The sequence below is a fragment of the Zalophus californianus genome, chromosome 9, assembly GCF_009762305.2.
Source record: "Zalophus californianus isolate mZalCal1 chromosome 9, mZalCal1.pri.v2, whole genome shotgun sequence".
Classification (NCBI taxonomy): domain Eukaryota; kingdom Metazoa; phylum Chordata; class Mammalia; order Carnivora; family Otariidae; genus Zalophus; species Zalophus californianus.
The window spans coordinates 63726643-63787127 of record NC_045603.1 but is presented as its reverse complement, the minus strand read 5'-3'; the positions used below and the strand labels follow the sequence as shown (position 1 = coordinate 63787127).

The 60485-nt window shown below is 49.5% G+C and overlaps 2 protein-coding genes and 1 long non-coding RNA gene across 11 annotated transcripts; 1 reads left to right on the top strand and 2 right to left on the bottom strand.

Annotated features, from left to right (window-relative positions):
- Positions 1-5224: 5224 nt before the first annotated feature.
- Positions 5225-36166, bottom strand: NCKAP5L (NCK associated protein 5 like). Of its 8 annotated transcripts, none has more exons than XM_027595666.2 (13): positions 36059-36166; positions 19257-19318; positions 18020-18148; positions 17193-17261; positions 17029-17067; positions 16177-16296; positions 13225-13338; positions 9532-12158; positions 8492-8654; positions 8192-8273; positions 7513-7821; positions 7292-7434; positions 5225-6938 (listed from the first exon to the last, which is right to left on the bottom strand). In XM_027595666.2, exons 3-13 carry the CDS (start codon positions 18140-18142, stop codon positions 6726-6728), a joined length of 4002 nt encoding a protein of 1333 aa, XP_027451467.1. In that variant the 5' UTR covers positions 18143-18148; positions 19257-19318; positions 36059-36166; the 3' UTR covers positions 5225-6725. The 8 variants fall into 8 exon arrangements, with proteins under 8 accessions (XP_027451467.1, XP_027451461.1, XP_027451462.1 ...); XM_027595660.2 differs by having other exon boundaries at positions 18020-18177; positions 36059-36130; XM_027595661.2 differs by lacking the exon at positions 36059-36166 and adding an exon at positions 24827-24959 and having other exon boundaries at positions 18020-18177.
- A 477-nt stretch (positions 36167-36643) lies between these two features.
- Positions 36644-54709, top strand: LOC113922117. Its single transcript, XR_003519893.1, has 3 exons — positions 36644-36774; positions 51409-51627; positions 52352-54709. It is a non-coding gene; the product is annotated as an uncharacterized LOC113922117 (long non-coding RNA).
- BCDIN3D (BCDIN3 domain containing RNA methyltransferase) lies at positions 42888-55720 on the bottom strand. 2 transcript variants are annotated; one of them, XR_003519892.2, is made up of 3 exons: positions 55470-55720; positions 45168-52002; positions 42888-44453 (listed from the first exon to the last, which is right to left on the bottom strand). XR_003519892.2 is itself a non-coding variant. In XM_027593919.2 (2 exons), the coding sequence occupies exons 1-2, from the start codon at positions 55701-55703 to the stop codon at positions 51358-51360; spliced, it is 879 nt and encodes a 292-aa protein (XP_027449720.1). In that variant the 5' UTR covers positions 55704-55720; the 3' UTR covers positions 44491-51357. The 2 variants fall into 2 exon arrangements, 1 of the variants encoding a protein (XP_027449720.1); XM_027593919.2 differs by lacking the exon at positions 42888-44453 and having other exon boundaries at positions 44491-52002.
- Positions 55721-60485: the final 4765 nt, after the last annotated feature.

The following is a 60485-nucleotide window of genomic DNA, read 5'->3' as shown; positions in this document are numbered from 1 at the left end:
CCTTAGTAATGAGATAAATGCAAATTATGGCCCCTAAAGTTAAAAAATGTCAAAGTCTCAGGGCGCCTGGGTGGCTCAGTCAGTTAAGCATCTGCCTTCGGCTCAGGTCATGATCCTGGGGTCCTGGAATCAAGTCCCGAATAGGGCTCCTTGCTCAGCAGGGAGCCTGCTTCTCCTTCTCCCTTTGCCCTTCTCCCTGCTCATACTCTCTCTTCCAAATAAATAAACAAAATCTTTTAAAAAAATGTCAAGGTCTCAAAAGTCAAGGACAGTTTGGGGGTACCTGAGTGGCTCAGTCAGTTAAGTGTCTGACTCTTGATTTCTGCTCAGGTCATGATCTCAGGGTTGTGAGATGGAGCCCCATGTCGGGATCCCTGCTGGGTGTGGAGTCTGCTTGGGATTCTCTCTTTCCCTCTGCCCTCTGCCCCTCCCTCACCTCCTTTCTTGAGAGAAAAAAAAAAAAGAAAAAAGTCAAGGACAGATTGAAGAATTGCTCCAGTTTGAAGGACACTAAAGAAATGTCTAAAAGCAATGTGTGACTTTTGAACTGGCTATAAATGACATTATTTGGACAACTTGTGAAACTTGGATGTGGTCTGAGGATTAGATTGTCATTATATATTAATTCCTGATTTTGATAATGGTATGAGGGTATATAAGAGAATGCCCTTGTTTGTAGATAATCTACAGTCAAGTATTGGGTGATGGATCATCAAGTTGGCAAGCTTTTTTTTTTTTTTAAAGATTTTCTTTATTTATTTGACAGAGAGACACAGTGAGAAAGGGAACACAGCAGGGGGAGTGGGAGAGGGAGAAGCAGGCTCCCCGCTGAGCAGGGAGCCCGATGCGGGGCTTGATCCCAGGACCCTGGGATCATGACCTGAGCTGAAGGCAGATGCTTAACAACTGAGCCACCCAGGCGCCCCAAGTTGGCAGCTTTCAAGGGGGTTAGAAGAAAGTTTTTGTACTGTACTTAAAACATTTATGTAAGTTTGAAAGTTTGAAAAATAAGACTTAAAAAAAAATAGTAAATATTGCATTTCTTGACCCCACTCTCCTCTCCCGCTCTCTTCTCCACTTTCTTGGAAGAGTCATACATACTCCAAGGCTTCCTTTCCCGTTTTTTTCTTGAACCACTCCAAACAGCTTTCATTTCCACCAGTACTCTTGCTAAGGTCACCAGTGACTTCTGTATTGCTAAATTGAAGAAACAATTTTCAATCCTCATTTGACACACGCATCAGCAAAACTTGACACTGATTAATCTTTCTTGAAACATTTTCGTTTTTTATATTCCAGGACCCCACATTCTCTTGGTACTATTTTTTCAGTCTCCTCTGTGATCTCTCCTCATTTCCTCCGACCTCTGAAGAAATTAAGGATCCCAGGATTTAGGACTCAGAACTTTCCTCTTCTCACTGCTTTGTTGAGCTCATCCAGCCCCTGGCTTTAAATAACATCCATATGTTGATGACTTACTAATTTATATCTCTAGCCCAGGCTTCTTTTCTAAACTCTGGACTTGTATAACCAATTGCTTACTCCACATTTTCCATTGGCTGGTGTCCAATAGACATCTCAAATTTAACATGGCCAACACTTAACTCCTCATCTTCCCTCCCCCAAGTCTGCTCTATTTACTCTCCCCCTTATCGGTTAATGGCAACTTCTTCCTACCAGTTGCTCCAAAACCCTTGGAGTTACCCTTGGCTCTTCTCCTTTCTTCACATCAATTACATTAGCAAATTTTATTGTCTACGGTGCCTCCACCCTGGAACAGGTCACCACCATCTGTCATTGGAGTTACCCAAGAGGTCCCCTTACTGGTCTGCGGCCATACTTGCCCTCTCTAGTTTATTCTTTATCAGTCTCTAACAGCTCCCCATTTCTCTCTGAGTAAAAAGTCAAAGTCCCTAACTTTGGGCCACAAGACTCTACATGGTCACTTACTCTGACCGCACTGGCTGAGAATAAATAATTTAATAATACTGAATGATGTAGAAGATCATTGTTAGTGAAATGCAATTTGTTAGTATCTGTAAAAAATTTAAATTAAGCATATACTATGACCTAGCAATTCCTTTTTTTTAAAAAAAGTATTTATTTGAGAGAGAGTGAGCACGAGCAGGGTGAGGGGCAGAGGGAGAAGCAGACTCCCCTCTGAGCAGGGAGCCCGATGCGGGGCCCGATCCCGGGACTCCAGGATCATGACCTGAGCTGAAAGTGGACGCTAAACTGACTGAGCCACCCAGGCGGCCCTGACCTAGCAACTCCATTGGTAAAAATTTATCTTGTGAAAATACACAAGTGGCCAAAGACACATATGCAATGTTCACTGCAGCACTATTTGTCATGGCAACACAAATTAGCATGGCCCATCCATACAACGGAAGACCGTGTATGATAATGGAGATTCACGGACTTTGGAAAAATCTCCAAGATATATTATTAAATGCTAAAAGAAGCAGATCAGTAACTGTAGAATAATCTCATCGTTTAATAAAAGGTCAACGTAAACATGCTGTGTGTGTGTGTGTGTGTGTGTGTGTGTGTGCGTGCATTTAAAACATGATTTGAAAAGGTTACTGATCAACATGTGTTATATCTGGGGAGTGAGGCTGGGAGTTGGAGTATGAAAGAGATGCTTCTTCCTTCTATAATGTTCTATTCAATTTCAGTCACCTTTTTTTTTTAAAGAAAAAAAATGCACCTGTTAAAAAAGTTTTTTTAAAAAAACATGCATTTTTATAATTTGTATGTCTTTATTAATTATAAAAAAGATTTTTAAAAGTTTATCCCCATCCCAAGATCATAGAAATGCTCACCTGTATTTACTTCACATTCACGTGTCTTTAAAAAAAAGTACATGTTTGAATTAACTCACACAGGATTAAAGGATGGGTGTGTATATCTAGAGTTTGCTGCAGAGCATGAGTGTTTCTTTTTTAAAACCTTTTTTGATAAAGAAAACAAAACATACTATTTGTAGAAAATCTAGCAATAAAAACTCTTGGCAAGCCAGAGAAAACCTGTTAACATTTTAGGACATTTCCTGTAAAAGGCAGGGTGTCCAGTGGTGTGAAACCTGAAACCTTCTCAGTCTTTTGCTGATGCCTTAATGCCATTTGAGGGGGGATAAGGAGGGCCTGGCAGTTTTGGCTTCCTCTGTTTGGAGAATTCAGCAGAAGGGGTCACACACAATGGTAAGGCAAACATCACCCATTCTTCATGGAGAAAATAGTGAGGTCACCTTAATCCTGCAAGCCGATGTTGCCAACCGAGATATGCAGTGTTCTGCCATAGTGAAGATCAAGTAGTCTTTTAGCCAAAGCCTTCCTTGAAGTACAAGGAAAAACGGGTTCCCCAGGAGTGTCTTTGACTTACTTGTGTGTCCCCCCTCCACAGGATTACTTCAGATGGAGGGTGCACACAGTTCTGTGGGCTGGACATGGGGAGATTTAGGAATGAGAGCTGCCCCACCTTGGAACTGTCAGTAGGGCAGGGCTGGCTCCAAGGTACCAGGTGTGGCTGATGTTGCGTGGCTCACACTGCCCCAGGGGCCAAGGGGACACCTTGCATTTGCAACACTGCAGAACAGAACCTGACAGCACACGGGCCAGACCCTGGTGACACAAACATGGATGTGCCACTTGGTCTCAGCTTGCGAAGTGGAGTCCAGAGTCAAACCCACCATCCCAAATTCTTTCCCGGAAAGGACAGAGGGTAAATATCCGGCAGGCAAACAATTCTGGACTAACAAGGAAATGAGGTAATACATCAGGTTCAAACAGAGAAAGGCGCCTGAAGAACCCAGAAATAAAAAATTAGAAGGATGTAGCCTTTGTATAAGCCCCCATGGCAAAAGGCAGATTAGCAGCTTGGCAATATCATTTGCTAGCCCATAAAAGCGGAAGGGACAATGGGAAAGGAGCTGCAGGTAGAAGATGGAAGTGAGAAAATGGGATTTGGACGTTTAGGGAAAACCCAAGATAGCTGACTTGACCCTTCTCTAAGTCTTGCTAATTTCTTCCAAGACATCAACGAAGGGAAACGGGAGGAGGGAGAGAGGCCAGATTAAAGGAGACATAGGAAGAACTAGAGAGCTAAGGAGAAAGGTGCTCTGGCCCAATCTCCTGATCTTCCTTCCATAGATAAGGAAAACCAAGGCCCAGAGAAAGGATGCCACTTTCCCACAAAACCAGACTCAGTGGCTAAGACTCTTGAGTTTCCTGTCTGGTGCTCTCAAGCCCTGCCCATCAGGAGTGATCCATAGGCCAAAAAGGGAGGAGGAGATTAAGGTCCCGCCAGAAGAAAGGCAAGCTACACACTCGGAAAGAAACCACTCTCTTGAGGCTCCATCACTTCTCAGCCAGGCTGGTGGCATGGTAGGTGTTTATTTTAATGGGAGGAGTTCTTCTACTGCTCTCTGGAGCATTCTGGGGCTGGAGACACCAGGGTTAGGAGCTAGTATAAAGGGAGGCCCAGACACTCCCTACCCTGACCTTCCTTGGGCTGGCCAGGGCACAGAGCGACAGCCAGCGTATCACCGAGGTGTGAATGGGCCCAGCTCCTACTCCCTGCCAGGCACCCCTGACCTCAGCTCTGCAAGCCTGTGGTGCCAACACAGACCATGTGTTCACCATAGGGCCCCCACCCCCATGATGAACGGTCCAGAATCCCAGCCACAAGGCCAGGGGTACTGAGTGTATGCTGCCCAGCTGGCCTTCAGACTATACATCACGGGGAGAGGCTAGGTGCCAGCTAGGTCTGATGGGCACTCAACAAGTCACCCCACACCCTGGCAACCTGGGCAGGAAGGAGGCCCTCCTTGGCCCAACTTGGCTGGCCAATGTGTGATGGTCTAGGTGCCCCTGGCTTACCTCCAGGTAATGCCCAGCTTCATGCCCAACGGGAAATCCAAGGGCTAGAGGGCCACCGCCACCCCATGGCCTTTTCATGCCATGTGGAGAGTACGAAATAACTCCTAGAAGCCTAGACCCTTCCACACAGCCTCATTCTTGGCCTCCCCTTCCTGAAGTGAGAATTTCAGAGCAAGGGGAACTTCTGGTTGAAATCTGAGGTAGAGGGGCACCTGGGTGGCTCAGTCAGTTAAGCATCTGCCTTCGGCTCAGGTCATGATCCCAGGGTTCTGAGATCAAGCCCCATGTCGGGCTCCCTGCTCCGCGGGGAGCCTGCTTCTCCCTCTCCCTCTGCTGCTCCCCTTGTGTTCCTGCTCTCTCCCTGTCAAATAAATACATAAAATCTTTAAAAAGAAAGAAAGAAAGAAAGAAAGAAAGAAAGAAAGAAACAAACAAACAAACAAACAAAGAAATCTGAGGTAGAAATAGGGGCAAGAAGATCTGGGGGGGAAAGCCCAATGTCTGAGGAGAGATAAGAAGGTGGCAACAGGGGGCGCCTGGGTGGCTCAGTCAGTTAAGTGTCTGCCTTCGGCTCAGGTCATGATCCTGGGGTCCTGGCATGGAGCCCCACTTCACTTCGGGCTCCGTGCTCAGTGGGGAGTCTGCTTCTCCCTCTGACTCTGTCTCTCCCCCACTCATGCTCTCCCTCTCTCTCAAATAAATAAAATATTAAAAAAAAAAAAAAGAAGAAGGTGGCAACAGTTTGAGACCCAGCTGTGCTTTGCTTTCTGGCAACAGGAGGCTACAGACACTTAACTGTCTACACAGCAGCCCCTGAAGCTCACTCTGTACACCCCATCCCACCCAGTATGTACCGGAGTTTGAGCGCATGCCCACAGCCACCCTCCCCAGAGGCAGCCCAGCCTTCTGCCCTACCGCAGGGGAATGAATCCCCTAACCCCAGGCACCATTCCAGGCCTAAGCAGACCCCACTCCCCAACACTTAGTGACCTTCTAAGGTGACCCCACCAGCAGCTGTGCCGGTGGCAGGGGGCTGCCTCACAAGGGCACCTGAGGCCAAGTCTAGGTCCCTGGGGTCCCTCACCCTGGCACCCATGCAGCCTCCACCCATCTGTCCACTCCGGAGACCTCCCACAGAAAAAGCGGAGTCCAGGGCAGGGAGGGGCCTCCACGTTTTATTAGGAATAGGGCAGAAGCAGAGGCTGGAAGCAGAGCAGCCGAGTTCTTAACGACAGATAAATTAACCGCAGTGCGGGGATGGGGGTGGGGGCTGGGCCAGGCGCTTCAATATAAAAAAATCACAAAAAGACAGACAAACGGACCCCAAAGACATGGGGCAGGGGAGGGCAGCACCATCCAGACAGCAGGGAGGACCAGGGCAGACAGAGAGAGAAGGCAACTTGACCCTTCGCCCCCCAAACTCCACTGGCACGGGGACTCTGGGCTGGCCCCACGGGGCTCCAGGGCAGGGAGCAGCCAGGTTGGGCAGAGATGGCACAGCTGGTGGGCGGGAAGCCCAGCACCACAAGATGGCTCAGCCTGAAGGGGGCGCTGGGGGCTGGGACACTGCGACCTTGAACCCCCAGTCCCTCAGAGGATGAGCCTTACTCCAGGTGAGAGAAGGGACCAAGGGTGGGGTCTCTCCCTGAGCTGAGAGTGGGCATCCCCTCCACAGCAGCGGTGGGCAATGGGGTGTGTCAGGGACCCCCTTCACCTTCTGATCCATCTGCCTCCTTGGTCCCTGCAGGGAGGGGCCCCATGGGCCCCAAGGGATGGGGCACGAGGAGAGCTGGTCCAGTCAGTGGTCTCCAACGCCAGAGAGGGGCCCTAATGCGGCACAGCCCCTCAGCCCTGACTCCCACAGGAGGAGAGCGAATCGTAGAGGGAGTCACTGAGAGACTCTGAGGTCTCCAGACCTGGTGGGCCGCCACTGGCCACTCTCCCTTCCTCGCCCACATCCGATGTGCTGGGTGTGCGGCTACCTCCAAATGCCGGGCCCTGGGGTGTAGGGGCTGGGCGGCTGGGCTCCAGGCTCCGCTTCCGGTCCACGGGCAGGGCCTGGGAATGGAAGGGAAGCTCAAGAAGTAGCTCCTTTCACCCCCGCCCCGCCCTGCAGCTGGACCAGAGAGGTGCTGGGCTCTGCCCACCTGACGGGGTGCTGCAGAGGGGGCCCACCAAGGTGGCCTGAGGCACAACTGAGCATGGTCCTACCGAGGTTCTAGGGAGGGAGAGAAACCCTTTCTCCAAGAGGGGTGTGAGAAGGGGCAGGTGGGTGGGCTGCCCGGAGGGGCATCCAAGGGGGCTGACCCTTCAGCCTCTTCTAAGACAGGGCTGTACCTCGTTGCAGGAACTGCTCTCCCCATGTCATCCCTCCTGCCCTCCAGGCCTGTCTCCTTTCTGGCCATGCTCACCATGGGGGTCCTGGGCAGCCCCTCCAATTGTCGGGATGGGCATAGAAAAGGGTCAGTGGAGCTGTTGGCTGCCCTCGCGTTGGGGAAGGTCCAGTTCTTAGCCAGCTGGACAGGAGGGGGAGGGCCTGGGTCTTCACAGGGATCTGCATGGGGACAAGGGGAAGGTGGGTGGTGGCGGGTAGAGCTCCAGGGATGACCCGCCCTTCTGCCCGTCTACTCACCGTCAGGACAGGTCTGATGGCCTCGGTGGCCTGGAGCGGCGGTGAGCAGTGCGGGGAAGGCTGACATGCTAGGGTGCCGCCCGCTCACCAGAAGCTCCTCTATGCCTGGCACCTCACGCTCCAGCGTGTGGGCACGGCGGGGGACTTTGGTAAGGGGTGGGGGCCGAGCCGGGGGCACTCCGGGTGGGGGGTCCAGCCGTGGTGGCTTTGTCTTGGGAAGATTCTTGCTGGGGGTCCCACTGCTGCCATGGTCTGGGGGTGGAAAGGTCCCAATGCCACTGTCCAGGGTTCGAGTCAAGGAGCCACAGGCTGGGAAGGGGAGGGTAAGTCAGGGACGGGAGGCTGTAGGCTCCGCCCCTCTGCCTTTTTCTTCCGGCTTCCTGCCCCAGCCGGGGCTCCCCACCTGGGCAGGGCCCCTCCTGGCCCAACAGGCTGTCATCCCTACCAGTCCTCCCCCTCAACTCCCCTAGATATGGAGGGATGTGGGCGGGGGGGAGGGAAGCAGGCCGGGTACCCAAGGGCAGGGAGGGATTTAGTTCTGTGCAGAGCTCCAGTGCCTACCTGGTGCTTGGCCCCAAGATGGCACTCAGGGCCTGGCACCTGCTGCAGTGACAGGAAAGGAGTAAAGTGGGCAGGGGCTGAGGGGCAGGTCCCATCCTTGGCCCCTGACCCTGCTGACCTGTGAAGTGTGAGGTGGGCACTGGCTCAGCCAGGCTGTCCTCTGAGGGCATCTCTTCCCGCCTTCCCGGCTCGCTGTTTGGCTGCATGGGGGTACAGGAGACCTCAGAACCCCTTCCTTCCACCCCTGCCCAGGCCCCTCCCCAAGCTCTGTCATTAGGACCCCTGGAGCCCACCAGCCTCCAGAGACCACGAGTACACCCAGCTGCTTCCACGACCCAGGGAAGGGGGACCCTCCAGGGGGTGGGAGATCTGGCCGGGCCACAGAGCTAGGCCCAATACCGAGCCGCCAAGAACCTACCTTTCCAGGAGGTTTTCCACAGCTCTGAAGAGGCCCCACCAGGCCATTTCGAGGCCCACAGGCTGGCCAGGGGTTCTTGGAGTCAGAGGACACTGGTTGGAAATCGCCATACTCGGGTTTGGGCTCCCGCCAGTTCTTGGGCGGCAGCTCCTTGCCATCCACTCTACAGGCAGCAGTGCAGACAAAGGTGAAGGGAGGCCTGGGTGCACCCAGACACTCAGACCTCACTCCCTCCGGTGGGGTTGGGTCTAGCGAAATCCCCACTGCCCCCGGCCCCTGGGAGAGGGGACACAGCCCCGGTGGCTGCCGCCATCAACTCCTCCTGATGCTGGGAACAGGCAGAGGCTCTAGGAAAAACCTCAGAGAAACGGCAGGGGAGATGGAACAAGTTCTCCAAAAGCCACACAGGGTCAAGCCTAGAGACCTCTCGATGCCATCTGCTAGTAGATGGCAGCCTGGTCACCTCCTGGTCCACACAGGCCACACCCCCACCCGGTGCCCAACCCCTATGGACACTCTGCCTCATCTGGCCCGGACAGAGCAACCCCAAGACGGGATGGCCCCTTCTCTGAGCTACCGCTCCCGCTGCTGAGTCTGTGGCAGGTGGCAATGGGCAAGATGGGGAGGGGAGCCCCGGTGTGCTATCGGACAGAAAATCCCAGAGTAAGACCCCTATCAGCCCACGGTAACATCAGCGCATAGGCAGCACTTCTGGTGCCTCGGCTAATGCTGGAAGCGATTCAGGGAAATGCGGACTGTTAACCCTTCTTCAATGAGAAGCTGGGTCTCAGCACGTGCAACATCAGGCGGTCAGAGAGGAGGGGAGCTGGGGCACAGAGCCCAGGCTTCCGATCTAAGCCCCGATCTTTCTTCTGGGCCAGGCCATTAGCCCCTAGATGCTTTGGTGGTATTTTACTTGACCTCCTGCCCTTTCTGCTCTCAGGGAAAGCAGTCCCAGCCCCAAGAGGGCCCATGGGGGGTGGGGGGGAAGTGCCCCCCAACTACTCAGCGCTTGCTGACCGGGCCCAGGCCCTCCTCACCTGTTGAGCAGCTGCTGCATGAAGGTGTCTGCGCCCTGGTACATGCCAGCCAGCTGGCCCTGCACCTGCCCCAGCCCCGTACTTGGTCCTGGAGCCGGTCCTCCGGGCCGCGGCCGGGCCCGGCTGCTCAGGTAGGCCTTCTCTTCCTCCAGTGCCCGGCGGAGGTCTTCCGCCTTAGCCATCAGCTTGGAGATGTTGAGGCTCTCGGCCTCCAGCTTCCGGGCTTCCACCTTGACCTCCTTCCGGAGCGGTGAGCCCCCGCTGGCCGCTTCCTTGCTCTTGGCGGCCTCTGCGCGGCGGTTCAGCGCCGGCAGCTTGCTCTTCTTCAGGCCGAACCAGCTGGCAATGCTGCTGGCGTTGCGGTGCTTGGCCTCGGCGCCTGGTCCCCGCTCCTGGCCCTGGAGCCGCAGCACGTTCTCCTCGATGCCCTTCATCACCTTCTCCTCGATGGCCGAGTGCGGGGCCCGGCCCTCGGGGCCTTGGCTTGCGTCTGCAGGGCCAGGGGCAGGGGACAGAGGCTGGGCCGGAGCGCCGCCACAGTCTGCCCACGGTGGGCCCTTCCCCTTGTCAGGCTTAGGGGGCTCCTTGGTGGTCGGTGGGGCTACCGGGCGGGGTACCACCTTGGTGGGGGACTTGGAAGGTAGCTTCGTTGGGCTGCCATGGGGGCTCTTATTGGGCTTGCCAAGGCTGGGTGCTGAGGTGGGCACTTTGGCAGGTGTGCGGGGTACCTGGGGGCACAGGGCCCCTGCCAGCCGGCTCTTGGCCAGCTCCACTTTGGTGAGGCAGCTCCTTGGTGAGACGGGCTCCAGGTCCACCCGGGCCCCCATGGAGTGGGAGGAGTAGACTCGGGCCCCGGGGTCCCCCAGGAGCCCAGGGTCTTGCTGCTTCAGGCTGCTCGTGCCCAAGGCCACTGCCCCCCGCAGGGCCCCCTTGGCTTCTGGCCCCTCAGGAGGCCGGGGGGTGGGAGGCGCCGCATCTCCAGGGCTCTCCGCTGACCCCCTTGCTCCCCGCACCTTCTCGGTGCCAGGCCTGGCTGGCACCCCGTTTTTCTCTGGCCCCTCAGGGCCAGTCTTCAGTTTCCCCAGGGCTGCCAGTCTGTCCCGCAGAGGGGTGTAGCCAGGATCCCCAGGTCGCCGCCCTGCCCCCTGGCTGGGCTTCTTGGATGAGCTGCTGGGGGTCCGGCGGCCAGGATGGGGAGACTCCGAGCCGGCTTTGTCCAAACTCTTCTCCTGGGCACTCCCATAGGAGGATTCTGGGAGGCAAGGGCTGGGGGGAGCTCCAGGACTTCTGAGGACCTCAGGGGCCCGTGGCACCTCCAGAGTTAATTGTGGGTAGGTGGGTACCTGCAGTGGGGATGGAGGTGGCTCTGGGGAAGGCCCCCTAAAGGTGCTCCGGGAAAGGTCCAGGATGTTCTCATAGCAGGGAGAGACCACGGGTCCTGGGGACAGCGTGGTGGACAATGCTGGCTGGGGAGGTCTGAGCTGTGCAGAGTCCAGAGCTGCAGAGCAGGGGGAAGGGCTGGTGGGCAGGCCCTGTGCTCCCTCCGGGGACAGCTCTCCTCCACTCAGACCCCTGCGGGCCAGCAGCGGGGAGGGGCTACCATCAGAGCCACTGTTGCGACAGGGAATTCGGGAGTTCCGGGGAAGCTGGGGGCTGAGCTGGGGGCCTCCTGGGCTGGGGATCTTCTCCGAAGCTGGAGGCAGCTTTAGAAACTTGAGACCTCTGGCTGGAGAGGGCAGAAGGGGTCCCTGGGCTTCCCCGGGAGAAGGGGGGCCAATTTGGAGCTTGCTTTTCACCTGAGATGAGGAGTAGGGGTGGCCAGGCCGCGAGCCCAGGGGGGCATCACCCGCACCCATGAACATGCTGAGGAAGGGGAGGGGACCCTGGCCCTCTGAGGTAGCACCAAAGCCCGGCCTGTGGGCCTCTGGGATACCCCCACCCCAAGCTGACTTGGGGAGGCCTCTGGACTTGGACAGCTGTGGGGGGCCCTGGTCTGGGGAAGATGGCTGCCCGGGACCTGGCTGGTCCCCGTTGAGTGGGCCTGCAGCCCCAGCCAAGAAGGCCTGTAGGTAAGACTCTGTGTCCTCAAGGAGCTGGCCCAGGTTCAACTGTTTGCGGGCCAGGGCCCCAAGCAGGGTGTCAGGGCTGGGCGCCTCGTTGGGGTCACCTGCCTCATCCGAGGAGGAGGAGCTGCTGCTGCCTGGGGCACAGGGTGGCCCAGAGCCAGTGCCTTGGGCCTGGGAGGAGCCCCTACCAGGGCCCCAGGGCCGCCCAGCACCCTCTTCCTCTCCTGGGCCCCCCAAGAGGCGCTCCCAGTGTAGCAGGCCTCCCAGGCTACCAGGGCCTAGGAGCAGGTAGGGGGCCCAGGAGGAGGGTTCAGGCTGGGGCGGGCCACACAGCTCGCCGTTGATGGGCTCTGGGGAGCCGGGACCCTCGCCTGGGGGCCGCCACGGGGTGGCAGGCGAGCAAAGAAGCAACGGGTCGGTCTCTTCCAGGGCTCTCAGCACCTCCAGGATCTGCGCTTTCTTTCGAAGGAATGGGGACAGGGCATCCAGTGCCGGGGGTGGGGCGGCTGGGGGTCCCGGGGGTCCTGGGCCTCCTGGCCGCATCTGCTGCTCCCAACACACCTTCGGGGAGAAACAACATGAGGAGGGGCCCGCGTGCAGGCCTAGGACCTGAGCTGGGCCAAACTGAGTATGTCAGGAACAGGGCTGGCCTGGTTTTGTCCGAGTCCCCAGAAGGAATTAACAGCTTCTCGGAGAGGACAGCTCAGCTTCCTTAAGTCACTGAGCCCCGGTGACCCCAACCAACTCTTCCTCCTGCTGTACCTGGGGTGGGGTGGGGCCCTCATCTGCCTTCCTGGTTATCCCAACACCCCCTGCTTGCACCCCCCCACTACTGTTTGGTTCAGCAGGGCTGATACCACCTACAACCCTGATATCTATGTTTGCCCCAGGGGAGGGAGGCCTGTCCATTTTCCAGGCTCCAGAAAGAACACAGACACTCAAGAAGAGGGTGCTATGTGGCCAAGTGCTCAGTTAGTCCCTGCCAGTAAGCCCAGGCCTTCTCAGGTCAGACAGCTGTCCTGCGGACCCGCACCCCAGGGAGGAGGGAGCTGGGACAGCTCCACGGCAAGCCTCTCCCTGTTTCTGCCCAGCTCCTTCTTGGGCCCACCTCATCTGGCATAGCGGTTAACTACACGGGCCCCGGAGCCAGACTATGGAGGTTCAAGTCCCAGGTCTACCGCTCAACTAGTTATACGGACGTCAGCTAGTTTTTTAACCTAAGCTTCACGGCATCGTCTATAAAATGGGGTGGTAATTATGCTTAACCTCCTAAAATAAAGGAAGCCAGGGAAGCAAAAGAATAAATGAATAGTTCTAGACTTCAATAGAGACAACTGTGAATATAGGCCAAAAATTATTAAAAAAAATATAAATGAGATCCAGGTGTGCAGCAGAGTGAGCGCTCAGAAAATGGTAACCACGAGTCTACCACTAACTAACTTTGCTCACAAGGCTCATGACTGGCAGTGGGGTCCTGTTTCTCTCGGTCTGAGGCTCACACCCGGACGAGGATCTGGGCACCAGGGAGCAGCCCTCCCCCTGGCACTCCTTAGGAAGCAGCAACAGAGAACCGACTGAGGAGTTCGTCGCCAGCGAAACCACAAACCACTGTGGCCAGCCCTCCTACCTCTCTCTGCCCAGCACAGTGCCCCAGTGGCAGTGGGGTGGTCGGTCCCTCGGCAGAGCTCAGGGAGGGAGAGGCCGGTGGCTCTGAAGGCGGCTGGAGCGGCGCGAGTGGGATCTGCAGGGGAGAGGCAGAGTTAGCAATGGGGCTGTCTGTCCCGGGTCCCTACTCCCTCACAAAGTTCGGCCTTCCCCTCCAGGGCAGGAAAACGTTCTTCCAAGTCTGCTCCTTCAGGTCATCTCTTGGCCTCCAGTGTGGCTTCCGCCACTACCCCTGCCACTCGGTCAGCGGAGCCTGGGGAGACTGTGCACAGGTGGAATGAAGACGTGTGAGCCCAGGTGGCAGGGAGATGGGACTGGCCTGGGGCTCTGGAGAAAGAAGGTCCCGGGGCAGAGGGCAGTGACAAGCCTAATTTGCGGCTCCAGGACCACTCGGCTTCTCTGCGGGGCCCCCTTCCCGATTACAGAGGGCCGGCCTCCAACAGCCCCTTCCTGTTCTGACTGCCTGTGACCCTAGCTTCCCCGGGACGGCTGAGACTGACGCAGAGGCATTTGTTACTGGGTCCGAGAAGAGAGGGTAGGGGTTCTCATCTCTGCCCCTCCCCCCAACTGGTCTCTGAGGATGACAAAAGTACCACTACGGAATCACAGGTCACCTCTCTCTCAGTCCCTGTGAATGTCATTTCCATCGCCGAGGCGTCTCAACTAGACAGGAGTCAGCTGTAAATTCCTGCCTCTGTGGTGTTTTTCCCTCTTCTGGCCAGCCGGCTACAGCCCAGATCCTCACTCCTCTGGCCTGGATGCTGCTCAGCGCTTGTCTCCCCGACCTGGTCCAGTGGCTTTACAAATCCCTTATCCACAAAGCAGTATTTTTTTTTCCTTTACCTCTAAAGCCTCCTATTCCTGCCCACTTGCCCAAGGAGACAGGTCTGGACCCCTCTGCCGGCACTCTGGGCCCGGCCTGCTGGTCCTTCCCTGACGCCACCTCTGGTTCTCACTGCTGTTCCTTGGCACAGTCTCCATTCCAGCCCAGTCGAACAGCTTGCTTCTGCCCGGGGTTTCCCTGCGGTTCCTCCCACAGGGCAGCCCTTCTCCCCACCCCCAACTCTACTTTTTTAAATCGCCTGTGCAGCAAGGCCCAGGTCCAATGTCACCTCCCTAAGGCCACTCTGCTGGCCTCTCTCCCCTCTGGGCTCATGGACAGCACTGTCACCCCGCTCCGTACTATGGCTGTCTGCAGCCCTGTCTTAGCTCGCAGCAGTCCAACCCTCAGGGTTTATGTGCTCTGCACACACCACAGCCCTGTCCAATTCCATACACGCGTTGGCAAAGGCGCTGCCCACAGTAAGAGCTTAATTAGCATTTGCTCAATGGAGCTTTCATCCTAGCAAAGCACAACTTGAGCGTAACATTAACAATATAAATAGTCGCTAATCACTGACTACGACTGTGGGCCAAACACTATATTTCATTTCATCCTCATGATAACCTGCAATATGGGTGTCTTAATCCTCACTTTTAAGAAAAAAACTGGGGTTCATAAGGTTAAATAATTTGCCCAGGGTCACATAGCTAAGAATTAGCTAAGTTGGGTACCCAATCCAAGCGTACCTAAGGCCAAGGTTTATGCTCTTTCTATTATGTCATGTTACCGCTGGGGAAGATAGATCTATTGCCCCCAACCCCTAAAGGTCCCAGATTTCATTTCAGTGATTTAAGGATGACCTACACCTCTGTTATCCCTGGTTGCCAAGAAAGGTATGCACAGGGTGAGCTTGGCTAGTGGGGTTAGGCCTCTGGGGATCCCAGGGGGACCTGTCCAGGGCAGGAAGAGCTACATAGTTACTGCCACCGACTCAGACCCAGCTCTGCACGGGCCTTGGGGACAGAGCCTCCAAAAAGGCCATGGTGATGAGAAGCCTCAGCCAGAGAGCCGTGGGGCATCCTGCTTAAGGTCTGGGGGCCAAGAGCTGCATCAGACAGGCACACACATTCAGACAGATACACCCAGAAGGTGCTTCTCTTGTCAAGGTTGGGGGTGGGGTAGGGATGTGCTGGCTGAACCGGAGAACTCAAGGTTCACTTCAGGTCCCTGGAGCTGGTCCTGATCCTCCCACCGCCGTATCTCACCCCAGCCTTGGGGCTCCTGATACAGCGACCGCAAGTGACATCTTTTTTGTTGCTGTTTTAAGTAGGCTCCGTGCCCAGCATGGAGCCCAATACAGAGCGTGAACTCACAACCTTGAGATCAAGACCTGAGCTGAGATCAAGATCAACCAACTGAGCCACCCAGGCGCCCCCCAAGGGACATCTTAACAGAGTTCAGGATTCACACCTAGTAGCCTTCTGCTTTTCCTGGGTAAGGCAGGTGTCAGGTCTACGATCAGGGACTAGTGTTTGAGGACAAGCCTGTGTGTCACTGTGCGAGCATATGCAACTACACACCCACACAGAATGACCCGGGCCGGTGGGGGGGGGGGGGGATGGACACGTGCCTTTCCTGACCTCTCTGTGACACCCAGCACTGGGCGCCTTACGCCCAGCCCCGCCCCTGCCCCTGGCCAAGAAAAAGCAACATGGTGGCCAAAGGGGTCCCTTGGGAGCTTGAAATCATTGCATTTTCAGCCTCCACCCATCACCCCACACAGGGCAGGAGCCAAGCAAGAACCTTCTCTGTCAACAACAAGGGATGCCATCCAGTGGGGCAAGGAGCACCTGGGAGGTGGGAGAGAGCCAAGCTTGAGGGGACTCAGGGAGTCGTCCCCTCCCCAACTAAGGCTCAGACCTATCAGGCTCGATGGGCCTTTCCCAGATGGCCACAGCCTCCAGAATGGAGGGGAATAGCTGGTGGCCCACTTCTTCAGGTGTCAGGAGAAAAGAAGGTGATGATGCTGACGGGGCTGGGAGCGGCAGGAAGCTGAGGCAGGAGGAGGGAAGGCGAATCGCTTGTGCCCACCTGAGGGAGGGAGCCTGTCGTCAGCTGGAGTTTCTGCTGAAACAGGGCGCTCAGCATCTGGTTCTGCCGTTCCAGGTCAAACACCCTCTTCTTCAGCTTGATGCACTCCTCCCGCAGGTCCTGAGCCCAGGGAGGCGGAGGGAGACAAGGAGAGGATGGTGGGGAGGGGGCAAGTTGTATGAGCTCAGCCTCCTTCATCAGAGTAGCGGGCACTCCTGCTGGGCATGTTCTTCCCCTGCAGCCTCCTTCTAGGGGGCGCGCTGAGCCTGCCTACATTTGTAGCTGTCGTATTTTCTGGGGATGGTAAATTCTCTAAAGTCTACCACCCCTGGTGGGAGGTAAACCCTATTCCCTTTGGCATCTTTCCCATCCCTTGAGCCAACCCCCTGCCTCTAAGAAACCACACATCAAAGAAGGGCCCATATAAGGCAGAGGAAGACCTGGGGGTCAGAGTGGCTCAGAAGTCAAGAAGTTCCCACAGTACTTGAGTAAATATTTAGATGCCACCTTATGCTCACAATATTAACACTGCTATCAGGGCCATCACAATCTGGAGAAAACAGCGGAGGCCAGGACTAGGGAAGGCTTCAAGCCCAAATCAAAGTTACCATAGCTCAGAGACCTGGCCTTACCGAGCCCACCTCTCCTCCAGGTAGAACAGTATGGACCTGTCTGAGGTGGGGAGAAGGAGCCTTGTTGGAGGGTCAATAGGCCATTTCCACCAAGCTCCCTCCTCTAGCCCCTACGTGAGTAGGCTCAGGGGTCCCCAGGAAGGACTTCCCCTGCTGTATTCAGGGCCTCTCCCCAGGGCGTCTGGGCTCAGGGGCGAGAATGTCTCCTGTGGCTGCTTACCTTCTGGTTTAGCAGTGCCTGCACCACATGGTTGGCAACCTGGGGACAGAGGGCCCGAGGCACAGCTATCAGCCCACCAGCCTCTGCCTGGAGCACCGACAACCCGTGCTCCTCCCAGCTTCCCCACCTCCCCCTGCATCAGTCCCCCTGGAGACCCCACCGACCTCATCTAGACAGCGTTCATAGGTCTCCCGCTGGTTTTCATTGGCCTGGGCAAGCGCCGAGTTCTCTGCCTGCAGGAAGGAGAAAGGGGGCCGATAAGGAGGCTGTGGGATCATTCCTCCACCAGGGCAAATTCTTTTTGGGGAAGGGGAGGCATGGAGTCTACTAGCTACACCCCTTCCCCAGCTCTTGGTTCTGGCTGCATTCCCCACGGGGAGGCCTACAGAGACAGATGGAAGGCATCAGAAAGGCAGAGCTGAGATGGCTGCTGGTTTTCTGTAAAGCCCGACCTCAGTCAGGGAGGTTGGAGGGACTGCGGAGACACAGTGGCCAGGAGGACCTAAGCTGGGATGTGCCCAAAGTAACCCTTATTTCCCTGGGCGTTGGGCAGAGGAGGCTGGAGGGAGGAGGGCAGGGTCTTAAGAAGATGGCGAAGAGCTTAGTTGAGGGGTCCTTGTCCTTGCCCCTCAACTCCTAAGCCCTGGGTCATCTAAACCCTTCTTCCTGTGGTCCCTGTGACCATGCCTTTCTTACACTGGCAAGGGCGTGAAAGTGGGGGGAGAAAAGGGGGGAAAGAAGGGAGACGTTTGGGGGCTAGGACAGCCCTGCCCCTGTGCATGCCTCTTCTCCCAAGCTGCGCCCCCCTCCCAGGTTGGAGAGCTCAGAGCAAAGAAAGGGCTTCTCAGAGGAGCTTTGCTAGAGAACGTTTAGCTCTGCTCCAGCCCGGCAAAGCGGGTTGAGAGGAAGGTCCACCCACATCCATAAGGCCTACCCAAGCTCCTGAGGGCCCCAGCTGGCACTGCCACCCTCACCCTGTCTCGTGCCCCACCTCTAGCTCCCGAAGTCGGTGCAGAAGCTCCTGGCAGGTGCCCGGTTCCGTGCCACTGTCACCACCCTCTCCTGGCCTCGGCTTTCCAGGGCTCCCAGCGGGCTGGTCCATGGCCTCTGACATCAGGCCCTGGAACAAGTGAGAGACGCCCTGGCAGGCTACTCCAGGGCACAGGGAGGAGGTGAGTGGAGGAGGAGGCCAAAGACAAAACTCGTCAGCGTTCTGGAAGTCTAGTGTGACCAATGGGCCACGGATATTGTAACAACTCAGGGTCTGACTCAGGCTCTTCTGGTCCTAGGACAGACACACAGGCACACTCTGCCCATTTTAAGAACGGAGACCATTGTTTCATAAACCTCAGTCACTGCGCTCACCCCACCACAGGTCACACAGACACTGGCCGATGACCAAGAGAGCGGAATTCTTTGCTGAGATCGGCCTCGAACCGGCACACTTGATCTTCCTGGCACAGTGGGAGGGAGCCTGCGTGCCTCACCAGCTCCCTGCTCCCGGCCAGGCCCCAGTGGCCCAGTCTCTTGGTGCGTGCCATTCCCTCTGCAGGGGTCCCCTGACGCCTCCCTGCTTTCCACCCAGCCAGCTCCTTCCTATGCATTCTTCGGGGTTCCCGCTCCAAGTCCGGGTCAGGCACCCCTCCTGCACAGTTCTGCAACCGCCCGCCTCCCCAGGAGAGCCGACCCCGTGAAGACGGGCACTCTGCATTCAGGTCCCTGCCCAGACTCGCACTCCTTGGTGGGCTACCTGGCAGGTTGGGGACAGACTGATGACGAAACCGACTCGTCTGTCACTGCCTGAGAACGGCGCAGCCAGGCTTCTGTCCTGTACCATGACGTATAGGTCACCGGACTATTGCCGTAGTTACTGGCTGTACCTGACGAGTTTTCAGCTGCTATTTGAGTTGCAATTTCTCTGCTAGAGGAAAGTCCTCATTTCCTTCTTTTGCACAAATATTGCAGAAATTTCCAGTAGATGGGAAAACCCTTCCTAATGTAAAAGGGCGAAGGCCCCCAGTCCACTCTCTGACCCACTGTGGCCCCCACAAAAGGAGCTTAGTACTGTCAGAGCAAGCAAGAGAGGAGCCTCTAGCAGCTCACCGGCCAGGCATCTGAACGATCCCTCCTCTGTCCTCCGCGGTGGGGCGCAGGCGACGCCTCCCCGGCCCCCCGCCCCCTCCTCCAGTCCCCCCCACCCCAGCATGCACAGGCTCAAAGCCCCTCACCTGTCTCTGCCTCCTCACCCAGGCCGGCACACTCACACTAGCCGCCGGAACGGTCACCTCACCTGTGGAGAAAGAGGGACACGGTGTGTCAGCCGTGCGTTCCACAAGCATTTACTGGGCTCCTGCTGTGTGCCAGGCACTGGGCCTTGGGGATGAACAAGCCAGAGAAAGCCCTGCCTCTGTGAAGCTTCCATTCTACTGGGGGAGGCAGATAACGCACAGAGAAGCCAATGGACATACAGCGGGTCCCCATAAGGCACCGAGAGGTGACACCGAAGCAGAGATCTCGGGGGCGTCCAGATGAAATCCTGGAACGGGAAGCGCATTCCCTTTCTCAGGGACCACTGCCCCTGATCCTAACAACTTTACGGGGGTGGGCACCAGCCCGGGTGAGGGTGCCGTATCTGCGGGTCAAGGGGGCTGCCCAAGACATACGGCTGGATCACCAAGCACAGCGGACAGGCCTCGCTTTCCCCCTTCCTAGGCGGCCTCTCCGTACACGCACGAGTCGTACTGTAAGCTTCTTAAGAGTCCTAGGGCTCCTGGAGCTATGATATACGTATGGGACAGATCCGGGTGAGAATCCTGACTCTACAAGATGTTTCCTCACTTGTAAAACGGGCCTAAGAATACTCAGCCCAAATGGTTGTTGGGGGTGAAATGAGATAATGCGTGTAGAGGGTCTTGCGTGAACTCAATAAATGGAGACTTTGCGTGATCACATCCCGACAGAGGTACGATGCTAAGTCCCACCTCGATGCCTGCTGCTACTGGATGTTCATCTGTAAGGGACGCCGAGTCCCAGGCTCCTCCCTGCGGGGTCTGGGCAGTGGGGGCACCCGCAGATCTGACAGCGCCGCACACCCACCCCGCGCTCAGAGGCCTCCTCCTCCTCAACCCCTCCCTGCCAGCTGCCAGCCCAGCCTTCACCCCAGAGGGAAAAAGGGGCAATTGCAAACGGAGAGAACCTTCTTTCCCAGTGCGAGAGACTGTGCCCCTGTGTGTATGACAGCGGGAAGGGGGCTTCTGAAAACTGCAGGAAAAGGAAAAACTTGTAATACTTATTTTTAAACGCTCCACAACAATCTCGAGTCCTTTGTTATTTTAACATCATGAAAAATGTATTGAGTATAACTTCATTTGCTCATGACATTATCGTGTTTGATATTTTTAGAAATGGACGGGCTTGGAAAAAAATGAAAAAAATTCAGGAAATATCCTCCTTCCCACATACATAAATAGGGGTTAAAACCAAAAAAGGCCTCGGGTTACCTCCACCACTTGAGTTAGACCCCACCCCAGCACCCCGGCACGCCCGCTCCTCAGAGGCTCCCAGTGCCCCCAGGGTGCCCTAGCTCCGCCCCCCCCAGTCCCCGCACCCGTTCTCCCCTGTGGACACCTCCGGAGTCGTGGGGGAAGGGAGAGACAGACTTGGGAGGGTGAAGGAAAACAGTGAGGTGAACACGGCAGGGTCCAGGGCCAGAAAGGGAGGAAGATAAAGCTGGGGGAAAGCCCAAGTCTTTGTGGTCCCCACAGCGACAGCAAAAACCAAACTAAGGGTGAAGATGCTCTGGGAGAATATCTTTTCCTAAAAAAACAAAAATAAAAATGCCTTCAGGAGGCCCAGATCATGGGGACTGGCTGTGGATCATGTCTGTGGTTTTCTGCGTGTTGAGGAGGGTGGGGACCGGATACACCTCCCCCGCCCCCAGCTGAATGCCGCCACTCCCTCAATCTGAGCTTCTGTGGATCCCAGGTCAGGGAGGCCTGAGACCCACTGTGACCTGGGGGAGACCCTCCAAGTGACAGGCCACCCAAAAGCAACAGCTCTGTCATGTGGAACTGTCTCCGTCTCCCCGGCTGGGCTTCGGGAGAGGCTCCGGAAACGAAGACAGACTGTGACTCAACCTCACTTTGGGGAGAAGTTTTCTGCCCTCAGCCGAGGTGGTCTGGCCAACCCAGGACCAGAGGCCTTCTCTCCGTCCGCAGGGCCACAAGCAGAGGGGCAGGAAGCTGGCAGCCCGGATTGCCTGAGTCACAGGGAAGAGGCCTGCATTTAAACTTGGCGCCTGGAGCAGTGCACGCTGTGAGCAGGACCACAGTCGGAGTTTAAGATTTCTATGGCGCAAAGAACGCTTCTTACAGCTTCACTCTCCTCTAGGGAATATAAGGAGATACTACCACCTCCAGCTCCCAGTCTGAGCCTAATGAGGAATTTGGCCCCTCACAGCCTGGGTTTTCGGTCTAAATCTCATGGGGAGAAAACCAACCCACGTTTGTTCCCCAGTGGTTGTCCCTGCCGCGTGTCAGTGGGGTCCCTCTCCCGGGGGCTGCACACCCTCCTCCTCCCTCAGGCTCCACAGCTCCTACTCACAGCTTCTGGGCTCAGCCCCACCCCAGGCCTGGAAAACCCCCAACCTGGGTTCTTCAGGATGGCCCTGGTTTCAAACATTCCTCCCGTGGTCCCACGACACGCCCGACACGCCCGGATGTTGGATGTTGGGTCTGGAACACATGATGCAGGCCACGTTGGGTAGAGATGGAGCTGCAGGAGGTGGGAGCTCCAACGTGAACTGGAGGCTTCTCCCGCCAGAACTGCCAACGGGCAGCCCCGCCCCCCACAAAGGCCTGATTCAGAGGGAGGTGACCTCAGTGCCGAGGGGAGGGGGGGAGAGGAAGGGAGGAAGACCAGCGCCTCTGGGGCCCTCCAGTGGGGGTGGGGGGCCACTGGCAGCAACCAGGGACAGGGAAAGGGGAACAGCTGCTCAGGGGGCTCTGGGTAACCTGGGGACGCGGCTGGCTCAGCCTGATCACTGAGTGCATCTGGTGACTCTGTCTCTTCAGCCCAGTCTGTCACAGGGCCCCCAAAAGAGAGCTGACTGTCCCGGCCTTTCAATTGGCCAGAGCAAAGGAGTAAGGTCTACAGTGCCCACCCTCCGCCCAGCCAGGGCACAGGCAAGACCCCTCCCTGAACTCCAAGCCTAGGCCTGGGAGGAAGGGACTAGAGAGGTGGCAGTAAGCCTGTCTTCTGCGCTCCCTCATCCCGGCCCTTAGCCAAGGGCTCTGGGCCCCATGAGCCCCTCACTCACCAGCTGTTCCCCCCAGAGTCCTCTAGGGACAGAAGCCAGGGACCAGGAGGTGGGGGAGGGAGGGCAGCTGTGGGAAGGCAGAGATGGAGAAGCTCACTTTAATAACAGAATCATCCGTAACAACAACCGTTACCCGCCCCCCCCCCCCCCCGCCCGCCGCCGCTCCCCCCATCCCCCAGCTGCTTTCTGGAATCCCCGTCACACCCAAGAGTCCACTTGTAAACAGCAACTTCTGCACCCATTGCAAAGTCTTTTCTGACCGTATCAGCCCCAGCCCGGGGCTGCTGTGGGTGTGGCAAGGGAATAAAGGGACTGGTGCCCCAGGGCATCCGTGGCCTGAAAGCAGCCACCTTAATCCCTGCCCAAAGCATCGTTTAGCCATAGGAATTCCAACTGGCCTCCCCCCCGCCGCCCCGCCCCAGGGAAAGAGGACAGACAAGAATTTCCTTCCCTCCTCCTGACAACTGGCCCTAAGACACAATAGCCCTACTGAGAGGCATGTGTCCATGGGGAAGGGGCCCCTGCGGCCCCTTCCAACTTCCTCTTCACAGGCACTACAAGAACCTCCATTCCTTAGTGTGGGTTCTTTCTGACCCCACAGTAGGATCAGTCCCCTGCCCCTCCAGGTAGGCAGGAGGAAGGGCAGTCGCGTTGAGCCCCAAAGTCTTACAGGCTCCAACACCCCTTACCTCCCCTCTCCCAGCTCCTTGATGCTCCCTGTCCACAGCATAACCCAACGACAAAAAAAAGCAGCTGCTGGAGGTGGGGAGAGGGAAGGGGCTCAGACACAGACACAATGGGTTTATTTATAGGGCCACATGGCCAGGGGCTCCACAGCCACGAAACCTAGTCCCCACTCACCAAAGCCTAGCTGGGCTCATTCCAGCCAGAAGGCAGATTTAGAGTCTAGTCCCAACACTACAATTTACTCGCTGTGTGGCTTTAGGCAAATCACTCAATCTCTCAAGGCCAAGTTCCTTGGTGCCAAATGCAGGCTGTTCTACAACAGTGGTTCTCAAAATACGGTCCAGGAACCCTGACGTTCATCCAAGGAATTCACAGAGTTGAAACTATTTTCATAATACTACTAAGACATTATTTGCTTTTTTAACTCTCATTCTCTCGTGAGTCTATAGTGGCATTTTCCAGAGACTACATGATATGTGATATCACAACAGACTGAATACAGAAGCAGATATGAGAATCCAGATGACTTTTATTAAGTCAGACATGACATATATGCAAGAACATACATGCCATTCTTTTCACTGTTTTTTTTTTGTCCTGGAAAATATATAGTTATTTTTCATAAAATATGTTAACATATAATAGGTTTATTATTATTCTAAGTTAATTAAATGTTTAAAACTCCCAGTTCTAATTTACATGACAGTAAGTGTCAAAAGGTATAACCTATATAAACCAAAGCTCTTTGGAGGTCCTCAATTTTTAAGAGGTTGGAGGGGTCCTCAGGCCAAAATAGTTTGAGAATCACTTTTCTAGAAGTGTTGTCCAGTAGAACATTCTGTGACGATGAAATGTTTTTTCTGTGCTGTCCAATATGGTAGCCACTAGCTACATGTGGCTATTGAGCCCTTGAAATAAAACTAGTTCAGGATGCCTGGGTGGCTCAGTCGTTAAGCGTTTGCCTTTGGCTCAGGTCATGATCCCAGCGTCCTGGGATCGAGCCCCGCATCAGCGGGAAGCCTGCTTCTCCCTTGCCCTCTGCCCTGCCCCCACGTTCATGCTTTCACATGCTTTCTCTCTCTCAAATAAATAAATTAAATAAAATCTTAGAAAAAAAAATGTAGCTAGTTCAACCGAGGAAAATGAATTTTAAATTTCAATAACCACATGCAGCTTGTGGCTACTGTACTAGATGGTACAATTCTAGAAGATCCCTGGGATTCCTTGACTTGAGCCTTCTAGGTCAATGCTTTTTTTTCCCACAGAGTCTAGATGTTGGGGATAGCACAGGATGAGACTTGACACTCACTTCTGTCCTCAGGCTTTTGCTCACACTGTTTCTTATTCTCTCCTCACCAAAGGAAAGCCATCAACACTGAGGTTTACTGTTAAGAGTTGCACTCTTACCCTCTAAGGGCTACTTCACACCCACTCCACTCTTCTCAAATTGCCTGCCCTCCTTCCCCCAGAGGATTAAAGCCAGCAGAGGGAAAACCCCTCAAATCTGCCCGCGTCCTCCCATCAGAACCCTTGCACCTCCCCCTCTCCCCATGTCCTCCCGGTATAGCAGAGGGGCTGCCGACTTCCCAGGCAAGGGCAGTCCCTCCTGCCCCGGCCCATTCCCACTTAGGTCTTCAGTAATGACCTCCTGAAGCGACCTTTCCCATCAGCCTTTAAAGCTTCTCAGGTGTCTTTCATCTAAAAAATAATTTCCCCCTGACATTTCCCCAGACCATGCCCTCTTTTGCCCTTCCAAGCCAAACTTCTAAAACAAAACAAAACACCCATCCTCACTTCTCACTCCTTCCTCAACCTGGTCCAAAGTCAGCAGTTAACCGCCACAATGCTAAATCCAAACAAGATTTTTCCATCCCTGTCACCTTCTCAGGCACAAGCGCCTCTGGTGGCCACTTCCTCCTGGACTTTTTTAAGCTTCAAGACATAGTTCACATCCCCTATGACTCACCCATTTAAAGTGTGCAATCCAGTGGTTCATAGTGCAGTCACAGATCTATGCCATTGTGACACCTGCAGAACATTTTCATTACCCTTTAAGTAGCACCCCCTCACCCCTGAACTAATTTGTTTTCTGTCTACAGATTTCCCTATTCTGGACATTTCATATGAATGGACTCATAGAACAGGTGGTCTTCATGACTGGCTTCTGTCACTTGCATCACATCTGCAAGGCTCATCCATGTTGAAGTGCGGATCAGCACTATGTTCCTTTTTTTTTTTTTAAGATTTTATTTATTTATTTGACAGAGAGAGAGAGACACAGCAAGAGCAGGAACACAAGCAGGGGGAGTGGGAGAGGGAGAAGTAGGCTTCCCGCTGAGCAGGGAGCCCGATAAGGGACTGGATCCCAGGACCCTGGGATCATGACCTGATCATGATCATGATCATGATTAACGACTGAGCCACCCAGGCGCCCCAATTACACCTTTTTTTACGGCCAAATAGTATTCTGATAAATAACTGATGTGCCACCAGTTTATCTCTTCATCTGTTGATGGACATTTGGACTGTTTCCACTTTTTGGCTCTCATGAACAATGCTGCCGTGAGCATTTGTGTGCAAGTTTTTGTGTGGATGTAGTCACTTCTCTTGGGTATATACCTCGGAGTAGACTTGCTGGATCACATGGTCACTTTAGGTTTACCTTTTGGAGGAACTGCCAAATTGTTAAAGCAAAGGCACCGGGCGCCTGGGTGGCTCAGTTGGTTAAGCGACTGCCTTCGGCTCAGGTCATGATCCTGGAGTCCCAGGATCGAGTCCCACATCGGGCTCCCTGCTGAGCAGGGAGTCTGCTTCTCCCTCTGACCCTCCCCCCTCTCATGCTCTCTCTCTCATTCTCTCTCTCAAATAAATAAATAAATAAATAAATAAATAAATAAAATCTTTAAAGCAAAGGCACCATTTTAGTCCCACCGAGAGTGTATGAGGATTTCCATTTCTCTATATCCTCACCGTTGGTTACTGTCTGATTTTCGGATTCTAGTCACCTGAGTAAGTGTGAAGTGATCCCTCATGATGGTAATGATTTATATTTCCCTATTTAAGGATGTTGAGCACCTTTTCATGTGCTTATTAGCCATTTGTGTATCTTCCCTGGAGGAATGTCTATTAGATCCCTCTCCCATTTTTAATTGGATTATGTGGGGTTTTTTTTTCAATAAAGTTATAAGGACTTTTTATATATTTTGAATACAAGTCTCTTATAAGGTATATGACTTGCAGATATTTTCTCCTATTCCATAGCTTGTCTTTTCACTTTCCTGATGGTGACCACCCTCTCCTAGATGACTTTTCCCTGGTCTAGGATGCTCCTCCCCCGCCCAGCCATCTTGCACCTCTACTTCTGTGTGTGTGTATTTTAAAACTTTGTATGGTTGTGTATACACATACACACACTTAAAAAAAAAAAAGACACAGCAATGTTCTCACTGTTCTACAACTTTCTTTAGAAGAACAATTAAAAAAAAAAAAACAAACCCAAACCCAGACTTTATTTGGATCTTCCCAGTTTTTCCACTGACGTTCTATTCCAACATCGAATCCATGATCCCACATTGTACTTAATCACCAAATCTCCTTATTTTCCTATGATTCATGATAGTTTCTCAGTAGTCTTTCATGACCTTGACATTCTGGAAGGGAACTGATCAGGTCAGTATTTTGGAGAGTATTCCCTTACTGGGGTTTCTTTGATGTTTTCTCCAATTAGACTGAGGTTATGAATTTTTGGAAAGAATACCACAGAGGTGATGTGCCCTTTTCAGTGCATTTTATCAGGGGGTATAATGTTGAGATGTCTTATGACTGGTGACGTTAACCTTGAGCACCTAGTTAGGTGGTATCTAGTGGGTTTATCTGTTTATCTGTAAAGTTACTATTTTTCCTTTTGTCATTAGTAACCAGTTTGCAGGGCAATACTTTGTGACCACGCAAATACCCTGTTTCTGCTTCAATTTTCACCTGCTAATTTTAGGATTCATCAGTGGATCTTGCTAAGAGCAATTACTGTAGTGTTCTAATGATAATTTTTGATTTCCCTCATTCCTTATACATTTATTAATTAGAAATTTTCTGTAAGGAAGAGCTGTCCCTTCACTGCCACTGATTTACTTAATTACATATCTATATTAGCATGAACTCATAGATATTTTATTCTTTGGATTAGAATCCAATATTATCATCACTTATTTCATTGCTTAAATTCCAGCTTTGATCATCGAGAACTCTTTCAGGTCGGTTCCTCCGCTTTCCACATGCCTCCATTTAAAAAAATTTATTTACGGGGCGCCTGGGTGGCTCAGTCGGTTGGGCGTCTGCCTTCGGCTCAGGTCATGATCCTTGGGTCCTGGGATCGAGCCCCGCATCCGGCTCCCTCTCCCTCTGCCCCTCCCCACCCCCCCCCACCCCCCGCCCCTGCGCAGGCACACACGTTCTCTGTCTGAAATAAATAAAATCTTAAAAAAAAAAATGTATTTACTTTTGAACATCTGCTTGCTTCCTGGCACCATAAGATGTTCCAGACTAATCTTATATTTTCCCTGCCACAATCACTTTTCCAAGGAGCTCCACCAGAGCAGTCCTCTTTCTAAAACTGTACCTCCGATTGTGTCTCTACAGCCTCAAACCTTCCCATGACCTCTGCTCTGGGGACAGACCAAAGCCCTCCACGCAGCACTGAAGCCCAGCGCCTCCCCCGCCCAGCAATTCTCCTGCAAAGCTGCCCTGAACGGAACAGACGTGGCTTCTTGAAGCACCTCCTGCAGGAGCGGTATTTCCAACGGTAACACATCCTGTTCTCTAGTCCTCCCCCGTGAGGAAGAGGGGACTTCCTGTGCCCTTGGAAGGGGAGCTCCCTGAGGATGAGCCCTGCCTGCATTTCTGTGCTCCTCCACACTCCTGCAGTGAAGCCCTGACCCTGGTCATCTCCTTTCCTTCCAGACAGAGTAAGACCACAAAGAAGGGATGGTGGACTCCTCAGCTTCTCGTAAAGACCCCCAACTGTCCCCTGCCCAAATGGCTCTGAGGCCAAACCATGCGGAGAGGTGAGCAAGGGACATTTTCAGTTTTGTCCCTAATGTTGATAAGACCTTATCCAAGCCCTCAACCCACTCCTGGGCCTGGTGACTCCTTCTGGCCAATGGGACTAAGCTATTCATTCTGCAGATACTTCCCAAAAGATCACTCGGGAGGAGGACCAAGGCTGGGGACTGGGGGCAATTCAGAGATGGCTCAGCTCTTCTGACTTCTTGGGGCTTTCAATCTAGTAGGGGATGTGATACATGCAGGTAAGAGCCATACTGTGGAGGATGTGCCACAAGAGAAGTCATTTGGAGAACTTTAAAAATCAGGAGAGAAATATTAAGCTGCAGCTGCAACAGTTTTTCAGAATGCAAGGCATCAAGGGAACGGAGACTTTGTAGACCAGTGGGGTTTAGGTACAAGGGAACGGCAAGGGGGTCCTTCTAGGCAAAAGGCAGGCAGAAACAGAAGGAGGCACAAATCTCGGGGTGTGTACGGAAACGCAGTGCAGCTGGACTGGAGGGCATTTGAAGGGGAGTGTTTCCTGGTCCCCTGGCCCATGCCAGTTACTAACTCCTCTCCTATCTCCCAACCCAATAGCAGAGTCAGCATATTTTCAACACCCAGGGTGTAACCGGAGACACGAGCTGGATTCCACAGGAAGAGCTGAGGCAGAGAGACTCCTGGAGGCCGTCGTGGAGGCGACTGCTGAGTTGACTACTGGAACGTCAGCTCTCTGTTCTCAGATCCAAGAGGAAGAGGGCCTGGGAGGCCACACAGGCTGCACCTGTAGGCTACACCTTCCCAGCCCCCAGCCTCAGCCCCCGGGGCTCACTCCCTCAGGTTCCTATCCTGGCCTCTTTCTTCAAAGGGAACAGGCTCTGGCCGGCCAAGTGCCTTCCAGGTCTGGGCAGCTTCAGTGTTGACTCAGTAGGTGCCATTTGGCCAGAGCCCAGAGGTGACTTCCTAAGCTGCCAGCTCGGGCAAGAAGTAAGTAGCCTTCAATGGGAACAGAAAGTAGCTCTGGCTCACCCACAAGCCCTCACTGGACTCTGCTCTTACTTGTGCCCACAAGTGGGAGTGAGGCTTTCTGGCTTCCGGTTCTGGCTGGGCTGCACTGAGTGACCCTGAGTCCCCTTCTGGGACTCAGTTTTCCTATCCGTAAAGTGGGGTGAACTCTCTCTGACTTTTCCTGCAGGGCATAGAAGGATGAGATCATGTCTGGAAAGGGATTGCAGCTGGGGTAGGGGGTTGAAGGTGAGCAGCTCGGCAGGGCTTTTAGGGAGAAGCCCTTGGTTTGGATTCTGCCTTTCTCCTACAGGGCCGACGGGCTTCCCAGGAAAGCAGGGGGGTGGGGAGTAGGGAGAGGAAGGGTCAGCAAAGCCGAGAGCTTAAGCCTTCTCCTGGTCCCAGGGACAGGAAGTGAGGTGCCGTCTAGAGAGGAAGTGAGAAGCAAACACCCCCCAACTTCCCTTCGGCCTACAGGGGAAAGGAAGGCTCCAGCTTCAGGAGACTGCAGGCCTAGAGCTGGGGAGACAAGGCAGTGGGGTGGGGGTGGGGAGAAGGCATTAGCAGCACCATCTGGCAGAGAAGAGGGGTTCTTGTCTTGGACATAATAAAACTCAAGGGGCCCAGGACATCCCACAGACTGGGAGAGGGGGGAGAAGAGAAGCCACAGAAGTCAAGTTGAAAAACGCAGCTTTCCAGGTCACGTGGCACTATATTTACAGTCCCGGCCCCCAGCCTCCTGCCCCCAGCTTCACGCCGTGCCCTGCCATGTGCCCCCCCCCCAGGACATGCACACTCCTGCATACACCAAGGCGGCCCAGGGCCTCTGATTACTTGCTCTTATGGTATATGCCCTTTCTTGGTAGCCTGCGTTGCAGCTGTGGTTCTACAACTGCTGAATTATTTGATTAGGGTAGACTTTTGGGATCAGCACTGTACCCCCAGGGTCTAGCACTACACCTCGCCCACAGTAACTGCTGAGAATGCCTCAGAGGCTGGTTTGGGCCTAAACCTTGGCATCTGAATGAAGTTCAGTACACGAAGGTGAACAAACCCTGCTCATCGCCTGGGATCGACTGGGTGACCCTGGGGTGGGCAGTAAAGACCAGAAACCAGAGAACTGCCAGGTGGCAGGAGAAATCCACGCACACCCAGACACTGCCAACAGCTAACAGATGAAGACAGTGTATGCTATCTGCTATCTTTTGGATAAGGGAGAAAAATAAGGATAGACATTTGTATTTGTTTTGTGTAAAGACATTCTTGAGGGATATGTAAGAAACTGGTAACTGATTATCTGCGGAGGGAAAAGGGGTGAAGGTAGGAGCACAATTTCTCAACATACACCTTTTTGTACCATTTTGATTTTTGGACTATATTTTTAAAAATGCTAGTGAAAACCTAAAATATAAAACTTTGAAAAAAAAAATGTTGGCAGGAACAACCACCTGCCCAGGTGATTTCTAAAGGCCCTCCCAGCTGGGGCTATCTCTTCTCTCCCCATATTAGGAAGTAGGGACCGGCCCTTGGGACAAGGGAGAGGTGAGGAGGTCTGGCTAGATGAGTGTGGGGACTCTGGCCAAAGGACACTAGTCTTCACTCCCTTTCTCTCTGGGCTAGGAGAGAGGCCCTGCCACCCCTAGCCTGTGGTGTGGCATGGGAGCACCAAACTGTTCGGAAGTTGGTCAGGGCCACTTCCTCCTGGGTAAGAACTGGGTTCATTCTAGATCCCAAGGGGCAGGGGCAGAGGTGGGTGGTTGGGCAAGGGGAAGAGTTTGGGGCAGGTGGGAGTAAGTTGGGGTAAAGGACACCTGGAGGTCCCTGCAGCTGCTGCGGGCAGGTTCTGGGGGTGTCTCAACAGATCATCACACAAAAGGACCAATTACAGCCCCCACATCAAGCCAGCCGAGGGTGAAATGAATCAGCCCATAGGAACGACTGCTGAGAACCCTAGGGCCACACCCCAGGAGTTCTGGAGCCCCTCACAGTCCCATCTAGGAAAAACCTCATCATTCTTCTACCCAGAGGGTCAGCGGGGAGGGACAGTTTCAAGCCCTGCACGAGAATGGGAACTGCACACCAGTGGCCCAAGCAGCACCCACCACCACTCAAGCCTTGCAGGCATCAGCATGAGAAGCAGAATGGGGTCATCTCTCCTTTTAAAATATCTCTACAGATACAGATATAGATATTTTTAAAAGCCTAGTGAGTACCAGAGAACTCCCAGAGCTCAAGGACCGCCATAAGGATCCAGGGAGCTGTGCCTGACTGGGCTCTTCTCCGGGGCTGCTTGACTTTTAGAAATCAGTAATAATAGGGTGCCTGGGTGGCTTAGATGGTTAAGCGTCTGCCTTCGGCTCAGGTCATGATCCCAGGGTCCTGGGATCGAGTCCCACATCAGGCTCCCTGCTCCTTGGGAGCCTGCTTCTCCCTCTGCCTCTCTCTCTCTCTCTGTCTCTCATGAATAAATAAATAAAATCTTTTAAAAAAATAAAAAAAATAAAAAAAAAGAAATCAGTAATAATAGCAGTGATAATTCACCTTAATAACAGCCTGGCCTCCTCAGGCCTCTTTCATCCATGTAACTCCCAGAGTTGGGAGAATGGCAATTAGTTAACAGGTGCCACACCCCAGTGATGATGTGTTATTAATCCATCAGCACAGGCTGGGAAACTGAGGCGCAGGAAGGATTTCCCCTCACAAGGAACTAAGGATATAGGAGCTGAGGGCCGATGGGCAGTGCTGGCTCTGTACCTGCTGTGTTTTGGGAAGATGTTGAAGAAGGTGGGGGGAGGGGGCGGGGGGGGCCTCTCCTTTCAGAGTCAGCGGGGCCTGGGTTTGGGATAAAGGTGAGGAAGACCCCAGATGTGTCCCAAGCCCCCTCCCCAGGCTGCAGCAGGGCCTGGTGGTGGCCTTGGCTGGGAGTCAGGGCCTCTGATCTTGAGCCCATACACTTACTCTGCCAAAGTGCTACAAGGCGGGCCAACAGCTGCTCTGAGCATCTCCACCATCTCTGCAACACACGCAAGCACCATGGGGTAAGTGAGGGCTCAGCCTTCCAAACAGCCCCACGCCACAGGCACCATCTCTGAAGCGGGAACAGGGGGCATCTTACAGCTGAGCGTGTGTGTGTGTGTGTGTGTGTGTATCAAATCAGAAACATGTCAAGAAGTGGAGAGACTACTTCTTAGGGACCCAAGCCCATCTCTGTAGCCCCCTTCCAACTTTGGCACTGATCTCAAAAAAATGAGATCCTTCTTATAGCAAGGGCAGGGGAGGGGAGGCAAAAAGTCACAGAAGACTAACGATCTTTTCCCACCCCGGCCATGGAGGGAAGCAGCGGAGACTCACATGAGGATGGGAGGGTAAAGACAGAGGCACTGCCTGTGCAGAGCCATCCATAGCCTACTGTGTGCCTGGTACTGTGAGAGGTGCCGGAACAGACACAATCTCAGCTCTGGGAAAACCACAAGGCCCAAGCCAGGCAGCAACCAATGACCTTGTCCTCCAACCTTCCAGGGCAGGGCCTGGGGAAAAACAAGGGTGTTGTTCGAAGGGATCCGAAGTTATTTTTCTTCAGCATGTTAGATCTGACCAGAGCCCCTGGGGAGACCCTGAGATAACACTCTGACCCTCCAAGGGTCCAGCTCTCCACAGTCTCAGGTCCCAGAACTGCCCTTTCTGCTTTAAATTCGGCCAGGCCCTTCATGCCCGAGAAATTAAGGCAGAGGGAGACCATGTAACACACCAGATCAGAGTCAGGAGCCTGGCCATTGACACTCATCATTGTATGAATCACTTCCCCCTCTGGACTTCAGTTTCCCCATTTTTAACACGAGGGCGTTGGACTAGATGTCTCTAGGATTCCTTCCAGCCTATGACTCTATGTTGTTTTGATGTGGTGGCAGATCCCAGATTGATTTACATAAATTTGCATGTTCAGTCAGAAATCCCAAACTCCAAGTATAGAAAATCCAATCAGTCCATTAGCGCAGCCAGACTGGGGCTGGAGGCGCCTGCCAGGTTCGGGCGAGGCCTGTCAAAGCAGACCGTGGTAGTGGTGTGAACTGGGGGAGGAGCTGAGGGAAGCAGGGCGAGAAGTGGCGTTTGTTCTAAGAGATGCAGTTCTGGTGACCCAGAGCCGATGGGGCTGGGGTCCCCTCTTCGGCTACTGGGCAAGGGTCCTTTCTCCTCCTGCTTCCAACGGGGACTCCAGCTGGCCAGCCTCAGAGCCACACCCCAGGAGGAAAGAGCAGCCTCTGCCTAGCAACAGCCGCATCCCTCACTCTGACAGGGACTGGAAACTGACCTCGCTGGGAGCTTCCATTTTCCATTCCAGGGGCTCCTCGCAGTGAGGAAGGTTTCCTTGGGGTCTAACCTAAATGCCTCCTGCTGCAGCTTCAGTCCGTGGGCAGCAGGGCCCAGGGAAGGGGGCTCCCCAGGCCCAGGAGAGCTAGCACAGGGAAAAGCAATGCAGACAATGTGTCCCCATGTCCAACCAATCCCACAGCCTCTCTAACCACCACCTCCTCTAACATCCCCCCTGGCACCTGGGAGATCAAGGATGAAAACAAACAAGGAAACGTGAAGGCCTTTGGCTCTTAGGCTAGAGAGCAAGTCCCAACCTGGAGAGCCTGACTCCTGAGAAACCATACCCCCAGAAGGGAAGGAGGCCGGGAAAGGCGGGGCTGGGGCAGTTTCTCCCTGCTGCCAGGGTGCCGTGGAAGGGCCCAGGAGGCTGGCTGGGCTGGGTGAGGGCAGCAGGGAAAACTCCTTAAGCCCACTGCCTGGGGCCTGGGGGCTGTGAGTACACAGGTGAAGTGAGGAGGGCCAGGGAGGGAGATGGGCAACAGCAGCGGGGCTCTCATCCTCCTCCCATAGGAGGGCGGATGAGTGTACTGTGCTCCCTGGCTCAGATCCTAAAACAAGTCCCAACAGCTGAGATGCAAACTGTCTCCTGGGAATCTGCTTACCCGGCTGGCCCTTGGCTGCCTACCCTTCTCTCAACTCCTCCCCAAAGGCCCAACTCAAAGACTGGCCTGCCAGGATATCTCAGCAGAGGCCTTGATGGGTGGGCCAAACCCCAGCCAGCAAGAGTTCACACCCCAAGCCAACAGCGGTGAGCAAGACAATGGCTAGTCGTAGGAGAATAAGGGAGTCTGCACCCCTGCAATCTTGGGTAACTGTGGCTTGGGTAACTGTATCAGCCAACACCTACCTCCTCAAACTAAGTCACCCAGCCAGGGGACCTTTCTCCCTTTCAGAGTCACTTATCAATGGAACCACACAAGGTCAACAAGTGAAAGGGAATGTTAGAGCTTTCCAGTCCAACTGCTGAATTTTACAGATGAGCGAAAAGAGCCCCAGAGAGGCAGACTGTCTGGGCCAAAGTCACACAGCAAACTGGGAAGAGCAGGGACCAGTGCTTCTGACTCCCAGGCCACAGTGACAGCAGCTTGGTCCTCATATACATTGGTTTCTGCCTATTGTGGAACAGCCTTCTTCCCTGCAACCCAGGCCATCTGCCTCCCCAGGTTCCCACTCTGTTCCAAAGCCCTAAGCTGAATAAAGATGCTGGAGGGCCTGAGCCACCTCATGCACAGACCACAGACTTTGAAAACAAAGTTGAACTATGTGCGACTATCTCTCCCCAGACAGGAATACACATGTTTCTCTGAAGTAGGAAACCCGCTAAAGCTAGGCTGTTCCTAGAAAGACAAGGAACCAATATGAGTAGTGAATTTTGTGTCTCCCTTCTTGAAAGACAAGGGGTCTTGCAAGACAGGGTCTGCAACAAGGCAACTAGGCTGGGTTCATTTTCCCCATTGAGTACAGACCACAGAACGGGTGGCCACTGTCTCCCAGTACCATCCCTGTCCCAGGCATCTGCCTCCAGCCGCGGCCTCTGGCAGACAGCTGCGCTTAGGCAGGAGGACCCAAGGCGAGGGAGAGAGCGGCTGGGAGGGAATGAGAGGGATCTGCCGTCAGTCTAAGACCCCTGGTTCCTCAGAAAGGCGAGCGTTTAAGCAGCAGCTGGCTGGCTGGGTGGACAGCGCTGAGAGTATGGAAAACCAGGCCCGCGGGAGGCGAGGGACCTCCGTGCCCTTGGGGCAGTGCCAGGGCTGGAGACCTGAGAGCTTGAGCCCAGAATAAGAAGAAGGGGGCTGGGGTTCGGTGAGCCGATTTTCTAGTCGGCCTAGGCCAGGGGAGTGTCGGGCACAGATAAATTCTCTGCATTCTTCTGGCACCGCAGCCAGGACCCAGAGAGCCTTTTCTGCAGGCGCTGCCCTGGCCCCACACCCTGCCCAGCCCTTCTCCCTCCCTCAGCCTCTCTTTAGTGTTCAGCCTGCTGGCCCCCCGCCTCCGTCCTTCCCGCAGCCCCTCAAAGCCACCGAAGGATTGTTCCTAGAGACCCTGATCTCTCCGCCTCTCCCCATCTTCCCCACGCCCTACCGCCCCAGGCCACGGGGACTGCAAGGAGGGCGAAGAGGAGCCCAGGGCTCGTCTCCGCGCCTGCGCTTTGGGGAGAGCCTCCCTCCACCACCCTCCCCCCCCGCCCTGCGCAACAACCCTGCACCGCTAAGCGGCACCCGGACGGTGGGATGCGGGTGGGGTGGGGTGCGCAGCTGGGGCAAGGTCAGTGCTTTCAAAGAGGGAGGGAGACCGGCCCCCGGAACATCCCCCTGTCCCGAAAGTTTCCCTTCCGGGGCCATGGAGTGTGCGCGAGGAGGGCGCGGGGGGCGGGAGGGGGTGGGGTGGGGGTGGACAGAGTAGCAGCCGGACCCCCACCCCCCCACCCCCGCTGGGGACAGTGCGGCGGGAGGGAGGGGCAGGCAGCGAGGTCCGGGCAGGAAGGCGCGCCGCCCCCTCCGACCCAAGGCTGCCACGAGAGTCTTACCCTTCAAACCGCCCACCCCCAGCCCACAGCTTGCAGACCCTCCACTCGCCGCCCTTTAATTCCCAAGTAGGCCTGGAACTCACCGAAATCAGGTGTTGAGCTGGGCCAGGGCAGGCCAGATCCGCCGGGTCCATGGCCGCGGCTCGGGGGCGGGGGGCAGAAGAAGGGGGGTGCTGGGGCCGCCTCTTGATGTCAAGGCTTTAAAGGGGCCAGTGAGCCCCGCCCCTCGCCCAGACCCCGCCTCCCTCCTTCCGCGCAGCCAATCCACGTTCTTCTTGGATGCGCGCCCCTCCCAGCCCCCTCCAGATGTTCCCAGGACAAGAGCTAAGTCCGCCCGTCCGGAGAGCACTGCTTCCGCTCCGGTGGGAAGGAGCTCCCCTCCCCCAATAGAGAAACACTCTCCTCGGGCCCGGTCGGGTCCGGCTTGGTAAACCTCCCCGGTGCCGGGGTAGGAGAAGCCGCGCTGGGCCGAGCGGGGGTGCAATGAGGGGCATCTATAGCAGAGAAAACTAAGTAGGTGCGCGCGGAGCCACGGGCATGCGCGTCTGCTTCTGTGGGGCTGGGCGTGCACGTGTATGTGTGGTTGTGAGCGTTGGTGTTTGTAATTTGCCTTCCTGCTTACGTGTTGGGTGTAAATCCATGGGAAGACGCTTGAGTGCCTCCTTGGCCTTAAATGCTCCCTCCTCACTTTTCCACCTCCGGATCGGGATTGGGTCCTCCCAGTAATGTGGAAAGCTGGGCGCTAGGAACAGGCTCCGCTGCTTTCAGAGTAGTGCTGGTCGTTTCCTCACTGGAGGAGGTAAGGCTGAGCAGAAAAAAGATAGAACCTTGTTCTCAGCCACTTGCTGTCTTGATGGGAACGAGTGCCTGCCCTGTTGAACTAACCGCGTGCTTAAAAGAAGAAAAGCAAACTGCCCACCTAGGCCCCTGCAGGGTCTCAGAGCTCCCTTCAGTACCATTCTCAATGGTCCTTGATTAAATATCTATTTGCCCTTGTCCGGATACCGTATAGTCTTCACAATATGCATGGTAGTGACTGGCCCGCTAATGTAGGTTGGGGTTCTGCAGAAAATATACAAAGGGATCCCTAGTCACTGTCTCTGCCCATTTTATTAAAATCGCTTTTGTTGTGTACACGGAATGTATTAACGCATCATATTAGTCCAATAAAGGAACATAAAAGCTGAGGGATCTTGGGGTGCTCACATTGGCTAGGATTAATCAAGAGTTTCTCTCTGAAGGACTCTCCCTAATTTAGAATGGGATTTGAAGGGCAGAGAGAACTTTGAATAGATTCAGGCAGGGTAAGGACACAAAGAGACTCAGGTAGGAAAGAGCAAATTAGCTAGCTGCCTGGGACAGTGAGCAGATCACCTTGGCTGGGTGGGAAGTGTAAGTTAGTGGAGGAGGTTTTGTATGGAGAAGATCAGAATGACGGGATAAGTGATAAAGAAGTCATTTTGGGTTCTTGAGCATAGAAGTGAGTGCCCGAGATCAGTTATTACTGGAGCATAAAAGATGTCATGATGGTTATTCCCACCAGCTCTTTCACCTTTGGTTTAAAATTGATTTATCCTTAACATACAATAAAATGCAGATCTTCGGTGTTCTGTTTGGTGAATTTCAACAATAATATACACCTATGTAACACCCAAAACAATAGTGAGTCATCACCCCTGAAAATTCCCTCATGCCCCTTTATATTTAACTATCCTGCACCTACCACCACCCACCGCCTGCAACCTCCTGAGTTCTATCACCAGTTTTGTCTGTTCTTGGCTTTCACATAAGTGTAATCAAATGGTATGCATTTTTTTGGTCTATATTCTTTAGCTTAGTAATGATTTTGACTAATGTGAATCTGTTCTTTTTTAATACTGAGTAATACTCCATTGTATGAATATATCACTATTTGTTTATCCATTCTCCAGTTGATGTATATTTGGGTGTTTCCAGTTTTGGGGCTGTTATATTCTTGTGCAAATCTCTTCGTGAACATGTTTTCATTTCTGAGAAAGCTCACCTTATTTTTTTTTTAAATTGAAGTATTATTATTGAAATACAGTATCCTATTCATTTCAGGTGTACAACATTGTATTGCAAAATGATCACCATAAGTCTAGTTACCATGTGTCACCAAAGTTAACACAGTATTATTGACCATATTCCCCATGTTGTAAAATACGTCCCCATGACTTATTTATAATTGGCAGTTGAAACCTCTTAATCCCCTTCATGCATTTGCCTCCCTCCTACCCTCCTCTTTTCTGGCAACCATCTGTCTGTTCTCTGTATCTATATGTCTGGTTTCGTTTGTTTTGTTTTTCAGATTCCACATTTAAGTGAAATCATAGGGTATTTGTCTTTTTCTGACTTATTTCACTTAGCATAATATCCTCAAGGTCCATCCATATTGCTGCAAACAGCGAGATTGCATTCTGTTTTATGGCTGAGTAATATTCCATTGTATGTATATTATATGTATTATATATATGTATGTATACATACACACACACCGCATCTTATTTACCCACTCATTTATTGATGGACACATAGGTTGTTCCATATCTTGGCTATTGTAAAGAATGCTGCAGTGAACATGGGGGTGTTGTTTTCTTGGAATAAAAACCCAGAGTGGAATTGCTGCATCATATGGTAGTTCTTTTTAATTTTTTGAGTAACTTCCATACTATTCTCCATAGTGGCTGCACCAATTTACATTCTCACCAACACTGTACAAGTGTTTGCTTTTCTCCTCATCCTTGTCAACACTTATTTTTTAAGATTTTATTTATTTATTTGAGAGAGCACGAGCAGGGGGAAGGGCAAAGGCAGAGGACAAGCAAATTTCCCACTGAGCGGGGAGCCCGATATGGGGCTCAGTCCCAGGACCCTGAGATCATGACTTGAGCCAAAGGTAGACACTTAACTGAGTCACCCAGGCACCCCAACACTTTTATTTATTTTTTTAATAATAGCCATTCTGTGAGGTGATATCTCACTGTGGTTTTGATGTGCATTTCCGTGATGGTTAGGTGATATCAAGCATCTTTTCATGTGCTTGTTGGCCATTAGTGTGTCTTTGGAAAAATGTCTACTCAGACCATCTGCTCATTTAAAAAAATTTTTTTGCCCCATCGCCCCTCTTCTGCCAATTTGAAATCAGATTTTTTGTTTTTGCTATTGTTCTTTATATATTTTAGAAATTAGCCCCTTATCACATTTATGCTTTGCAAACATTTTCTTCCATTCAGTAAGTTGCCTTATTTTCTTGAGAGCTTGCTCCACTGTGCAAAAAGGTTTTCAGTTTGCTGTAGTCCCATTTGTTTATTTTTTTGCTTTTGTTGCCCTTGCCTGTTGGAATCAGATTCAAAACAGTATTGCTAAGACTGATGTCAGGGAACTCATTGCTTATTTTCTTTGAGGACATTTATGGTTTCAGGTCTTACATTCAAGCCTTTAATCCATTTTGAGTTGATTTTTGTGTATAATATTAAGATAGGGGTTCAGTTTCATTCTTTTGCTTATAATTGCACAATTTCCCCACACCATTTATTGAAGAGGTGGTCTTTTCCCTATTGTATGTTCTTGCCTTCTTTGTTATAGATTAATTGATCACATATGTGTGGATTTATTTCTCGGTTCTCAATTCTGTTCCATTGGCCTCTGTATCTGTTTTGTGCCAGTTTTGATTACTATAGCTTTGCAGTATAGTTTGAAATCAGTAAGCAGGGATTGTGATGCCTCCACCTTTGTTCTTCTTTCTCAAGATTGGTTTGGCTATTTAGGGTATTTTGTGGTTCCATACAAATTTTAGGATTATTTGTTCTATTTCTGTGAACAATGTCGTTGGTATTTTGATAGCAATTGCATTGAATCTGTAGATTGCTTTGGCTAATATGAGCATTTTAACAATATTAATTCTTCCGATCTATGAACAGGGTGTATCTTTCCATTTATTTGTGTCTTCTTCAATTTCATCAATGTGTTACAGTTTTCAGAGTACAGGTCTTTCGCTTCCTTGGTTTATTTCTAGGTATTTTATTTTTTGATGTAATTGTGAATGGGATTATTTTCTTAATTTCTCTGATAGTTTGTTATATAGAAACACAACAGTTTCTGTATATTAAGTGTGTATCCTGCAACTTTATTGAATTTATTAGTCATTTATCCTTTTTTTTTAAGATTTTATTTATTTGAGAGAGAGACAGAGAGCACAAGTGGAGGAGGGGCAGAGGCAGAAGGACAAGCAGACTCCCCGCTGGGCACGGAGCCAGACACTAGGCTTGATCCCAAGACCCCGAGAACACGACCAGAGCTGAAGTCAGGCGTTTAACCGACTGAGCCATCCAGGTGCCCCTATTAGTCATTTATTCTAATAGTTTTTTTGTTTTTGTTTAAAGATTTTATTTATTTGACACAGAGGTAGATAGAGAGAGAGAGAGAGAGCACAAGCAGGGGGAGCAGCAGACAGAGGGAGAGAGAGAAGCAGGCTTCCTGCTGAGCAGGAATCCTGACATGGGGCTCTATCCCAGGACCCCTGGATCATGACGTGAGCTGAAGGAAGATGCTTAACCGACTAAGCCATCATATTCTAATAGTTTTTTGATGGACTCTTTAGGGAGCTTGATGATAGATAGTGGCATTTTTGGAATCATGCAGCAGTGATTAATTCTTATTCATTCAATCATCCAATATTTATTGAATCGGGATCAGTGGACTAGTCATGGGTTTACACCCAAAATTAGACATGATCCTTTCCTCACAGGGCTTAAAAATCCAGTAAGACTCCCTATATCTACTGCATTTCAAAAGCACAGGGAAAAAAACCTTAATAGTACGCCAAGCATTTCTAACTATTTGGGGATGTTTCCAAATAACTAAATTTTGGGAAATAAACAGACCATCTGGATTTTTTTACTTTTCACTTAGATGTTTACCCTTTTTTAAAAAAACACAGCCAGAACATGTGCACTTCTCAGAGCAAGTATCTGCCCTCCTTACTCAAAGGCTCTTGTATACCTGAAAATTTAGGCATTCAGATTTTGCAGATTCTCTATACTTTATAAACCTTCATTTTCACTGATAGAAGGTTTAAGAAGTATAACTACTATTACCCCATGAGCACTTTCTATGATGGGGCTTAAGACACTTTAATTCCTCAGTGGTATTATTCACTTAAATTATTAAAAATTATACAGAAGTCCCATAGTTGGTTTTCCACCCTTGTAATATACCATTCATCACGTATTGTTTTTTAAGATTTATTTAGTTATTTTAGAGACAGAGCAGGAGGGGCAGAGGGAGAGGGAGGAAGAGAAAATCTGAAGCAGAATCCTTGCTGAGCTCGGAGCCTGACGTGGGGCTCAATTTCACGACCCTGAGGATCATGACCTGAGCTGAAACCAAGAATTGGATGCTCAACTGACTAAGCCACCTATGCACCCCATCACATATTGTTCTTTACTTGAGTTGTCTGTGTTATAAAACAAGCTAGGTCTCTTAGGCCTCTTGTTGCTACAAGCTGCTAGTAATAAAGTTTGGTAGCATAGTCTAACGGTGCATATGGTGCTGATGAGTGACCGGTAGATCACTGCTCACATCAGTCCTTTGAATGGTTTTAAGCAGGGGGTTGGCATAATCAGAATTGCATTTTAGAAGGACTACTGTAGTTGCAATCTGGAGAACAGTTTAGAGAGAGCAAGACTGAAGTCGGAGAACAGACAGAAAGTTTTTGTAGTAATTGAGGGGAAAAATGGGAAATGATGTGCTCTGGACTAGGAAAGTGATAGTGGTAATGGAGAGGAGATCACCTCAAGAAATAAAGAGTAACAGAGTCAGCAGGTCTTGGGATTGGAAGGGGAGGGAAGCAGAGGGCTAAGGCAAGACTTCTGGACTAGGTCACCTGCGGATGGTAGGGCCACTCAATGAAATGGAAAGCACTGGAGGAAGAGCAGTTTTGGGAGATGATATGCTCACTTCCAAACATGTTAACATTGAAATGCCTGGAGGATGTCCCAGTGGAAATGTCTATCCAAGAGGTAAGAGCTTCCCAACTGTTGTGCCCCAGGAAGAGGTTATAGATGTGCTGCATATTTTCTCAACCCTCAGGGCAGCACGAATTTCCTTGGAAAGACAGCAGTCTTGGTAAGGTGTGTTGCCATGAAAATACCATCATTCTTTATGTGTGCCATGATATGGAAAAGGTTGGAAAGTATTAATGAATAATGCTGTTGGATAAGTAATTCTGAAGCTTAGGAGAGAGATCTGGACTAGAGATAAGAGATTTGTGAGGCATGAGAACATCAGAACATAGATGGTAACTGAAAAAATGGAGTGGAGATCATGCGAGGGAAGAGGGACTGGAACAGAACCCTAAGGAACAGCAACATTAGAGAGGGGTCTCTAGAGAAGGAGGAAGACAACTGGCTGAGTGCTGTCACCAGAGCCCAAGGAGTTTCCAAAAAAAAAAAAAAGTTCCCAATATTACTGTTAGGTTGGATCAGGACTGAGACATACCTGCTGACTTTAGCCACATCATTGGTGACTTTGGCAAAACCAAATTCTGAAGGGTTGAGAAAGATGTACAAAGTAGGAACGGAGGCAAAAAGTATTTAAAACTTTTTCAAGAATTTTAACTGTGCTTTGATGGAAAAGTTAGGCAGGTGGGCGGGGCAACAGGCGATGATAATTCTTTTAGAAGGCTGTTTTTAGAAAGATACTACTTAATTTCAAAACTTATTTAAAATTCATTATTTTTAAAAAGCATTATGTGTGGGGCGCCTGGGTGGCTCAGTTGGTTAAGCGACTGCCTTCGGCTCAGGTCATGATCCTGGAGTCCCGGGATCGAGTCCCGCATCGGGCTCCCTGTTCAGCAGGGAGTCTGCTTCTCCCTCTGACCCTCTTCCCTCTCGTGCTCTCTATCTCTCATTCTCTCTCTCATATAAATAAAAATCTTTAAAAAAATTTTAAAAAAAAAGCATTATGTGCATATGGTTAACAAACCAAATAACACAAGAGCAATTATGTGCTGCATTTCCCGTTTCCAGTAATGAGCCACTTAAACTTTCTGGCTGATTCTTCAATATGACTAAATATGCTCATACTGCAAATTGATTTTCACTTTTAGATGTTTTATTACCTCCTATGTATATATTCTTTTTAAAAGGTACAAAAGTGGAATCTTATCATTCATACTGGTTCTGCACCTTACTTCTTGCACTTAAAGTATCTCGGAGACCTTTCTATTTTAACATAGATAGAACTATCTTGTTCTTTTTAACAATTGCATAGTAATCCATTCATGGCTGTACCATATTATTTGTTTCCTACTGATGGGCATTTAGATTGTTGCCAGCTTCTCACTTTTATCAGACAACTATAATGGATAACATTGTACATACATCCTTGCATATTTATGTGAGTATATCCACAGGATAAATTCCTAGCAGTGGAATTCCTGGGTATGTGCAGTGTACGTTTTGATAAATATCGACAAATTGCCTTCCATATGGTTATGCTAATTTACCATCCCCACTAACAGGGTGTAAGAATACCTATCTTCCCACATTCTCACCATCACCGTTTAAAAAATTTGTGAATATTATTGTAAGTGCCGAAATATTCGTGCATTTTTTATTTGCATGTAATTAGTAAGATTAAACAAGTTTTCAGGTGTTTGTCTGCCATTATCATTTTTTTGTGAATGTCTTTTTCTAATAGACGTGTAAGAGTTGTTTGTGTTATAATGAAATTCACCCTTTGTCTGTCACATGTATTGCAAATTGTTTCCCTAGTTGGAGTATGTCTTCTGACTTTACTGGATTTTCTTTTTCCTTTGCTGTAGGTAGTCACATTTATTGGTCTTTTCCCTGATGGCTTTTAATGTTTAGAAAGTACCTTTTTTAAAACATTTTTTTCTCTAGTATGTTTATGGGTTTTCTTTTCATTTCATCCAAAATCTACTTAAAAGGCGAAGACCACTGTTATTTCTCAGTACTGCTCAGAGTGACATCTCCATTATAAACCAGTTAGTCCTGTCTGTTCTCAATGTACACAACACCCATTCCTTTGTACCTCTGCTGAAAGGTTCCTTTCTCCAGGCTCACAGGGCATGCTCCTTTCCCTCTTGTCCATCATTGCAAAAGCTGTATTCCTTTCAGGAAGAGCTCAAATCCCATATCCTCTAGAAAAGTCTTCCATGCCCATTGTAGCCCACAAAGATTTTTCCTTTGCTGAAGCTCACATAACGTGCTGCCTTGTTTGAGCCCCTCCTTTTCTCAACTTTAACATATTTACGGAGTGCGTCAAATCTAACCTTTGGAAGTCCAGGATTCTTTAATCTACTTTTCCCTACCCCTCAAAGCAGCTAAAAGCACATTGGGCATACAGAAGGAATTTGATAAAATACTTCTTGATTTGCCACAAAAGTGTATGCATTGGCCACATCTGAAACTGGCTGGTCCAAATTGAGACAAGCTGCAAGTTAAAATACACATCAGATTTTGAAGATGGAATAAAAAAATAATATAACATTATCTCATTAATAATTTCTATATTGACTACATGTTGAAATGATCATTATGTGATCAGTACTGGATCACATATATACACATGTTATATACATACATATATATATATTTTAAGTTAAAGTATATCCAGGACCATTGTCTATTCTTGTCCCTAAAGAAGGCTTATCAAACTTAGTGTTGGCTCCTAAATTATGCCGGTGAGGACAAATAAGATGATCTCTTGGAGCCAAAGATATTCTGTCTCCAAAGGCTCTCATAAGCCAGTATGCAATCAATACCTTCATGGTATCAAGGCCTCATCTTCATGAATACTATACATCTTCTCTGAAACTAACTGCTACAGACTTGAAATACAACCGTTCCTTTGAACAGGTCAGGTAACTGCTCAGCCAATAGAAGAGGTCAGGTTCAGATACGGAAGCATCTCCCAAAGGTTTTAGTGATTGAGGATTCCTCATTTACTCACGTAGATGGAGCCCCTGCCTATCCCTTTGGTCACTGGGGCCATTTTCTGCCATCAAGGAGTTATTTGGGACAGGTGCCACTTGGCTTGTAGTCTAATCTCATTGTAGTCAGAGCCCCTGTATTAGTTTCCTGTTCCTGTTGTTAACAAATCATTACAAACTTACTGGCTTAAAACAACACAAATTTATTTTCTTACAGTGTTGGAGGTCAGAAGTCTAAAATTCAGGTGTCGTCAGGACTGCATTCCTTCTGGCGGCTTCAGGGGAGAATCCATTTCCTTGCCTTTTCTAACTGCATTTCTTGGCTCACAACCCTTCCTCACATCACTCAACCTCCTGCTTCTATCACTTTCTCTCCTGCTGTGGTCAGACCTTCCTTCGCTTCCCTCCTGTAAGGACACTTGTGATTACATTAGGGTCTGTCCTGATAATCCAGATTAATCTTTCCATTTCAAAATCTGTAATGCTTAATCTGTCTATACATTGTACACATCTACAAAGTCCCTTTTGCTATCTAAGGTGGCATTCACAAGTTCCAGGGATTGGGGTGTGAACATCTTAGGGGGCCATTATTCAACCTGCCCCAGCCTCATATACATTTCTTTGCACTGCCCTGGTGAAGGGAGAGAGTGCCAGCAGCAGAGTCACGAGGTTTCAAAGTATCCTTAAGATTTACAGAGAAGTAGGTAAATTCACATCTCTAACCACTGTGATCACTGGAAACCATCATAAACTGGCCTCATTGCCATTAGCAGTGATCATTCCCTCCCAGCATTGCCTCCTTTAAAATGCTCTGTAGTGCTGAAGCTGAACTTCTCATTACTTTCTTGTCCTAAAAAACAAACTGTTAGAGATAGTAAGATGCATGTTTTCTACAGAGAAGAGATGTTTTTCTCATAAGCCTTTAATCTAACAAACATAGCTGTAGTCTGTGGCATACTTATAGAATGTCATAGCAGCTTGTTTTTAACACTCTATATTCTGCAAAATACCTGTCCACCCTCCAGTTCATTTGGGCATAGGCAAAGGAAGGTCTTGTGAATTTCAGTTGAACTGATGAGTAAACTGAGGTTCAGAGAGGTTAAGTGACTTGAACAGGGTGGTCATGCAATGAGTTACTGACAGATCTCAATTCCAAACCTGATTCTTTCCACTGCACTGTTCCTGGGTCAAAACTGATCTCATGGGGCTGAGAAGGATCTGACTGATCTCAGGATCTTAATACACCCTGGAGGTGGCCTTGGAATTCCTACCTCCTAAGCATGAAACAGACTGAAACTCACTTTTAGGAGGTCCTACTCAGGGATCAAAGTTTGGGGCAGATTGGGAATTTCAGGAATTCAGGGGAAGGTTAGGGTAGCTGGCGAGTCAAAGGTACAGTGAGAAGGTAATTAGGACTGAGAGAGACTTAAGAGTGTCTGTGTCTGCTCTATGTAGCTGCCAACTGCTTTTCCAAAACACTTAGGAGGGCCAAGCCTGTTTAATGGTAGGCAGCAGCAGGAGTGCTATTCAGGTACTCAACCTAGAGTACTACTCAACCTAGAATTAGGCCCGACTTCTCTGAGGGGATTTCTAAGAATATCTGGAATAGCCAAGCGTGGCCTGGCTGGGTCCCTATTCTCAGGTTTGAACATATAACTTGAGGAAGCACAGTAACTCCAAAGCTCATGCTCTTTTACACTGGCTCTCTGGAGTCTCTTCCCAATCTTGGATTTCTGTGACATCGCAAGGCATGGTAGCCAAGGCCCAGACTCTGCCGCCACACTGCCCAGGTTCAGAGCCCAGCTCTGCTTTGGCTTTGTTGTCTGGCACATGGTGCTATATTATTATCTCTTTTTTTCCTTTTCTCCTGTTTCTAACCAGACCTCTTTTGGTTCTTCCTTCCCTCCCCCTCACTCAATAACTACTGGCAGCCCTCAGACCTAGGACCTGGGCCTCTCATCATATTCATGTATTTTTGGAATTTACTACTTTTTAAACCCCACTGTATATGAATGACTTCCAAATTTTTTATCTAGTCTTGCTGTCCTGTACCAAACCATCAATAGCCCAGGCCTTGAAATGGACATTTTTATTTTTTAAAGATTTTATTTATTTGAAAGAGAGACAGAGCATGAGTTGCAGGGGGTGGGGAGGGGAAGGGCAGAGGGAGAAGCCAATTCCCCACTGCACAGAGAGCCCAACATGGGGACTTGAACCCAGGACCCTGGGATCATGACCTGAGCTGAAGTCAGATGCTTAACCAACTGAGCCACCCAGGTGTCCCAAAATGGACATTTTATCGCAAAGATATGTTTGAGAAAACTCTCAAACTTCCATGCCAAAGGCTAAGCTTATCTCTCTCTCTCAATTTTCAAATTTCTCCCCATTTCAGTTTCCTGGGCAGTCTTCTGCCCAATCATAGAGCTCCCTTTTCTTCTCAGTACTTGAATTCAGGTACATTTCTCTTTTGTTCATTCATATATTAACTCAACAAGTACTTCTTAGCAGCCTGCCATGTGTCAGCCATTCTGCTAGGCCTCAATGTACAAAGGTAAGTTAGGCTTGAGGAGATCAGTATTATGGGGGGGGGCAGAGCCATATAAATAATGACAATATAACGAGGTAAATACTATAATAGAGGCTTCCACGCAAAGTCCCCATTAGAATGTAGTAACAAATGCAAAGTGCCACAAGAGTTGGGGGGAAGATTTCTTTTTTTTTTTTTTTAAAGATTTATTTATTTATTTGAAAGAGAGAATGAGAGAGAGAGAGAGAGAGAGAGCACATGAGAGGGGGGAGGTTCAGAGGGAGAAGCAGACTCCCCGCTGAGCAGGGAGCCCGATGCGGGACTCGATCCCGGGACTCCAGGATCATGACCTGAGCCGAAGGCAGTCGCTCAACCAACTGAGCCACCCAGGCGCCCCGGGGGGAAGATTTCTGACAAAATGTAACATCTGAGCCATCTTTTAGGACAAACGGTTCAACCAGGTTGCAAGGTGGTAGAGCTGGGGGAGAAAGAAGGGAAACAGAGGGAGTTTGTGCTACGTCTCAGAGATATGAAAGGAAATGGCACATCTGACAGGGTGGTAGGTGAGTTCAGTGTGACTGGTGTGTGGAGGAAAAGCATGAAGACCAGTGCTGTTCAGTATACCTTTCTGCAGTGATGGAAATGGTCTAAATCTGTGCTAATAAGGTAGCCACTAGTCACATATGGCTATTGAACACCTCCAGTGTGGCTAGAATGACTGAGGAGCTGAACTTTTAAATTTTATTTCATTTTACTTAATTTAAATTTAAATACCATGTGGCTACTATTGAACAACGTTGGCTTAGGCACTGGATAAAGGACAGGACTCTAGGCACTAGGAAACCACTAAAGGTTTTTAAGCATAATACTAGCATAACTAGATATTTGAGGAAAGGAACACTGGCAGTAGGGATTAGAGGGTAGATGACTTAACACAGAAATGCCTGGTAGGCACCAGCCACATGGATAGAATAAATGAGACTTACATATAATTGGTAGAATTTACCGGACTTTGTGACTTTGTCAATGTGGGGAGTATAAGTGAGAAGACTCAACTGAAGTTTGCAGCCTGAGCAATGGGTGGATGGCAACAACAGATAGGATTAGGTGTGGAATGAGGGTAGAGTTTGCTTTGGGATATTGTTGACTCTGAGGTGACTAAGAACTATCTAGGACGATATGACTACAAAACAGGAAAAATATTAATCTACAGCTGTAGAGGTGGGGCCAGAAATATATTTGGGAGTTATTAGCATATAGGTGGTCACTAAAGGCATGGGAGTGGAGGAACTCACCAGAGGAAAAATATGTAGAAGAGGACTGGATGGACCCTAAGGGACCCTAAGCAATCAAAGTGTGGTCTATTTTGTTTTTTTTAAAAAAGATTTTATTTATTTGAAAGAGAGAATTAGAGAGAGAGAGCACATGAGAGGGGGGAGGGCCAGAGGGAGAAGCAGACTCCCTGCCGAGCAGGGAGCCCGATGCAGGACTCGATCCTGGGACTCCAGGATCATGACCTGAGCCAAAGGCAGTCGCTTAACCAACTGAGCTACCCAGGCACCCAGAGTGTGGTCTATTTTGGTTTGCCAGGAGTCACCTGGGGTTTTTTTTAACAAAAAACCGATTCCTCATTGTGAATGTATTTAATGCCATGGAACTGTACACTTAAAAACAGTTAAAATGGTAAATTTTTATGTTATATACATTTTACCACAATAAAAAAATGCAGAAAAACTCAAATCTAATCAAACCAACTGATTCCCAGACCCCATTCCTAACCTGAATCACTGTTTCTGGAGATGAATCCAGGACTCTCCAGGTAACTTAAGTTCAATTAAAATTTGAACTAACTGCTTTAAGAGTAGAGAAAAACTAAGAGATAGCTATGAAGAAAATAAAGGGAGAAGGGCATGGTGAAGAAACCAAGGAAGAGCAGTTCAAAGAAAGGGTCAGTAGTGCTGAATAGTGCCATGACCCAGGAGGAAGACTGAAAAGAAGCCTCAGGATTTGGCATTCAGGGGGGTCATTGACGAATGGGAAATGAGAGAGCAGATGCCGTGGGGTCTATTCTTTCAAAGGCTTTGCTCATGTTTCATGGTAAAGATATGGAGGGAGAGACTGAATAAACTTGAAGGGAGACTGGACAGATGAAAAGTTGGTGGTTTTCAAGATGAGAAAGAATTGAGCATGTTGGCAGGTGGACAGGAAGGAGTCAATGAGGCCAAGGATACACCAAGGGGATCCTCAATAAAGCACAGTTTGGGAGAGGTAGTAGAGGTTGGGATCAGGAATTCGGGCAGAGGTTATTTGGGTAAAAGCTCACTGGGTAAGTTCAGAAGTGAAAAGGAGGGAAGATGAAGGGGTTTAAGACTGAGGACAAGAAAAGACTTCCTGACACAGCAAACAAGAATGGCGCTGGTTGGTGGTTAGGTCTTCTGCTTAGATTAATGGAGCAGGGATACAGAGTCAAGAACCTGCAGAAGGGTAAAGGTCTAGAAGAGTCACTAAGATGAAAGTGATCAGGAGCAGGAATATAAAAAGACTGAAAAGTAGTACTGGAGTCTGAGATTGGAAATAGCACCAACCACATAATTATCCTGCACAAAATAGAAAAATTGGTTTTCCTAAATGAAGGTTTTGGTTCCATTCTCCTATCGTTTAGGGACTGCACCAGTTTTTGCTCTCTCATGCATGAAGCTGAAATTCTCTAGCGGGAACTTTTACTAACTTCTCCATCAAAAGGTCGAATGTCTAACTGGTAGTTCAGATTCTCTTATTCCCTACTCCTCCTATAACTTCAGAAAATAATAGGATCTTAAGGATTTTGAAGCTCATCAATCTAGTCTCCCTTCTTAGCTAGGTATATTTTGTTTTCTCATCTACTCTCCACCAAACAAATCTTTCTTCATCTTCCACTTTCCCTTGGACTCAACTCATAGGTATCAAAACCTGACAAACATCAGTGACACCTATCCCATAGCATTGATGCTAAAGTCATCCAATTATAGACTGCATTTTATGCCTGCTTCCCTGCACATATTCCCACCCCCATACCGGTATGCTTTGGCAGAGGACGCTAACAAAAAAAGTCCTGAATTAACTTACTCTCTGGCATGTTTTCCATTCTGAGCTTGGGTGAGGTTCTTTTTCTTGAGCTGAAACCTCCCTGGATAGAGTGGTTAAAAGCAGAAGTTTCCTACCTATGCCAGAATCACAGGGCATTCTAAATCATATTCAAGTCACTTTTATTATATATAATTATACAGTCCCACTTCATTAATTTCTTTGTACCAGCTGGATACTGGGTTCATAATTTAAATCTTTTAAACATTTTATAAATGCTAGTCAGTGCATTTTGGCCAGTATCTGTTACCTGTTGTGCTGGACCTGGGCATGTTGGAGACTTGACCTGCTCTGGAAAGATAAGATGTTTTTCTTACTAACCCTCTCCTTTACCCAGGCCAGTGACTCTTCATTCCAGATTGTACTGTGAGGTTTTGCCTGAAAGGCAGGATGAGTAAATCCAGAAAAAGCCTGAAGAAGCCAGATTAGATTCAAGTTGCCCATGAAACTGATACATTCTAAGGCTAGCCTGGTATAAGTCTCTAACCACTGGAAGCAGCCCCTTCCATATCCTAGAACCAGGATCACTTTCTCTAGGCCATTTCAATCTGGATAACCCAGCTCATTGCTCCACAGATATATTCTCTTCCAGGATCAACTCAAACAGTAGGGAATAGATAATGATTCTTTCAATTGTATGTCTTGGACAAAAGCTTCTGCCACGTTTTGAGGCTGCCTTACAATCATGAATTGAGGCAAGTTAACTTAATTCTTAGTATTCAGTATCTCTTTCCTGGTCTTCCTGCCTTCCTGTCTCACTGTCTCCAGAATCTTAATCTGTTCCTTTCTTTCCCTTCCTCTGTCAGTAATTCAGGAATCGGATGAGTCTCTGTGGTTTGTTTTGCCCTGAAGAGCAGAAGGCTTCGGTCCCAGCTGGTGTTGCCAAAGCAGCATACTAATTCCATGCCGTGGTCCTGGGTCAAGATCTGCACAATCTGATTGGCCATATCACCTCGGATGGCAAGGGAACGGAAGTGGTCAAAATCATGAAGACCCAGCTTCCGGAGACGCCTTGCAGCTGCCCGGTAACACTTCCAGGGCTGTGGCTCCACAAGGAGGTAGTGGCAAAGGGAGGAAAGGTGACCCAGGAACTCCCATAGGCCATGGTCCCCGTGGTTCAGATGAATCCACATGGTTATTGACATGCAAAAGCCAATGTCAAAAACTGAACGTCCAAACTGGCTTAAGAAAGAGCTCAAGAGAACATTCCGGGTCCTTTGATTCATAAAGTCCAGGGTGATAAAGGTCAGGGCATCAGGAAAAGGGCATTCTTTTTCAGCTCGCTCCACCAGGACTGGATCTATGTCGCAGCAGAGTAGATGGAGTTCTCTTGAGGCATCTGAGCAGGTCTCCCCATCACGTAGGGAAAGGAAGTGTTTGTATAGAGCCACACTCAGATCCTAGAGAAATCCAAAAGAGCTTTGTCATTGCAGCTCTCAACCAGTGAATGGAAGAAAAACCTCTCTCTTATCATCCCATTGGACTGTCACTTACTCTTGGCTTTATAGGATGTGAAGCTCCTAGTCTAAGGAGGTTGCCCAAAAAGTTTTCCACAGAGCAGGTTCTCAGCGCCCTCCAGGGGTCTCAGGCTATAATGTGTCCTCTCTATACTTTCCTGACATTGATGGTACATTGGGTTGTATGGTTGAAAGTTACAGCCAAATGAATGCAGCAAAGGAGCCGAGAGCAGTCTTTCCCAGCTTAAGTAATATGCTGGTAAACTCACTTTTTTTTCTTTTCTTTTTTTAGGTATCTCAGACCCTAGTGAGGAGGAAAGAGTTCTAAGGGCATAACCTGTATTCCTTATCAGGAAGGTGAGGAACAGAGCAAGCACCATCTTATAAAACTCTGCTTTTCAGACTTGTAGTTGGGTAAGTCTGGATTCCAGAGATTCCTCATTTAGCCTTCACTCTACAACCTCAATTTTACTACCTGGCTTCACCACCCCCTTCTGAGAGTTATTCTGCTTCTACATCCATTACTCCCAAAAGTCGCTGCTGATCTTCCTTCTAGCCAAGTCTAATGATTTGTGATTTTCACCATCTCAGCACCTTTTTGACTCTTAAACAAGTCACCATCTCCTTTCTCTAGCGTTGACTTCTATAACCATTATAACCAATTCAAATTTGTGTTGTTCTAATCCATTTTTTCAAGGCATTTTTATGTATCACCTCATTTTGCTCTGTGCAACAATCCTGTAAGGAAAATACTTAGGCCTTTTTGCAAGTGAAGAAAGTGTGGCGGGAAGTCACCTAATGTCCAATAATAGTAGCATGGATACTTAAATGTGGTATATTCATTAAGACAGAATACTAAATAGCAGTTACAAATGAAGGAATTCAGCTCAGTGCATCAATATGGATGACAATGTTGAATATATAATGCTCAGTAAAAAAGCAAGACACAAAACAAAATACATGGTAAGCTTCCATTTATATGAAGTTCAAAAATGGGTAAGATTAAACTACATTGTTTAGAGATACAAAAATAGTGAGCTATAAAGAAAAGCAAGTAAATAATAAAAGTCAGGCTAGTTGTTACCTTTGGGTGGAGGGGGCGGTTTATGAACAGGGGAAGTGATATAAGGGATTCATGGGGTACTCACAATGTTTCATTCGTGATCTGGACTATTGTGATAAAGGTGTCTACATTATAATAATTCATAAAGTGTAAATTTATGTTTTAGGCACTTTTCTCTATGTGTGGCATAGAATTTCACAAAAAATTCTGTATTTTAAAAATTATGATTCAGAGGCTAGTGACCTGTCCAATGTCACACAGTACATGGAATGATTTAGGCTACATTAGATTCTTTCCTCTATACCAGGCTTCTCACATTTTAATATCCATATTAATAATTAATGATATGCATAACACCTATGGATCTTATTAAAATAAAGCTGCTGATTTAATAGATTGTGTGTTGCGGGGGGACCGAGATTCTGTATTTCTAGTTTGTTTGTTTTTTAAGTAGGCTACATACTCAGCATGCAGCCAACTCGGGGCTTGAACTCACAACCCTGAGATCAAGACCTGAGGTGAGATCAAGAATAGGACCCTTAACTGTCAGAGTGACCTAGGCGCCCCCTGAGATTCTGGATTTCTAATAAGCCACCCAAGTCATACTGACGTTGTAGCTCAAGGACCACATTTTGAGTAGGAAGGTCCTATACTATGCTGCTTAATTTTCTCCCCATTTCCATACTTATTTCTATTCTGGCTCCCTCTTCCAATCTGATTTTGGGTATGCCAGTTTGACTAGTCATTTTGCTGCATCAGTCACTCCTCCACATCTCTTCACCCTCTCCATCCTCAATTCCCCAATCTCAGAATACCCTAGAAGCTTAAAAAAGAAAATATAGGGGTGCCTGGGTGACTCAGTCAGTTACGTGTCTGCCTTTGGCTCAGGTCATGATCCCAGGGTCCTGGGATGGAGCCCCACATTGAGCTCCCTGCTCAGCGGGGAACCTGCTTCTCCCTCTCCCTCTGCCTGTCGCTCCCCAACTTGTGCTCTGTCAAATAAATAAATAAAATCTTAAAAAAAAAAAAAAAAAGAAAATACAGACTCAAGGGTTCAATCACCCAAGATCCTGAATCAGTAGGTCTAGAGTGGGGCCTGGACGTTTTAGAAATGTAAACAAAGCACCCTATAAATTATGGTACATCCATACAATTTTGAAGCTGCTAAAAAAGAATGTAGTGACATGAGTGACCTCCAAATCATCAAGTGAAAAGCAAGGTGAAAAATAGTGTGCTACTATGTATAAAGCTAAAAGAGGTAGGATATTTATACATACATAAATGCTTGTGTACACATAGGCTGCATGCCCAAGAAATTATAAACAGCGGTTGCCATTGTGTAGGGGGAAAGGAGAATTTAGGGTCAGGAGTAGAGACTTACTTTTTATTACATGCCTATAATTTGCAATCATAGGGTCAGAATGTCTGCTTCTCTAGGATATGCTAGTAGTTACAATAGGTGTCAGACATTTCGATATTCTGGATGTGATTTCACTATAATCACTCTACGCTTAACAATAGCGGTAAGAAGACAGGGCAATGCCTTCCTCCACCAGGAAGCTGTATTCTCCCTCTCGATCCTCTCCACTGTACTCCGTCAACTCAATGCTTTTAAAATAAATATCCAGGGCGCCTGGGTGGCTCAGTTGGTTAAGCGACTGCCTTCGGCTCAGGTCATGATCCTGGAGTCCTGGGATCGAGTCCCGCATCGGGCTCCCTGTTCAGCAGGGAGTCTGCTTCTCCCTCTAAGCCTCCCTCCTCTCATGCTCTCTCTCTCTCTCAAATAAATAAATAAAATCTTTAAAAATAAATAAATAAATAAATAAATATCCACTTGGCTCCAGGGTCCATCCTACACTACATGGCACACGAATCTTTTTTTGGGGGGGGGGGCACACGAATCTTAATGCCAAACATGAATCAGTCACCCCGGCTCATCTCCCAGTAAACCAATCCCAACCCTACGCTCCCAAAGGTGGGTCTCCAGAAGCCCCGTCTCTGAAGCCAGGTCGCCAGCTAACGCTGGACAGGAGGCAAATGCCGGAAGCCCAAATACGGTGACCCTTCCCACATGAGGTTTGGCCGGGAGGTGGCGAACGCACGGGAGGGGACGCAGGAATTTGGAACGGAGTTAAAAATTATTCCTCTCCAAGATTCCTAAGAGAGATGGTGGTGGGACCCTAGAGGTCCCATAGCAGCAGCACGGGGTTCACCCACGCGACGCCTTTAAATTTTTTTTGGAAAAGTCGTGATGGGTGTGACGCCATGCCCGAACCAAAGCCCCAGCGAAAGCGGAGGAAGCCAACTGCCCGGCTCCCCGACCTCCGACCCCGCCCCCGTCACTCACCCCAGAGTTACACCCCACGTCGAGCCCCACGATCGGCCTCGTTTCGGAACTCTGAGGAAAGAGCCGGCGAAGCAGCTCCGGGGGCAGGAGGCGGAGCCGTTGTTCTGGAGGATGGAAGCGGGAATAATGAGGGAAATTTCCAAATGGGGCTGCTCCGGGTTCCAGAATTCGCGGTTCCTCTTCCGCCGCGGCCTCTTCAACGCCCCCGGTGGCCTGTTTCGTGGACGCCGCCATTAGTCAGTCTGGCCTCTGGGTCCCGGCGGAACCGGAAGTCGGAAATCGGAAGCCTGCTTGCGAGCGGCACGGGCACCAGCGCGCGTGCGTTGAATGGCAGAGGCGGGTGGGTCTCAAGGCTGACGTCCACCGGGAGAGCGCTGCCAGCCGGGCTTGCGTTGCTTTGTTGAACCCTCATCGCAGCCTAGGGGGTGGTTAGTAATATTATCCCATTTTACAGGTGAGGAAACGAAGGCAGCGCAGAGAGGTTAAGTGACTTGCCCAAGCTGACATAGTTTCAACTTGAGGTACCCAGAACAAGGAGTTTGTTGGGATGTTGGAAATCATTTTTGGTCCAGCTACATTCCTTTACAAGTGCATTAAGTGAGATCCAGAGGGTAGAAATTACTTACCCAGAGTCACGCAAAGTATCTGCGATACAGGAACTTGCACCCGGTTCATCCCATGGTTCCAGGAAAAGGTAGCCAGGAGCTACAGGTCACTTGAAGTGTCAGAAGACCAAGATGGCCCTGACTGCCAAGTGAGTCAGGTGGATAGGGGCAACTGTAAGTTGTGAGCTCCTTGAGAGGCAAGGACCATGCCTTAAGAGCCAGCACTTGAGAGTGCTTATCAGGAGCCAAACACCTGTCTAGGACCTCTACATATATTCTTTCAATCATCATATCACTCCTGTGAAGAAAAGACCGTAGTTATCCCTTTTTTATATATGAGGACAGTGGGTTACAACTAATTTGTAACCTGCTCAAGGTCATGCAGTTAGAAATGATGGTACCAGGATTTGAACCCAGGCAGTCTGGTTCCAGAGGATGTGCTTGCAACCATTATGTTATTCTCAGCCTTGAATCCCCTATACCTACCATAATGCATGGCGCAAAGATGCTCAATAAATATTTGTTGAATGAAAACTCAGTATTGATAAATGGTGCTGGGAAAACTGGATACTCATAAGCAAAATAATGAAAGTGGACCCTTATCTTACACAAAAATCAGCTCAAAATGGATTAAGAACTTAAATGTAAGACCTGAAACTGATAGCTAGAAACAAAAGGAAACACTGATCTTGGCAATGATTTCATGATATGACACCAAAAACAGAGACAACAGAAGCACAAATAGACAAGTGAGATGACATCAAACTAACATACACAGCAATGAAATCCATTGATAGAGTAAAAAGACAACTTAAAGAATGGGAGAAAATATTTGCAAACCATAGATCTGGTAAGGAATTAATTTCCAAAGTGTATAAGGAACTCCTATAACTCAACAGCAGAAAAACTAATAACATAAAAACTGGGCAAAGGATTTTTTTTTGAAGATTTTATTTATTTATTTGACAGAGAGAGACACAGCGAGAGAGGGAACACAAGCAGGGGGAGTGGGAGAGGGAGAAGCAGACTTCCTGCTGAGCAGGGAGCCCGATGTGGGGCTCGATTCCAGGACCCTGGGATCATGACCTGAGCTGAAGGCAGACGCTTAATGACTGAGTCACCCAGGCGCCCTTGGGCAAAGGATTTAACTAGACATTTCTCCAAAGGAAAGCATACAAATGACCAACAGGTATATAAAAAGACACTCAATGTTACTAATCATCAAGGAAATGCAAATCAAAACCACAATCAGATATTGCCTCACATATGTTAGGATAGCTATTATCGAAGAACAAAAACAAAGACAAGTGTTTTGGCAAGTATGTGGAAAAAGTGGAACCCTTGTACACTGTTGGTGGGAATGTTAAATGGTGCAGCCTCTATGGAAATTCTTCCAAAAATTAAAAATAGAACTGCCATATGACCCAGCAATCCCATATCTGGGTATTCATCCAAAAGAATTTAAATCAAGTTCTCGAAGAGATAGTAGCACTCCCATGTTCATTGTGACACTCTTCACAAGAGTCAAGATGTGGAAACAACTTAAATGTCCACTGAACAGATGAATAGATAAAAGAAATGTGGTATTGTATACAATGGAATATTATTCATCTTAAGAAAGAAGGAAATCCTGGCCTTTGTGACAACATGGATGAACCTTGAGGACATTTTGCTAAGTGAAATAAGGCTGTCATGGAAGGCCAAATACTTCATGATTCCACTTATGTAAGGTATCTAAAATAATAAAAATTCATAGAAACAAAGAATATAATGGTAGTTGCTAGGGACAGGGGGGGAGAGTGATAGGGGGAGTTGCTAATCAATGGCTGCAAAGTTTCAGTTCTGCAAGATGAATAAAGCCTAGAGATCTGTTGTACAATATTGTGCCTGTAGATAACAATATTGTGCTGTACACTTAAAAATCTGGTAAGAGGGTAGATCTCATATTGTGTACTTCTCACATGAAGTAAAATTTAGGAGAACAAAAACAAACTCAATAGAAACTGCAAGTAGATGACTAAAGCCAGGTTTGTTTTAGGAAAATTAGAATGGAAGGAAGAAAGGAGCTGAACTGAAACAGACAAAGTGGAATGGAGGTAGGCAAAAAATGGGCTGAGCCAGAGGTAGGGAAAAAAACAGAGCTGGTAAGGAGAGAGACCGAGGGGTTAGCCCAGGTAGCGGTTTCCAGTTAGAAGACAGGATGGCCCAGAATATCCAACAGGTTCCGCCAGGGGTCAGCAGAGTTGTGTTGACCTCTCCCCACCTGGCCTGCCATCTTAAAGGGCTTCCTGCTACATGAAGCCAGTGGCCTGCTGAACTTCTAAGGGACTGAAGTATGACCGCTGCAGATAATGTTATCTGCAGGTAAAATTTTAACTGGCAGAGTTTAAAATGGACCTTGTCTCTTGCCCTCCCAGTTTGTACTTCATACTTCCATCTCTGCCTGATCTATTTGGGGACATAAGTTAAAGACCAAAAGTCATAGTGGAATTGAGTAAGCCACAGTACTCTGAACAACTTCCAGAAAAAGTTCGGGGTGGAACAGCAGCCCTGGTACCATTTCTCTCCCCAGTGTTTTGAGATTTTGGTGAGCCGAACTTACCTCCTTTTGTCACTAGATGGTGCTAGCACAAACCCTTGACCACCCTTAATTTTCTTTCTTTTTTTTTAAAGATTTTATTTATTTGTTTATTTATTTATTTGAGAGAGAGAATGAGAGAGAGAGAGAGCATGAGAGGGGGGAGGGTCAGAGGGAGAAGCAGACTCCCTGCTGAGCAGGGAGCCCGATGTGGGACTCGATTCCGGGACTCCGGTATCATGACCTGAGCCGAAGGCAGTCGCTGAACCAACTTAGCCACCCAGGCGCCTGACCACCCTTAATTTTCAAGGCGCTGGAATCACCTTGCTTTTGTAAACCCTTTTTGTTTGCTTTTTTAAACACTATATATTATTGCCAGTAAGGTGTTCGATTCCATTAAGGACATGGGCATGTTTTTGAGTTTTTGAAACACTGTTCACCAGAAAGATAAAGTCACCAGGTCTAGATGGGGAATGGCAGGCTCCTCCTCATCCTGGGATCCTTGAGAAGCAAAGATAGAGGTGGGTCTGGTAATGTTACTGGGGACCTAAAATACCTCAGAGATGAGCCCATAAAGAGGCATTTTAGTTTGATCCACTCTGGTGACTTTTTGAACCTGTGTCCATTTTTCATTTTTGATTGGCCCAGATGACCTGACAATACTCAGCTCCTGGGCTTGGGGCCTGAGTCACCCCAACACCTCAAATAGCTATAGCAGCACCTAGGAGCATGCTCTACACTGCAGTTGGCCAGGTTTTGTGGAGCCTGATGCTTATACAATTGTGGGGGTGGATGTGCTTGGTGGGTGGGGGATGGCCTAGATGAGGGATGGGGATTAAGGAGGGCACCACTGGGTGTCTTATGTAAGTGATGAGTCAGAAACCACTCTTGCACGGTATGTAAACCAACTAGAATTTAAATAAAAAATTTTTTTAAAAGATTACAAATACAGAGACATGTAAAACTGAATATTTATTTACAATGAGAAAATAAATCACAACAAATTACACATTTTTATTTTTTTTAATATTTTATTTATTTGAGAGAGAGAGCATGAGCAGGGAGAAGGGCAGAAGGAGAGGCAGACTCCCCGCTGAGCAGGGAGCCCGATGCAGGGCTAGATCACAGGACCCCAAGATCATGACCTGAGCCAAAGTCAGACACTTAACCAGCTGAGCCACCCAGGTGCCCCCAAATTACACATTTTTAAAAGCTCTGGAATTTTAGCTCATAGATGAAAGAAACTTGATCAAATTTTTCCCCAATTTGATGACAAACTAAATTTACATGACATTGCCAATAACAAATTGTGAACCTGAAAGAGACTTTTCTAAATGATCAAATAATAAAAGGCAAATTTGGGTGTGTCTGGGTGGTGTAGCTGGTTAAGCATCCAGCTCTTGGTTTTGGCTCCAGTTATGGGATTGAGCCCTGCATCGGGCCCCACACTCAGCGCGAAGTCGGCTTGGGTTTCTCTCTCCCTTTCTCTCTGCCCATCCCCCCAAATAAACAAATCTTAAAAAAAAATAAAGGGCAAATTTAATCTGCCATGCTAAGAAAATACTGAATTATCTTTTTTGTCCTCTCTAAAAAATGGTATTATTGAATCATTGCCATATGAAGAAACAACCAAAGAGTATGTAGCCAAAAATGTAAGAAAAAAGTAATATTCAAGTGTGACTGGCATTTAATTCATCAAATTATTATGGGAGTTTTTTGTGATATTTGTGGTATTTGTCAGCTTTTAAAATGTATCCTGTGCAGAGACTAATCTTAGATATACTCTTCAAATTGATTACATTTACTAGCCAATTTGCTTTTGAAAACCTCATT

What these genes read in the sequence shown, in the direction of transcription:
- NCKAP5L (XM_027595659.2), bottom strand. Translation starts at nt 21,708, where the DNA reads ATGTTTGAAACCAGGGCCATCCTGAAGAACCCAG. An exon ending in ATGAACGCTGTCTAGATGAG is followed by an intron (nt 17,068 to 17,192) that starts GTCGGTGGGGTC and finishes CTCTGTCCCCAG; the next exon opens with GTTGCCAACCATGTGGTGCA. An exon ending in GTGGAAAACCTCCTGGAAAG is followed by an intron (nt 8,274 to 8,491) that starts GTAGGTTCTTGG and finishes ACCCCCATGCAG; the next exon opens with CCAAACAGCGAGCCGGGAAG.
- BCDIN3D (XM_027593919.2), bottom strand. Translation starts at nt 55,703, where the DNA reads ATGGCGGCGTCCACGAAACAGGCCACCGGGGGCGTTGAAGAGGCCGCG. An exon ending in ACGTGGGGTGTAACTCTGGG is followed by an intron (nt 52,003 to 55,469) that starts GTGAGTGACGGG and finishes GGATTTCTCTAG; the next exon opens with GATCTGAGTGTGGCTCTATA.